Genomic DNA, 72,089 nt, shown 5'->3' with positions numbered 1-72,089 from the left:
ATGTCACATTACCTCTAATTGCCATGTCTCCTTGGCAGTGACTATTTCTCAGACTGACTTTGTTTTTGATGACCTTGCCAGTCTTGAGGAGGACTGGCCAGGTATCTGTAGGATGCCCTTTTATTGGAATTTGTCTAATATTTTCTCCTGATAAGACTGGGGTTTTAGTTTTGGGGGAGGAAGATCACAAAGGTTAAGTGTAATTTTCATCTCATCATGTCAAAAGTAAACACTTCTAAACGTAGTTTTGACTTGTTGATGTTGACTTTTCATCACCTGGCAGAAGTAGCCTTGTTCAGGTCTCTCCCCCATAAAGTTACGCCCCACGTCCGTCCTCCCTGCCGCACTGTACTCTTTGGAAGGCAGTGCCTGTGCACAGACCACACTTGAAGCCTGAGTGCTGTGCTTCCCATCCTCGAGGATGAAGGAGCTACATAAATTATTTGGAATTTTTCTACACAGGGGATTTTTTCTTTCCCCCACATTTATTAATTTATATAATTACTTGTTTATAAAAGTGTAGACTCATGGGTATCTATTTGCATACCTTGAGTTATAACCAGTACTACATAATATATTTTATTACTCAAATTGTCCCACTTTGTTCATTGGGAGCTCTTTGATTTGGTTTCTGTACCTCTTTGACATGCCTCCATCAGTGTGTTTTGTCTTGTTTTATTTTTGAGCAGTTCCTTACTTTTGGGCCCTACAAGATGCTCTCCGCTTACCTTCTCTGTTTCTTTCTCCAACCCTACAGTCAGCCATTTTTCCAAGGAGCTCCAGCTCCTTTCACTGGAGAATGATGTTAGAAATCAACATCTGGGCATTATTTGTGCTCTTTGAAACTGGGACGTTGCTTCTAGGCCCTCTTAGCTGACAAAGCAAAGAAATATGTGTATACACATTTCTGTAATGTGTATGTGTAACCTCTGTAAAATACAAATATCTACAACTATTTCTAGGCTTTACTATCTGTATCTATATAAAACTAAATGTGAGTTCATAATGAATGTGTCCAATTCTAAGTTATGACCACAAAGAGTGCTCCAGCCTCTTTCCCTGGTTTACTTATAGATTCCACTCCAACAGGAAGAAATTGGAATCCCACCATCTGCCATCCATTTACTTCAGTTTTCAATTCCAGTATGTGTGTGTGTGTGTGTTTATCAGTATCAGAATTGTTTACCTGTGCCCCCCTGAGAAGCAACTGTATTGAATAGAGTGACTAGAGGATAGTACTTGTGTACAGTTCCTTTTATCTCTAGTCATATATACTCTTACTCATTTCCAAAGCTGTAGGTCAGCATCTTCTACCTGCATGCCTTTCCATGAGGTTGTTTCACACATTTGTAATATGGATATATTCTCCTGTTACAGTCTACATTCCATCCTGAGATCCTCCAACCTCCTAAATATTGTTTCAGATTTGCATGCATTAAGATTCACATTTTGTGCTGTATAGTGTAATGGATTTTGTCAAATGCCTGTCACATATCTGCCATCACAGTATCATACATAGTAGTTTTACGCCCTAAAAATTCCCTTTGTGTGGCCTATTTATCCCTTTCCCTAAACTTCTGCCAACCAGTGCTCAATTCTTCTGTCTCTAAAGATTTCCCTTTTTCAGAGTGTCATATAGTTGAAATCATGAAATATATAACCTTTCAGGCTGGTTTATTTCATTTAGAAGAAAAAGTTAAAGCACGTAATTAGGACATAATTGATTTAAAGTATAAAAGAAGGAATATAAATATCTGGTAGGGATTAAAATTTATAAATACCAAATTTTAAATACATAATCTTTGTTGTGCTTGGAGACCTTAGGAACCACTCAGCAATCATCCTTTATGAAAAAAAAAAAATCCTTAATTCCAAACCCTGTAAATCAATGCAAGAGCTGTCAGCACGAGAGCACTGGCAACCTAATTACTGGGGATGGCTGGTCTAAGGGGGAGATGTAACCTCTAAAGGAACTAGGATTTATCCACAGCTAGAAATCAAACCATTGCAGGGATATGGTTAAGAGAGTAATTTTATTCTAAATTTGTTTTTGCAATACCAGACCTTTCAAGAAACCATAATATGTTTAAAAACCAAATACCCATAGGTATGATATAGCCCAAAATACCCTCCACATGTCTTAATAGTGTACTATTTAAAGTGCAAAAATTATACCACACAGAAGCATGAAAAGAAATGTAATGATCAAGCGGTTAAAGGGTATGTATTCTACTTAAGGACAAAGAATTGTTTCTTGAAAAATGGCATTTTGACGAACTGCAAGTAAAATTATATTTAAGCCATTAAATATTTGTTGTAACTATTAAATTAAAATCATTAGGAAGAAAAATGTTATTTAAATCTGCTGCTATTATAGAGAGGGACAAAAATAAATCCTTATGAGTTATTCAGATACAAGACATGGATAATATTTCTAGTTTAGATTTCTAGGTACAGCTCATACTCCTTTCTGAGTCAACCGAGACTTGTAGTATTGTGGCATCTTTGCTCCATGCCGAAGTCAGGAAGTCCTGAACCGGAAATCTTCAAGAAAGCCTGTTCTTATGCAATATTTAATCTGATCTTTTAGCAAGTAAAACTAAGAATAATTTTGGATTGGGCTTCTGAGTTTTTTGGCTACTTATCTAAACTGAATACAATGAAACTACTGAAATCTTTTTGTATTTTCTAAACACATTCTGTAGGGAAAAAGTATCTTTATATCGTTTCTTTAAAAACCAAATCAGAGTATAGATTTGAGTTGCAATTGGAAACCAACGTCTACTGCAGCTGGGATCCTGGGAGTGGCATATAACCTGTAACCTCTATGCTTCCAGAAGTGCATGCTAAGCAGGTGGATCTCACTGAGCAATCAATGCTAGCCTACCCTGTTTTCTTTCTTGCCTGGAAGAGCAGATGAAAGTTCCAAAACACTAGGAACCAAGGATTTGTTTGAAACTCTAGGTATTGAATTTCTCAGAAAATGTCAATGTTTTTTTAAAAATATGTGTGACATGCAGATAACTCCTGAATCAAATTCAGGAGCATAGCTAATGAGAATAATGGATACATTTTTATAAATATTCTTCAATCAACAAATGCAAACCTATGATTTATTATAAAACCTCCACCTTGACAGCTTCCTTTTGTAACCCTGACCCCAGTGGCGGATTTGAGGGCCTCCCCTTAGTTTCCTCCTGCTCTGTACTAACTGCGTGTGAGTCATGGTAAGACTGAAGAAGCAGGGCTGCCAGCATGTGGCTGGCATATGCGGTCATTCTTGAAGTGCCACTGGGCATGATGTGCAGACCATTCCAGACTATTACTTGCCTTCACAACTTTTTATAACAGGTGCAGCAAATGAACTTCTGCCCCTGTCTTCCTTAAATGCACACAAATAAAGCGTTACCATGTCCTGGATATGAAGTCATGCCTACTTCCATGAATCATAATTTGTGTTCATGACTGTGCAACTGGGAATTAGTCATTTTGACCTAACTAATTTCTTCAAAATAAATGTTTGTACCAATGTTTTAATATCCAGATATAATTTATATAGTCAGAAAACTCTAGAAAACTGTCAATTAAGGTGTTCAACAAATAATAACAAATATCTATATTTTTGCACGCTGCCATCAAAACCCCAAATGAACCCCGAGAATCATGTGTTGAGACTGGCTGCTCTCCTGCATTTGTAGAGGGCAGTCACAATCAAGGGCAAACTTTCAGCAATGTTGAACCTAACCAAGTGCTAAACAAGGCCCCAGTCAAGGAAAATGCAAGCAGATAGAGGTTGCTTTTAAAAAATGTATTTAAATTTGACAACTGTGTCATTTTACAAAATTATATGACACACCTGTACTCATTCAGGTATTCAAGCCAGTTACTGAAAATGCGAGCATGCTACCAGAAATGTAAGTAAGTCTTTAAATCTGATACTTGTTTTTTTCACAACACATGTATTCAAATGCATAGAAGTGTCCCAGACCTTAGTTCTATTTCTCTATGCATTTAATAGTCATGAAGACAAATGTTTGAAAAGTTAGTATGTGAACCATCACTAAGATACTCTAAAAATTATTTGCAATCCTGCTAGAGCATAGCAATCTATTTTGCTGAGAATGAGCTAAGCACATTATATTTCTAAGTAAAATGATAACACTTTTTTGTTTCTACCTTGGCTTAAGTGTATGTAACATCTCCGTAAGTGACTGGAGAATATTTTCTATACAGAACTATTTGGTGTGAATTTAATAAGCATTTGTTTAACATCCACTAATATGCCTTATCATTTTACTGTAGAGATCTATTGTTTTATTTGGTAATTTCCTCATTGTTTGTTGCTAGTAGATTAAAACAATTAATTTTTAGACATTTACCTTATATCTATTAACTTTTTAAACTTTATTAATTAGATTTTTTTTTTGCAGATGCTTCTAGATTCTATTTGCAAAATCATGTAATCTACTTTCCCCTTCTTCTTTCAAATATTTTAGCTTTTTATTTCTATTTCTTGCCTTACTGAACTAGCTAGGACCATGAAGAGATTTTGAGAGAAAAATAGCCTGGTTGCATTAGTATTTTTTAAGTATTTTGGTAAAGGATGTATAATATTATTACAGTGAGATGTTAGGTCTAGAGAAATCTAACTAAGGAAGCATAGAGGTCTTTTAGAAATAAAATTGACAAGTGATGGTAATCATTTATAGGACCAGGATCTCTAGCCAAGGTGGCTAGCCATTACATGGGACAAAGGACATTTACAAAGAAAGAGAATTAACTAGAAGTAGGTTGAGAGAGAGTAATACAGATAAACACATTTTAAAAACCTTTGATATCCAACTAAAATCACATTTCCATATCTTAACAAAACTAAAGGAATAATTTCAACACCTGGGTACATCAGGCGTCTGCCTCAGCCAAGGGAGAGAAAGCAGTTAGCCCTGAGTAATCATCATTTGAATCATGAGCCACAGCTAAGGAGTCTAAGTGTGGACTTCAAAGAAAGTTATAAGCTGACTGGTGGCCTGGTGTAAAAAGAAAAATGTTCATTTAAGAGTGTCTCAATAAAAATTAATTCTGAATGGTCTGTTTCAGAAATTAGAACTATGAGATATGAAGGGATTTGGGTTGTAAGAAGCAGAAGCAAATCAAAAAGAAAGCCTAGAGAAAGTTTCTAGAAGGTGTGCACTCCAGGTACAAACTGCAGTTATGAATTAACCTCATTTTTAAGATAAAAGAAAGCTGAGAGGAAGAGAAATGATCTTGAAACAAAGCCAAGCAGATAACAAGGAGTATTTAAGTGAAAATTTAACAAATATTTGGCCATTTACTATGTTTCAGGCACTTTTCTAGGAATACAGAAGTAATTAAAACAGACCACAAAACAAACAAACAAACAAAAACCCTTGTCCTCATAGAAGGATTAAATTTCAGTGTGAAGAGGCCAATACAATAAATGAGTAAAATATGTAGCATATCAGGTGATATATGCTATGGAGAAAAATAAAGCCAAGAAGAGAAGGAATGCATGCTGAATAATAGAAGAAAGTACAAGTTTAAAATAAAGTGGTTAGGGAAGGCATCGCTCAGATAACAGTAGGTGCAATGACCAGGAGGAGGAGGCAGGAACAACATTGCATAGATCTGAGAGAAGGTATTCCAGGCAAAGCAGAGGGGCTCAGGGTAGCCATGTAGGGGTGTGCCTTGAGAAAGGAACACCTTTTTCTATCCACACAAAGGCAACCTTTAAGTTAATAGTGATCTTGAGAACAGTCAGTGCAAAAGCCCTGAGCTGGGAACACACTTAATATGTTCAGAGAATGCCAAAGAAACAGTGCGGCTAGAATGCATTAAGCCATGAGGAGGAATCAGGTCTGATGGAGGCCATAAAGATGCTCCCTTACAAGTGTGTGTGAGGGTGCAGTATAAATGGATTGATCACTCCCAGATTTCTGTTGTCATTGCTAGACTGACATCAATACAGATTATCACCCATTTCCTTGATTGACCCAGTGCATTAAATTAACTAACGTATGACATTAGCATCTGCCAGAAACAAGTCCAAGTTCATTCCTGTTTTTTTACAATGTACATTTAAGTATTCCCTGCTCACTTTGGAGATCCAGTATTTTTAGCCAAGGCAATGTTTCAGCTACCTTCTTCCTTTATCCCTTTTTAGTCTTAATTAATGTCCATCCCAATCAGACTCTTTCACTGGGATTCTGGAATGCAATAGAATTTCACCACAATTACGGGGGGATCATAAGTTTAGTAGGAGCCTCTCTCAGAGTAGTAAATTTGTGTTTTTAGATAATATTCTCAGAGGAGATACTCACTTCCACTGGAAAAACTTGCAGGAGGTAAGTGGTTATAAGAAGTCCCTAATGGTCTATGAGCTTGCTTTGGGAAGTCAGTCCTGTTGTTTTATTCTTCTCTAAAATACGTTAAAATAAGCACATAACTTAAAAACATTCACACGTATACCACCTAAAGTCACTGCAGGTACCATGAATGGGTCACATTTTAATTTTAGGAAACCTGTATAACGGACTGTTAAGCATGGCGAAGGACCTTTTATGCCCCTTTCTCTAATATCTGTGATTCCAAGTAGTGGATAGCTGCTGAAGCCATCTTTTCTATTCTGTTGCTAAGCACAGAGAAGTCCACAGTCACAGAGAACCATCTGTATCGGTACACTTGTATCATTTCAAAAGTGCTTTTACTTTTATTATCTTACTTTATCCATTCAATTCTGCAAAGAAATAGTAGAAATGAGAAAATAAAAACACATAAAGTTGATTAAGCCTAACATCACACAGCTACTTTATGATAGACTAGGTAGGTCTACAGGTCAACTCTGAGACTGATGCTTTTTCCATTATATTAAATTTGTCTTTTGTGAAGAGAATTATTTAGACTCCTTAGTATTTTTTCAAAATGAGTTGTCCTTGATTTTCCCTTATTTTTTCAAATGGGCAAACCATGGCTCAAAGAGCCCAGAAAACTGTGGGCAAATGTTTCCTCAAATCACTTCTCTTTACATACTCATGTAAAGAAAGCTCTGAGTATAAAATATTATTTCACTTAAAATAATTATTATTATAATAATATTTAAATTTTGGAAGGAAGGACTCAAGTAATAACACATTTTTATAATGTATTTTGCTTGATACTGTTTTGAATGTCATTCTGATATTCCAACAACTCAAAAGTAACTTATACTTTTGAGGATGACATATGTGCCCAGCATGAAGATAAATGCAGTGGAAATTTAGGTAGAAGTATAAATTAGTGCATCAACAACAAGCTTACAATCTAATTAATAGAGCACATTTAATACAAATGGAAGAAACAGCAAATAGCTCATTTAATGGAAAAACCATATTCTATTGGATTTTCTACAGTTACGGATAAGACACTTAATCCTCTCTGAGATGCTTCATTTGCAAAACAAGAAGTTTTATTTTGTTCTTTTCAATATCTGAAATTATAAGATCTATGCCTTAGGTAGGTAAGATTAAATAAAAGAAAAAAAATCACTTAAGAAACGTGGATATTCTTCCCTACCAAAGATTGAAAAAAAGATTGATTTGGTAGTCATTAAATAAATATTGCAAAGGATTCTTGAAGTGATACCAATATTTAAGATTTAAATCAGACATAAAGATATACTAAAGTAGTAGTAAGTTAGGTAACAAATATTTCTTCAGCAACTATTCATGCCAGGCACTGTTATAATAGCTGCTCGTGATATAGGCAAGCGTTCTTATCTCTACTGAAGCATATATTCTAGAATTAGGGTGGGGTAAACCAAAGAATAAACATTAAGTTCAGGTATCATCATGATTTTGGATTGTATTGAAAACATTTAAGCAATAATTGAGTCCATTTCCCGTAACTTTGGACTTTCTTCCCACATGTTTCAATCACAAGTCATCAACTCTGCCTCGCCAATCAAGGTGCTCCTTTCAACTGAACAGTGAAATCAGAAGCAGGATCTGACTCTTACTGCTAGGAGCTTTCATCAGTCCCTGGGAGAAGTATCCCTGAAAAACCATAGCACATCAATGGCTTCAGATCTCTCCTTCAAATTCTGCAATCCAAGGGAAATCTATCTGTATTTTGGCCAGTCTCTTTGCTTCTTATTCTTCCATCTGTATCCACTGCCTTCTCTCCAGCAGCATTCTCATTAGAATCTAAACTCCCAGCCTCATGCCACTCTGCATACTTGGTCCACAAGCTGATCTCGCACACACTGTAGTCTGACAAACTTCAGGAGTGCAGACCTCAACACAACCAGTTTTCCTGGGCTCCACACCAAAACACTGGTCCTTCCTTTACTGACCTTTTAGATTTTGTAGGCAGGATCCAGACACAGACTAAATGCAGGAGTTTTATATTAAGCTCTCAGTGTAGTCTCATTAAAGCTCTTATCTCTTGATTTGAGGTGAAAAGGGACTCACAGTGTACCAGCTCCTCTCTTCAAATGTCTGATCCCATTTCTAGCCCTTACTCTTTCTACGCTTTTTCACAGTGAAGAGTTAAGAGAATTAGTTTTTTTGGCCATCTTCTTATAAAATGTGGTGTTACTCTTGCCTTTAAAACTTATTGTCAATTTATGAGGAGAACAGAAGTGTGTGTTAAACAAGAATGCAATCAACAAAATCCAGAATGAGGGAAACTATAGAACAAACATCCAGTTTTTTCAACAAATAATTACAATGGGGAAAAATAAGAACAAGGAAAAAAACTATAAATTAAAAGAGACACATCTACCAAACATGATTCATAGACCTTGCTTGAATTTTAATTCAAGCATGTTATATCAATAAAAAGCTATAAGGCAATAAGGGAAATGTAAACACTGGCTGGATATTTGATGATATTAAGGAAATACAAATTTTTCAGAGGGAAATACAAATTTTTCAGAGTAATATTGTGGGTATGTTAGATATCACAGAATCTTTATCTGTTAGTCATACATACTAGGATATTTATAGATGAAGTGATATGATATCAGTAACTCATTTTAAAATAATGCATGAATGGAGGAAGTAAGGACAGAGATGAGAAAAGGACAAGACTGGTCATGTGTTGAAGCTAAGTGTTCAATACCAGGGGTTCATTATTCTATCTTCTTCTGTAAATATTTATAATTTTCCATAAAACTAAAGAGGAAAATCTGTTTTACAGCTCTCTTTGAATTGTGATATTGATTATTTTGATGCCTCAACTGAAATATTCACTTAAAATTTTTATATAAAGCATTGTAGATATCAATATGACCAATTCATGGGTTGTCTGATATCCAGCTCACTTCTTACCATACTGCATTTCCTCTCCTTGAAAGTTCAACCTAGACAGTAGTTTGCTCTTTACTCAATCCCTTCAGAATGATGTAAGATGGTCATATCATACCATGTAGGGGTGACATGGTATTGGAAGCAACTCATTGGATTTTTAAATGTACAAGTTACTAAAAGAACAATTCAAAATTTCTTCTGCCATGGTAACTCGGAGATTAAACAAGCTCTGCCACAAAGTTTTGTGTAGGGAGCAGCTATGTTTCTTATCAATTTTAACAGAATGACTTCATTTATATGCACTGATGCCTCAATTTTTATAACCTTTTAACATAATATGTTGATGGAGATGATTTATGAAATATCAGTTGCATCTCTAGAGTACAACTTGAATTAAATGCCATTTAAAGTCTTTTCCTATGATGACATTATGCCATTCTAGAACTTTTCTCTGTAAAATAGCTTCTCCTTTTAGTATCTGTTGTAAATTTTATGATTGATTGCAGATATTTGTCTGCAGGGCCCAAAGCTCTTATACTTATTTCTTGTGTTGCATTCTTTATTAGGTCACCTAAAAATTACAGTGCCAAAAACCATTATGAAGACAGACATTCAGAGGAATTTTAGGGTAAAGCTCATGGAAAGCAAATAAAAAGAAGGAGCCACATAATATTCCCTGCTTAGTGTTTCACTTTCTCCAAACTCAAATAGTCCCTTCTTTTTTATAACATAGGTAAAAGAGAGGGCAAATTAAACTTTCCCACCACTATTAAACATTACAAGTTACAGATGTATTTCAACTAGGCATCATTAATATGTCATAAATTATCTAAAGTCTCTTTCCCTTCTTAGGAACGGCAAGGAAATCTCAAACACACACACACAGCCCCAAGATAACACTAAATTTATATCACTGGGTAGAAGTCCCCCATTTCCTCATTTCATTTTCTCATACAATAAAATAATGGGTTTTGGATATGCAAAACCTAAAAAGGTATAATCTCATCAACTGGAATAATTAGATAATTACAACTTAATCTCTTAATAACAATTGAAAACAAAGACCAAAGTTTGGCACTGAAGTACCTCCAGTAAAGGAGAATGGACATGGAACAGATTATAACCGTTAAAATTATAGTTAAAAGGTCAGAAATATATTAAAAATCACCACCCAAAATCTATTTATGAGAATAAAAATCACTTAATTAAGTAAAATTTTAATGTGATGAGTGAGACCAATAAGCCAAATTAACCTGATAATGTCTTTCATAGAACTGCAAAACCAACAAACTGGAAGAATGAATAAGTCCAAGCTGACTCTGCAAAGCCATTATCTAAGTATGTCCCATAAATTCATTGAAATAATTGAGATAGTATAGTTTTATAAATGAGGAAGGGTCATATACCTGAAAGCATGCCTGACCAAGGAAAACTGCTTGGGGTAAAATATCAGCCAGAAGGGGAGTAACAGAGAAGCAAATGTGGCAAAAGCAACGGAATGAAAACACAAAAATTATCTTCAAAGAATTCTATATATTTTTATTGATTGCTTGGACTTTTGAATGGTATTGTTACATAAAATGGGTAGTTAGTTCTTGATTAAAAACTGCATATACAATGCTTATGATATATTAGAAACTGTTCTAAGCATCAGTCCTTATACTTTTCCTAACAATCCTATGAGAAAGCACTAGTATTGTGCTACTTGCAGTAAACTGAGGTGCTGAGATGTTAGATAACTTCCTAAGGAATTGTTGAACCAGAGCCATCATTCTCTTACCTCTTTGACTTTGAAAAGACAAGACTAACTTACATTAAATAATTACAAAACAATTATAAAGGTATTACAAAAGCTGTATGTCCAACCAAGGAAATGTGCAGAACAAATATGCATGTATTGCAGAGAGAACATGGTCAAAAGAATACAGAATTATTTTAATACAATAATATTTAATTGTAATAAATCCAAAACAATATACTTCCACATCTGTAATCTGAGTCAAGGAAAAAATTTTTTAAATAATCAGTACAAATACTTACGATAAATCAGAGTCTCAGGCCTAATTAGCAGAACAAATTAGAATAAACCCAGAAATCATAACTAGAACCCAAAGAAGTAATCCGGAAGATGTCCTCACAACACACTCAGTCAAGTTATCCTTTGCTGTCATGCCATCTCAGGAGGCAGCAGCTGAAGCTCAGAAAATACAGGTAAAAACCACCCAAATGGCCAGTCAATTTATATTTCCTAAAGCACAATTCAGGCACTGTGCTTTATGATAGCATTATTGTTATTTTCATTGTTACTATTAATTAATAACCAAAAAAATCAATGTTTTCCTTGTTGTGGTCCAAAATCGGTATTAAAGCAGATAAAGTAAACTTGGCAAGAATGACCAGAACGGGTCTCAGGTAGTAAGGTCTGAGTTTAAAAAACACAGGTCAGAAAGCCTGCAAAGATGACAATCCCCACACCTTTACCAGGTAGTCCCCACTCTGGAAAGTTGTGAGCGCATATTTTTAGCTAATAGGAAAGAGTTGCTTTTCCTTTTTTTTTTTTTTTTTTTTAATGAAATGCTGATTTTTATATGGTAGAAGTTAGTTTAAACTCAGGAGAAATTTCTTGGCTTTAATGACCTATAGTGAGAGTAGTATAGCAGAGTAGATTATGGACTCACCTTCTTTTAGTATTTTTATGACTGAAGGAGTGAAGGCTATTGCTGGCCTGCCTGGAACAGGGGGATGGACTAAATGTCTTCAAGGATTTCTTCCTGCCAGTTGATTTTGGGATAACTCCAAGGAAGAACAAAAACAGACTACTGTTACGTCTTTGGTTCACCCTCAGGTAATGAAAGAGGTTTAAAAATGTTTGAATAAAAACATTAGAGCACATGAATTCATTATGATAGCTTAGATACACGCTTACATCAGAATCGTTGTGGATGTGAAAATATGTTCCTCCTGCCTTCTTGTACGTAGTATCTGCAGTCCTGGGCAAATTTAGCCCTGGAGGATCCCTAGCCCTGAGGCAGGGGTTTCAAATTACTGATGAGGTCTTCTGCCTCTTTAAAGGTGGTATTAAGAGTACCAAGGAGTTCTGAGCAATATGGTCCCTTTTTAGATCTGTCCATTCATCATGATCCCGTGCCAGAATTTGTTAGGTAAACATGATTGACAGACAGCCATCTTTATCCTTTATATGGCTGGAGGTCAGCCCTGGTGGAAAGTAATGCTTTTTTAATTAGCTGTTAGGGGATCGAGTTTCTTTTGTGTGGCTTGCATGCTGCTCCCTCTCTGCGCCAGTATCCAAAGTGGATATCTCTTATGCCTTTCGTGCTTAGTATAACTCAGACGACTGAAGAACAGTCATAAAAGATTCATATTGAAGCTGTTTTATAAAAATTTGCACAGCTGGCAGAAAAATAGAGAGAGAAAACATACTTGGAATAACAGAGGCTTCAGAAAGAAAAATGAGCAATATTTTCAAGGCTCTCTTGGCAAATAGTGACTGTAAAGAGAAAACTGTTTGGTCACAATATCTCTGCTGCAAAAATAAAATAAAATAAACATAATTTTAAACTGTAATGTGCAAAATATAATTTCCCTCCAAGGAATTGGTCCTTCCATTTAAAGGTAAAATAAACCCTTGAAACACTTTTGGTTTGGCAGAGTTTGCAAGAAAAACAAAGCAAGTGTTCGTGACTAATTCAATGGCACTGCTCTTCTTCCGCACCTTTTGTGAGGCAGGATGTTCACTTCAGAAAAAGCTGATGATATTTATGTCTAAAGCAATTAATTCAGGAATATGGGAAACCACCATGAAATGAAGAATGGGACTGCATGAAATGTTTATATATATTCAAAACACATGATTTTTATTTAAGTATAAAATTGTTGGGCTACACAAGAAACACCCTCAAGCTTATAATATAAACATCTACATAGTTTTTAAATACAGTGACTAGATATGATTAATGGTTTAGTGACAGGTTAATATTACATTGAGATCTTATAAATGAATTTTCCAACTTATGAATCAAAAAATAAAATGGATTATTTGAGTATAGTGCAAAAATAGATCCAAACTCTGTTTTGTCTAGCTTCATGTCAAAGCTGATCTGTTTGATTTTTCTCTATTGTTTTTTGGTTCCAGTTTCATTGATTTCTGATCTTTACTTTTAATTACCTTCTTCTTCTTGAGTGTATTTATTCTTTCATTTTTAGTTTCTTAAAGTGAAAACTTAAATAGTTGGTGTGAGATTGCTCTTCTGAGGACTTTCATCTTTCATGATTTATTCTCTCTGTTCCCTGCTCCCCCATTAAGTAGTGTGTTGTTTAATGGCACGAGAACTGAAGTCAAACTGCCTGGGTTTGTATCTGAGCTCTCCACTCACTAGCTGTGTGATCTTGAATAAATTACTTAAATCCTCTGGGCCTCAATTTCCTAATTTGTTAAATGGGATTAAAAACGCTTCTTGTCCATTAGATTGTTGCAAGGAATACATGAAAGAGCTTAAAAGTTCTTTGCAAATGTACAATTTGAGTGCTACTTTCTTGCAAGCAGCTTGTACTCAAAATGTGTAGAGCATACATCAAGTATAGTTTATATTAAATATGTTAACTTAATTTGCATAACACATCAGCATTACTAAATAATTTCTTATGGGGTTGTTTGTTTGTTTGTTTTTTGGTGCCTCATTTCTCACTGTACAAACAAAGTATTGGGTTGTACTTAGGAAAGAGAAGGAAAATCTATTTATGAAACTGATGACATCTTTTACCTTCTGAAGGTTTTTAGTCAATCCTATTCAATTTCAACACAGAGAGACTTGGAGAAGTCTCTGTTGCATGCCTCGTTTATGACAAGAATTTATTGTCCTTATTAATTAATTAAGTGCCAGAAAATTAATTCATTACTGATATGTATTCCTTCTCTTTTGAGTGACATGGTGGATATAGCATTTAAACAAACAAGAACCTGCAAATAGTGCATTTAAAGCAATGACTATAGGCCAGATAAAATGCGTGCTTTCTTAAAAAAAATCGAGGATGAAATGGTTTTAGATTTTAGGAGACATCCCAAGATGTAGTTTTGCTAGCTTCATGCTTGACATTAGACAGAAAAAATGTGTTTCCCCTGCATGTTGCAACTTTGGACAGAAAAAATGATCTGTACAAGCTGAAACATGGACCACACTGGAAGTCATTTGAATTTTTAGCTTGCTAAGGTTGAGCTTTTCCCACAAAAGGGTCATAATGGCTGTCAAAGAAATCCACTATAAAATTTGTTTACCGCAGCTTAAACAAGCCATTTAATCTGCAGCTCGCCCGGGTACATGTGACAATGCCGAGGGTGCTGAGCACAGCACCAGCAGTCACACCGTGTGGACAGCCGAGTTTCATGTTTTTACGCTGTTTCTTGCCAACGCACGGCATCTTTGTTTTCAGTGTATGACTATGGAAGTGCTATCCAGGGTGAAGACGGGAATTAAAATGAGGAGAGGACAATCACTTTATTGAGCACTTATTATGGGCCAGGTACTGTACTAGGTAACCCCATTACGTATTATTTCATTTGATTAATCGAGTGAAAACAAAATTAGAAAATTCTATCAAAATGAAGGATTATGTGAGATTGGAGGTTGCAAAGTTGAGCTCTTTTGGCCAAATGCGATAGAGGTCACTGAATAAGATTTTAAAATGTTCATTTGGGGAGAGTCTTTGATGACTTTCTTTTCCTGTGTTATGTGACTGTAGGGCCAGAATTCTTTATTGCTATAGATGCACTCAAACTCAAACATTCATGAATATATAAAGTTTAAAATGCATTGTCTTAATTAAAGGAAACCTCAGGAGGAGGTTTTAGCTTCACGTTTTCATTAATCCTAATTCCTTTCGCTGAGATCTAGTTTTGAAGGAAAAATGCTGCTGCTTTGGTATTTCATCTTATTAAAGGAAAAAGGTTTATTAGAAACATATAAACAAATGCAGCATTATGGTTTGAATCAGCTGGAAGGATACTTGTATAAATGGAGTCTATCGGACACAATAAACTGCCCCTCCCCCGCTTACTTATATAATAATCCTGGCTCTCAGAAGACTAATCACTACACACCATCTACACAGCATCTAATTTCCTCATCAAATTTCTCTGCTGGGTTTAGCCATGCTTGTCAACTTCCCAGCTCCCTCTTCAATAACTGGGTTTATTCTTAGTGTCTCGCCAATAAACATTCCTATGAGCAAACCCATGAAAGAGTGAAGTCCAAATTTCTTTATCGCTCCCTCTTTCGAAAAGGATTTTCTGCTCACACTCCTGGGAAAGGTCACAGGTAATTTTGGCTGGTCACTTTAGGGTGGCAGAATTGCAGCGAGCACATTGGGCTCTTTTGTTTAAGCACCCCACTGACCACCAAAGGTGACCACAGACTGCAGTGGGACCATTTAGAAACCTGAACAGGTAATAACATAAGCAAGTCAGCGCAAAGCGGTTTCCCTTTAAGCACAAATTAAGTTGCTCATATTCAGTTTCAGGACAGATGCAGCTTTTTTGCAAGCAAACTTATCTTTATTGCTTATGTGCTAGACATTGCTGAATGTTTACAGGGAGTTTAAAGATCACCTATTGCAGCAGAGAATGGAGCCATGAATACACTGAAAGCTAAGTCCTTTTCATATCAATTTTATCATTTTACAATGAAAGTTCATTTAAATCTTTCCCACCCTCTTCGAAATGTCTGCCTTTCTCGATTCTTAAAAGGAAAGTGGACGCTCAGTAAACTGTGGAAATGCATAACCACTGAACAAGCCATTTCTAAAATAATATTGGCTTATGGTGCCATAGGAGTTGAAGTGTGTCCCCTACCTCCCCCATCCCCCAAAATGTTGAAGTCCTAAAACCCAGTGCCTGAGAATGTGACCTTATTTGGGGATAGAGTCACAAGGTAATTAAGTTAAAAGGAGGTCATTAAGGTGAGCTATGATCCAACATGACTGGCATCCTTATATAAAGGGGAAATTGGCCACAGAGACACAGGGAGAACACCGTGTGCAGGTGAAAGGGGAGACCAGGATGATGCTGCAGAAGCCAAGGGTCGCCAGCAAATCCCCAGGAGCCAGGAGGGAGGCTTGAAACAGATTCTCCCTCATGACGCTTAGGAAGAACCAACCCTGCTGACACCATGATCTTGAACTTTTAGCCTCCAAAACAGGGAGACAATAAATTTCACCCAGCTGGCAATGCCTTGTTATGGCAGCCCTAACAAACTAGCATAAATGCTAATGGTAAGTTCTAGATTATTAAAAAATATAGATGGACCTAAAAATTCATTCTATGGGCACAAAGAGTCAGTAGTCATTATATAAATATACAAGATATGAGCTACGTTCATCCATTTTATAAGCTTATTCCTGAGCGAATAAGACTTGTTCTCTCCTTCTACCTACGTGACTCTCTAAACTGGATCACTGCTCTGTTGCCCTCAGAGACTAATAAAACTCCTATGTCAGGGTTTCTTAACCTTCACACTATTAATATTTTAGGTTGGATAACTCTTTGTAGTGAGCTGTCCTGTGTACTGTAGGATACTGAGTGGCATGTCTGGCCTGCTCCCACTAGACAACAGTGGCACTTTCTCCTGAAGCTGCGACAATATCTGCAGACATTTTCAAATATTTTCTGGGAGGCCAAATCATTCCCTGGCTGAGAACTATAATTGATATTCCCTAATCCTCAATTTTTGTGCGCTAAAGAGGCTTTTTTCCAAACCCTAGTAATGATAGCCTGGTTTTATTTAAAGGCAAATCAATCCTATTCTACTAGCATTTACTCAGGGCTTCTAATGGGCATCCTTGGTTAAGCTGAAGATTCCTTGACACGTGAATCTTACTAAAGTTGCCTTGGGAAGGTGCCTCTCCCTGTAACCATAAGTTCTTGCCTAAGAAATGTGTCAGTTTGGCAAGCATCACCTTCTGTTTGATCTGAGGGCAAAAAGAAAACTTTATGTGAAAAAAAAGTCACTCCATCTGGAGGAAAGAGTGGTCTTCCATGGTTGCAGGTTCCCTAGTGGAAGTAAATACTCAATAAACATTTGTTGGATTAGTGAATGGCTCTTGCTTCTCAAAGACAAGAGATAAAAATAAAAGGTTTCAGGTAAATACTGGAAAATTGGTGTATTCTTAAGTTCATGTTTAGTGACTGGATGATTTTCTCCTCTTTTGGTTGTCCCATGTAGGGGGTATGAGTATGTATCATCTTGATACATTACTATAGTGTGATATTTAGATCCCAGGGTCTGGATCCAGACAGATATGTATTCATGGGTTTGAATATCAGGTGCAACAGGGAGCAGTCTTTTGCCATTTCCTTGTCCCAACTAGGCTTTAGTTTTTCCACCTGTAAAATGGGAATAAGGATGATAGAGTTAATAGAGTATTGAATAAGGTAATGCCTACAAAGACTTAGATTGGCAATAAAAACACAGTTACTGTTGATTATTGTTTTTAGAGCTAGACATTTTCCACATTGATTCATATATACATTTTCTTTTCCTAAATCTTCCTAAATAACCAAACCCTCCTGCCAGAGATTTATTTCCCTTGACAACAATAAGTAAGGAAAATATTTCCAAACTAAGTGTTAGCAACGTTTTTCTAGAAAGGAATAGGTAGAAATACTTTCAGCTTTGCCAAAGCGTCTGTCTCCACGACGAACCTCTGCCATTGTAGCATGAAGACAGCATCGGCACTACATTTCCTAATGAACATGGCTGTTTTTCAATTAAACTTTATTTATAAAAAAGGGAGGGCTGGATTTGGCCCACAGGGTGTAGTTTGCTAACACTTTTTATTTTATTATTTTATTTTAAACACTATTTTAAAAAGAGCAAGCAGTTTTCCCTTTTCATATGTCACTACCAAAGAATTGTATTTTGGTGATTTATTAAAATAACCATTTCAAATATAGACCACGTCTTATCCTTTTTCCTTAAAGTGGTACATTTCTCTGTGTGATTTGGAATAGTGGCGATTATGTTGGATTTGTGGATCATGAGATGAAATCAAGGTTGAGGACATCAATGATTCACTGTAGTGAAAAGAAAGTGGAATGGTTCTTGTGTTTCACTTCTGCTCAGCACTAAAATCGGCAGTGCATAGGCTGTAGGCCCACTGCACCAGCCAACACATGGTCTGGTAAGAGGAGCCTCTATAGAAGCCTGTGGGAGTTTCAAAGTTGACACTTCTCTTGCTCACCTTACCAAGAACAAAAGAAAGTGAATCTCTTGGTATGAGCTCCCACGATATCAGGAACACTAAGGCAGAACCTACAACTGATATATCACGATGACCATAGGACCTGGTGTCAGGAATGGCATAAGCACTCAAGATCTGTAACCAATTCATGTTTACAAATCTTTGACCCCTGTGGCTTAGATTTTGAGTGTTATCACAGTAGAAAGAACAGAGTCCAATTCACAAAAGCCATTTCAAAAAAATCTTAGTCATTTATTTCAATTTTTAATATAGAGGAGATATATAGGGCAGAGAACACCTCTTTAATATTCCACTTTTGCCTGCCATCTATGTCTGTGTTTAATATAGTTTATGTTTTAAATATTTATTAAAACCAATTACCCACCAGACAATGGTCTTAGCACCAGAGATATGAGATCCCTCTTTTCATTGTCAGGAAAGTCCCCGCCACAACAAATCCCCCCAAACAAAATACCCAGCATTTGCAGGAATTTGTGCCTCCTGCCAGCCTTTCCATCCCCTTTCCTTCTGATCCTTCATTATGCAGCCCAAGGATTACTCTGGTGACAAGCCAGCCTCCTCTTTAAGGGGCAGCACAGAGGAAAACCTAGGAAACCTCATGAATAATTATTTAATCCCATAACAAAATACAATGTACCTTGATTATGACGTTGTGTTTTGAAGCCTTAAATCAGAATTCAAGCACACTCTTATCCCTTTTGAGAAATGAAAGAGTAGTTACTAACTCGGAGGCAGAGAAGAAAATGAGATGTTTGACAAGAAGACTGTAACAACCACTGCCACCATTTATAATTTGATGTTCTTTATAACAGGTAATTTGTGGTATGCACACTATGGGTACACTTTTCCCTTTCTTGAAAATGCTAGTCCTGTTGATGTTCAAAGCCTACATACAATTTGTACTGAACATAGTATATTAGTTTCCTATTGCTGAGTAACAAATTACCACAGACTTAATGGCTTAAGTGATACCCATTTATCGTTTCACAGCTTAACCAGGTACCCTGCTCAAAGTCTCATCAGACTGACATCAAGGTTTCAGCCGGGGCTGGGATCCCATCAAGAGCTCAGGGTCCTCTTCTGCGCTCACATGGCTGTGGATGAATTCAGTTCTTTGCTGCTCCAGGACCGTGGCCCCTGTTGTTTTATGGATGTCAGCTCAGGGCTTATCTCAACACCTAGAGGTCCCTGTAGTTCTTGTCATGTGGCCCCTTCATGGGCCCTATTGCAGTGTGACAACAGACTTCCTCAAAGCCGGCAGAATTATCTCTGACCTCAGGGAGGGCCCCAGGTCTTCTTTTGAAGGTCAGACCTAATCTCAGAATAATCTTCCTTTTAATTAACTCAAAGTCAACTGATTAGGGACCCTAATGACATCTTAAAATGCCTTCACTTCTGCCATACAACACCAAGTAGTTTTGGGAATAAAATCCCATCACATTCACAGGTCTCCCGCACACTCAGAGAGCCAAGACTATACAGGACGTGTGCCCCAGGAGCCAGGAGTCCTAGGGGCCATCGTGGGACTCAGTGTGTCTCAGTGGGAGAGGCCACCATGGAACTGGCAAGAAGTAATCCCAAACTGCTATATATGAGTGCCTGTGTATCTGTATGTATGTGTACACATGCATGTGTGTTTGTGTGTGTGACACACCCATGTCCTTAGAAACTCACTTCTGAGGATGGGCTCCCCAAAAGTATAAAGATCCACAACTGTCCCAGAGCACTTATTGCTTATTTATTAAGGCTATTACACAAAGAGCACATGCGTTTACTCTTTTCACCCCATGAGACAGTGAAATCTTGAGATAAACCTGAAGAGAAGCCCAAGAGGCCAGATGTGCCTTTCAGCAATGCCTTTCTCTTGCCTGGAAAACTACCAAGTGAATTTGAAACCACCAGCAACACAGTGGTACTCTCAGGGATAAGATTTTTTTTTTTTTAAAGAGGAGAACAGAAACATCAGGAATCTTTACATTGTTTTCTAAATTCAGAATCAGCAGAATATTTATGTTGGCAGCATCCCCTAACTCGCAGCAGGAGATTTGACAGAATGCACTCTGTACATAACCCATGTGCGCCCCAGATCAAAAGGAGAGTATTTGCATAAACAGAAGCCCAGAGACCACGTCATCGCTATCTTCCTCTTCCTTCTTCCTCCCTCTCGACCCTACATGCTAGTCATATTGAGTTTTCCAGGCTACCTTCCATGACCATCAAGGAATGCAACAGCGATGAATGTTACATTGACACCAGCAGGGCCACTACAGAAAACTGTTTGTCCACTCTTTTCATTTCTCAGCACAAGCAAGCGTCTAAAGACTTTGCACCTGTTCTAGTTAGCCCTGGCAAATGCAGTCTGTATTTATATTAATAGAATGATGTTTTCATAACAAAATGGATGTGCAGCCATCGTGGCACTCACTTTGGATGCTGTCATAACTACGCAGATCAGAGGGAGGGGTAGCTCTTACATAAAGTCCCATGGCAAGGGTGAAAGACGCACAAATTCCAAGCTGAATCATCAGGACAGTTTGAGCCCTTTTCTGAGGAATGACCAGACTCAAGTATTAGAAATTGAATTAGGTACTTGCTTAAGAGGGAAACATGCTAGCTATTAATGGGCTTTTCGTGGGTAGTTTGGAGCTCTGAGTGCTTTTGTACTTCATCTTCTGTTTCTGTAATTTGTGTCTTATCTCCCCAGAGTGGAGCTGAGAACTAGTGAGATCAGACTTGGCTCAGTTCCTGAAAGTTTGTTTTGAGTCTCCCCTGTAAATATTGCCCACCCAATCTGTACATTTGCACAAATTTACTGAAACCAGCTACCCAATTCCTCAGTCATATTTGGATCTGTTGACCAACCCTGACAGCTGTAACCTCATTAGTCTAAGCGCTGGCCATAACAAAGCAGCTGTCAAATTAGGAGGAAGTGGACACACCAAAGCTGCCTCTATGGACCAAGCCAGTTAGAATCGATAGGCCCTCTAAAAGGTTTCAGTTGTGATTCTAATTCTAATTTATGTTGTGCTTTTCACCCAGATACTTAATATGAGCCGGAAGTTGGTTGTTTATGGAGAAAGCAGAGGCTCTATCATAAAGCTGGAATGTGGGTTTTACCTGAAGACTGTGGATCTGTATCAGTTGAAAATGGGTTTTTAGTGTGCAGTATAACACATACATTTTGATGTATTTTTAAATATTAGTTTCTGATGTATTTTTTGGCATGAAGGATTTTGTTAGTTTTGACAAGAAGCCAGCAGGGTCCTGACTATAGAAATAAGAAAGATCCTGCAGCTGGTGCTCCCTGGAAAAGTAGAGATAAAAAAGTGAGGAAAGGATTAGAACACACTGCAATAGGAGAATGTGGTTTCCACATTGAGAACGCAAAGTCCTCAAAGTGAATTCTGCTCTCTTCCATAAAAATGTATAAGGAGGGAGCAAGCAGGCAAAATTCTCCATATCTAGTCATTAAAACCTGTGAAGGAGATGGTTTTCCATCCACCAGTGTTGAAAAGGACAATGGGACCAGGCCAAAAGCAATGTGTGAACTTCCCTTTCAGCATGTGCACTGTGAGGAGATGGCAAGGTGAAGCTGAAGGAACTCAGAAAGACAAATCTGGAGACCTCCATTCTGGCCCCAGTGCTGGTCCCAGTTCTGTTACAATCCACCAGGGGAGGCTTTAGACAAATCCTTCAATCTCTCTAGATCTCAGAAGACTTGTGCGTAACATGAACAGGTTTGCCAAATGATTGCAATGGTCTTGTCTGTCTCTAGTAACTGAGGACTCTTTGCACAATCCATTAACATAAGAAGATACTCCACCATGGCCCACGGCGGATACAAGTATTAATTTTCTTGCTTTGGGTTATTCTTCTCTACTCTTTGTAGTGCCCTTTAGTTTATTATGCAAACAGGTGCTGTCCTTTGGCACCCCCTGGTGGTGTCTACAGCTGTTACCACACAGCCCTTGATGATAAGAATGCAATTGGTAGGAACCTATGGGGTCCAGCCCACAGGGCTGTTAACCAAGGGGAAAAACAACCAAACGCAAAGGACTGTTGCCTTTGAGCTTTTAACACATTGCTTTCTAGAGGCTTAAGAGAGCATACTGATTTCCAAAAGAAGCAGCATTAATCAGATGCTCTTATAGTGTTTATTGGCATAAACACTATAAACTCCTAGTCTGCTTCAAGTCCAAGGATTTACAAAATGTCAGAGTTCTATTTTTCACTTGTGGGTAAATAGACTGATAAAATGGAAAGTATTTAAGCATTTAATAGAAGCCACAGGTTTCTTTTGCACATGGCTGATCTAAATTAGCAAAATATTAGACAATGAATATACCCTGATGTTTCTTGAATATATATTATATAAAAACACTAAAAGTTTACTGGGCCTTTCCCCTACCCTTCTTTCAAATTAAAAGTTATTTACAGAGAAAACTCTGAAAGTAAAAAGTCATTTGCGGTGAAAAAATTAAGGAAATGATTTTTGTTATGGAATAACAGATAAATGTATTTTGAGTAGTGTGAGTTATTAGAAATCAAATTGTACCTTACTCGTGGTAATTTACATTTAAGCTAGCAGTTAGAGTATATTTGCCCTAATCACATCAATCCTACTCCTTTTGTTTACAATTACACTCTGTTTCTTTCACTTTGAAATGGTATTGAAACTTAAAAATTGCCTTCGATTTGGTATATAAAACAGATACAACATTTTATTTTTTTATGCTTTTTTAAATTTATTTATTTTCAAATACATTTGTCTCTGCCTACCCCCCACCACTTTCCCTTGCCCCCTCCCTCCCTCCCTCAACTCTTCCCCTTTGGTTTTGTCCATGAGTCCTTGCTGTATGTTCCTTGACTTTCCCCTTCCCTTCCTTTTCCCCCAGATACAACATTTTAAACTCAAATGCCAAAAATTATGACTATCCAGAGAAATTAAGCAAATATTATGTCAAATAAAAGGGGAAACCTCACAAAACTTTAACTTTTCTAAGTTATGTTGACGATATCAACAGCACCACGTGCTGATGCTAAGTACATTTGAAGCTAATTCATTTCACTGCGTTTAGTTTGATATGATTGTAACAACTATAACTTTTCCAAGTAGGGTGAAAAAAAAAAACCCACCAGTCACAGGAAAGAGAAAAGTCAATATTCCCTAAGAGACAAAACATTTCTTTGCCGTGTTTACTTGACACATTCTGGCAAAGGCTGTTAGTAGTTGTACCACACAGTTCCACCAGAACTTGTCTCCAGGAAAAAAAAAAAAAAAAGCACATACACACACACACACACACACTTGTATATACGTACATATATGTACATATGTATGTATATAATTGCATCTCAGAGATTTGGTTTGGAAAATCTACTTTTGTTTCCAATGCCTTGTCTCCTTTCAACCACATTTATAAGCATTTTCCACGCTTTTTACGAGTATTTTGCCTGCCTCTCCACACTCCTAAATATCGCCCTCTGCTCCTTATGGCCAGCCAAATTTTCAGCCCTGGCCAAGGAATAAAACATTGGTTCACCTCAAAGGCTGCCATTAAATTTACCTCATTTATTGACCAGTGGGAGGTGCACCCACCCTACCAAGGTCAAGGTTAACTGTAATACTGTAGAGCTCATTGGCGCCCCAGACTGCTACCCTGTTTAATGACTGTTGGGCCCCGCGGGCCAGGTAAATTCCACTGTTGACATATTGGGGGCAATGCCCTTGGAACACCCTTGATCCATTAGTTTGCCCTCTCCATTCAGAGATACATTTTACTGTGTGCTGAATAAAAATAACCAGATATGGAGAAGCGAAAGAAACAAAGTGAACTTCTACTGGAAGAATAAGCCATTTATACTTCTCTGCAGTAGATACCATCAAGTTTAAGGAAAATGAGGCCTTAAGAATGCCAGTCTCTGGATAGAACCACCATAGGGTCCCTGTTGCCCCTGAGGTGGTCAGCAATAAACCGCCCATGAACCTGCCAGCTCCCTGAAAGGCATGCTTTCACTATTGAGTGACCTTTGCATGGGTTTCTTTGCTTTTTCTCATCATCACTTCATTTTTCTGTGAAAATGGTGAGCTCTCTCAGCACAAGGACGGTGCTTCAAATAACCTTGAGTGCTTAAATACACTGTCATGTAGTAATCAGTGCCTGTAGTAACTTCTTGTATCTTTTAATCGGCTGGTAAAAGATCACACCCACTGTAAAGAGGGAGTTCCTTTACTTTATGAAATTAAGTACATAAAAATGTGCCAGATGGGAAAGCCTAGAAGTCAAAATGATTATTTTGTCCCTAGACTGTCTAATGCTCTCAGGTAGTGCTCTCTCCAATGTTCCCGTTTTACTCTGCAAATACCCCTCTCCCAGCCCTGACCTGGAGTGACCAGGTTAGATGGTCAGGGCTCTGAAGCCTGAATGCTGATTTAGGCCTTCTCTCTTTGCTGCCAGTGAAAGTTTGTCTCAGAGCCAAATTTAGTGGTGGTTTCTTGTGATGTGGATACCTGTCCAGCAGAGACAGGACTGTGACCACAAGCCATTTTCCTTAAGCCACAGAATAACTGTCAGATGGTAACTGCTGAGAGTTACTACTCGTCTGGCTCAGCAGCCTCCAAGTCGGAGATTTTCACATCCCATAGCGATTCCACTGAACAGCCCTGTCAGGCAAGGAAGCAAATATCCTAGCGTAATAATTCAGTGTTTGAGGATCTTCAGTTCCTTAAATCAAATAAAACAAAACAGAACATGAAAATCAAACTCCTGCTCTCTTACGCCTTGTAGATTTGTTCCTCTTACTCTTCTACTAATTATTTCTTTTTATTCAATTTCACTATGTATTATACTGTAAGCCATATCAGATTTTTTGAATCATCAGTAGGGACAAATTTTTTTAATTACAAATTATATTTATGTATTTGTCTTCCTCTGAGAGCTAAGAATACTTTTGAACTGTTTTCCTTATAGCCTCTTTCTTTCATAGACAGGGTCCCATTTTCCTCTCATTTTACACAAGAGGAATCTAGACACCTACTCTGGAGTAAGTCAATGCTAAGCAGCAGGTCATACCAGTAAAACAGAGAAGGAACAAGCAAACAAACAAAATGAAAAAGATAATCCATGGCCACAAATCTTTTCATGATATGTTGAAGTGTCTATTCTTGAGTCTAGCAGATTTGGGCAATGTGTTTCTGGTAAAATATTAAATGGACAGACAAGTTTACTCTAGGTAATGCTGACTTCCTGGAGTAAATTTCCTAGAAACTCCAGATTGTACCAATTTCCCATAAACTATGAAATGAGTTTCATAGTATTTCATACTAATATGAAATAGTATTTTCATATTTTTATGCATGCCGGTACCTGAAAAACACTATGCCTTAAAGCATAATGAAGCATAATCAATTAATAGTAAAAATGTCTTAAACAATGAACCAAATATAAATACGTAAATATAACTATATAAAGTTATCTACTTTGTGTGTCCCACAGTGTCCTGTCCTCAGCAGCCCTGCTCAGCCCCTGGAGACTCCTGCCTACGGCTTCTTTCGTGGAGTCAATCCATCCCATAGTTGCTCTTCCTCTTTTCCTGCTGACTTCTATTTTTCCCAGTGTTATTGTTTTTTCCAAAGAACCCTGACTTCTCAAGACGTGCCTGAAGTAGGACAGTTTCAGTTGTGTCATTTTTTGTATCCAGCGATGTTTCAAGCTTAATTACAATTTATAAGCTCTTTTATTTCTTTTGATTGAAATTGGCAGTTTTTATTTCTTTAAATAAAAAACATAAACATTTTTGTAAGAATAAACTTTCATCTCTAGGATATTTTAGCTCAGAAGCAAAGTATGCAATGATAACATTTTTGTATGCAAAACAAATTGTCTTCCTGAGTTTGCAGAAAATAAGACTTTAGAACTTTAGAACTGAGAATTCCTGGGCTTCCTGTGGTCTAACTCATTCATGACAGTAGATGCGAGGCTCAGAGAGATCAAATGAACTCTCCAAAGTCATGCAGCGTGAGTCAAGACCATACAAGTGGCGCTGGACTTCCACCTCTCGGCTCTTGCCTCAGCAGCTCAATCTCTCACCTATACCATAAATACTAAGATATTTACATTTGTCTGCCCCTACATAAATCTGTTCTCTTGCATCTTCCTTATAGAAACTTAATTTTAAAAAGATGATAATCAAGTCCACTGGTTTCATAGACTCCCAATCCTGTTCTCCAAACTGCTGTTTATAATGTCTACTAATTACTAAAATTATTTTACTCATAGACACCCACAAAAGATCTTCAAAGGTCTAAGCCTAATAACATACATTTCACCTGCAAATAGTGGAAGAATAAAACAGGGAAATTGATCAAATAATCATAGACCAAACTAGAGAATAATCAAAAGTTTACTGTATGTTTGAGGACTAAGAGTGAGATTCAAATTATCTCTCTTGATTCACTTCTAGCTTACCAAGATTCTTGGAAATAAGTGCGATTTAGAATAAAAACACAACCAGTTTTTGATAGTCACTTCAACTGCTATGTTTCCTTGGACACACTTTCAAAGTACTTGAATGGAGACCCACATGCAAATTATCTTCCTTGAAAAGAGAGCCTTCCCTGGCAAGTTGGCCGTTCAGTTTTTGTGGCAATGGCATAGAGACACGATGTATTTTTAACATTCTTGTTTTGTTCTTGTCTTAACAGACACTAGTAATTTGAGAAATGTTGAGGGCGTTACTGAATATAAATTTGAAGAAAAATAGCTCCTTCAAACTATATTGTTAGAAGTAGAATGAATATTCAATCAAAGATGAACCAAAAAGTTTAGATTATGTATGAGGGCACATACCTTCCTGAAAACAGACTCTTCCCATGATCCTCCTCATGATGTGGCATCCACAGGAATCACGCTGCAATTTACAGCCAAGTGTGCTCTCCATGACAGAAGTCTGTCCCACACTCATTTAAAAGCTCTTTTTATAGTATTATTTAATTTCAGAGCTAGAGAGTATACCCATCTCACATTTGCCGAAGAAGAAACAGGTCTTGAGAGCAAAGCTACTTGCTGGAAGTTATAGAGTATATGAAGGGTTAACTTAAAAACCCAAATTCTAAACGTTTATCTGTGAAATCCTCTCCCTGCTATTAAAAAAAAATGGTTAGCACTATGCCTCATACTCAAGTTCTCCTCAATGTTTACATTTAGTCATCCATTCTTAAATTCATTTTTGTCTCTCATTCCTTTCTTTCCTTCTTATTTTTCCTTCCTTCCTTCCTTTGTTCTTTCTTCCTTCAATAAATATTTATTTACCACATACCAGTCATTGCGATGAGCTCTGGAATAACAAAGGATAGCATATGATTCATTACACAAGGAACAAGTCATCAGTAAAGAAGACTGACTTGGCAACCAGCACGTCTAAACTCATTAAAATGGCTTACACGGTCCTCTGCTGTCTGCCTCTTAACCCACCTGTCCAGCTACCCTTTCTCACTTGTTCTCCATACTCCACCCTTACTAGGTTCTTTGAGCTCACTGAATATGTTCCTCCTGCTCACAGGTCCCACCACGTATGCCCATTTCCAGGAGCATTGCCCCTCTCCTACCCTCCTCATTTGGATGGCAGCATGCCATCCTTCAGGTTTCAGTCTAAATGCATGTTCTCAGAGAGTTCTTCCTTGAACTACACTACTAGATTAAGTTTCCATGGTAATTGGCAAACACTTGCATGATGTCTCCCTTTCTTTACTGGTGAGTTTAATAAGGCCAGTGCTAAGCCCGTGACATTCATTCTTACATTCCCATTTACCTATTTCAGGACTTGGCATCTGGTACAAGTTCAATAAATACCTACTGAATGAAAAAAAATTGTTTAGCATACAATGGAAGCATAAATGAGACAGTGATAATTCTACGTGGAGGAGCAGTCAGTGGAAACTGTCTGTGTCTTATTCATTTGAAGGCTCTGGATGGATTTCATAAAATCAAGGGAATACTTATCACACCCAATTTCCCATTTTCTGTTCTGGTAAAAATAAAAACGGGTAAATAAGTCTAGTTTTGATAGTCATTATCTATGCCTCAATATTTTCTTAATGTCTAGGCTTATAATCTCTCAACTACAATTCTTAAATGCAAAAGACAATCTGAAAAGAGAAAGTTTTTCATGAGTATGGGTAGTAAAACTGATCTTAACTAAAATGTTATAATCTTATCCCACTTTATATGCATATTCATGTTTTGCCGCAGAAATATCAATCCTCTTAGTCTTTATTTACCTCACTTTCTATGTATGTTTATTCTGTTGCAGAAATGTTTGATTTCAAAATTTCCCCAGATGGTCATAGAATTCTTAATTTAAAACACTCCTGATGTCAAAAATTTCTGAGAAGGAAATATGAACTTGCATTAATTTACTACCTTGTGCTTCATTCAAATTATTTCATCAAATTTATGTCTCTTTTTCCAATTTTCTCCTTGATTGAAATTTTTCTCTACTGAGAATAACAGAAGTAAAATGTACAGAACTCTAGAAACCTAAAGTTCAGCAACCAGTGTAGCCCACAATCCTAAATGAAGGTCCAGAACCAGGTCTTTTTCAGGCTTTATTTCTAAAGATCGTAGGATTAGTAAGGTGGAGTGATTTTGCCCAACTGCCTCATTTTATGGCAAAGAAAATTGAGGCACAGTGAGGCCAAGTATGTGTCCTAGGCCACACAGTGGGTTCATGGCTGAACTGCACCTACAATACAGTCACTTGGCTGCTCGTTTAGTGTGTTGGCTTTTTTTCTGAAAGCAAGAGTGATCTTGAACCTAAAAGAGACCATAGAACTAGCTGAAAAAGGATTGAAGTTGAACATGACAGAAACACTATCTAGTCTCTCTAAGTGAATTCTAGACTTTGGTGGTCCATGGTAAGGGGATAAGCTAAAGACTTTGCTGTCCAGCTAATGGGAATAGCTGAGAAGTGGTGAGCGTTTAAGTACCATGCAGGAGAAATGGCTACAAAACAGATGTGTTTACAGAGATAAAAATCAAGCCTGTTAGATATATTTTTCACTTAGGGAAATAACCCATGGACAAAGGAAATAATCTTATGAACAAAATGAATGGATTGGCCCAAGTGCTCTATTGTTAAGTGGATTATTAATCAAGGGACAAAAATCAATGCTCATCAATAGCACCATGGAAGGAGATCCAAGAGCATTTTACAGGACTTTGTTCTCAGTCCTGTCATTTTCCACATTTTTATTGGAGGATGGAGGGGTGAAGATAACAAATTTTTATTTGCTACAAAACAAGAGAGAGAATAAAATATTTTTGTGTGTGCATGCACAAGCGTGTATAATCTCACAACAAAACACAAAAATATCTAAATGGTTTAATTGGCTTAAGTGGCTGGTAAGTTCAGCATTCCCCAAAAGGAGTTCATGCCCCATTCACAAAATCTGAGTTCCCCAGTGAGGGAGACACATCACTGCTCTGCCATGACCAGGCATTTCTGGGTGTCATACTCACGTCTGGGAGCCATATTGTAAGAAAGACTAAAATCAGAGGACAGAGGACTGCATTAGGAATAGAGATGGTGTTCAAAATTATACTTTCTGAAGAAATTTAAAAGAATAGGTACCTTTTAAATATAAGAGTGGACTTTAGTATGATGTGATTACTGCTTTCAAATAAACTTTGTCACACAAGAAAGGGATTAGACTTTCTCTGTGGAATCAAAGGTCAAGGCCTCGAGGAGACAGATTTTTGTTTAATACAAGCAAGTTCTCCAAGGAACAAGCCCACACTACCACCTACTTCAAGCTGAGAGATGCAGCTGAACAGATCACTCACGGACAATAAAGGAGTCTCAAAGTAAGTATAAGTCATGCATTGAGCAAAGATTTACTAAGGATGCTACAGAATTCTATCACAAAGCTGCCAACTGAAAAAATGGTGTTAGAAAAAAATTTTTGTCTTTTTCTTCCTTCTACTTGATTTCATTGTGTTAGTATTTTAAAAAATGCAACAAAAGTGTTACTGAAAAGTGGGAAAAGTAAAAAACTACAGTTGACTCTTGAACAAGGTGGGAGACTCTAATCCCTTCCTCAGTCAAAAATCCATGTATAACTTTTGACTCCCCCAAAATATATTACCTATAAAGGCTACTATTGCCAGGAAGCCTTACCAATAACATGAGCCAACGATTAACACTATTTGGTATGCTACATGTATTAACTAATGTGTTCCTACAATAAAGTAAGCTAGATAAAAGAAAATGTTGTTATGAAAATCATAAGCAAGAAAGAGTTTATTTACAGTATTTATTTTTAAAAAGCATATATAAGTGGACCGATGCAGTTAGAACCCATGTTGTTCGAGGGCCAACTATAGTCTAAAAAGAGTGGTTATGCTCTTAGGCTCTCAAATATCTATGCTCAACATGGTAAATGAAAATGTGAATTCTGTCCTGTACCGCTTCATTGGAGAAGCACAGCATGGTTACTGACCACATTGTTTGCCAACCCATTTCTTCAACATACAAAACTACAAAAGTGTGAGTCTGATAAACAATTTATCCCTAGTCCCTCTACACATAACATTCAGTTATCTACACTGAATCATATTCAGTTTTGGCAGGCAACTATCTTGGAAGTAAAATAAATTTTTAAAGCGCTGATTTTTTTTAAAGCACTGATTTTTCCATTAATCTCAAGGCATGAATGGAATTTTCTTTAATGTCAGTCAAATGTCTACAGTGAGAATTTAAGAGCAACCCACGCATTTCCTTCTAATGTATATGTTAAAAGGACTCTGAATAGATGTGCAATCCAAGAAATTCAAAAGGGATTAATTAAAAAAAAAACTAAAATAAAAACATAAGGAATAAAAACTACAAGCAGATATGCTGTTTTTCAAAATTTCCAGATGATACAATAAAAATGTCACTTACTTAACATGCAACATCTATTAAGACAGTTTCGGTGTTTAAAAGTGTTTGCCCAGGACATAATTTCTGCATCCCAGTCAATTCCTGAGAGAAAAACGAAAGCTTTACAATCTGTACCTTATCTTCATATGTTTTCCGATTATGAAAGATAACTGAGGGGAAAGAGGGCAGTCTTACCTCTGTTTGATGAAAGTCAAGAGTATCTAGTAATTCTGGGTGGAAAATATTATGGAACGTCTATTAGGGAAAGAATAGATTACCACATCTCTGCTGCTTTGGGACAGGACAGCCATAAACTGGCCATATTTTCCAGGAAGAGCGGAAAAGAGCCAGGCAGAGCCTCCTCTCATGGCAATGTTTTCAAATGTCCAGAAGCCTCTGGGGCTTTCCAGTTGGCTGACAACTGCGGTGTTACAGTGCAGTGTACGTAGCCACGGATCATTACAGATTGGCACACACCTACAGAGCAGAGCTCCCTCAAATCCCAGATACACTGTTTGCTCACAGACGTGTTCTGCGGTGTCCCAATTAAGGAAGATAAAATTTATGGTATGAATATGTGTTTTCTAGAATGACTAAATTTATAATTTTCCATATATATATTATGAAAGCTATGTAGCATGAATTACTACTCTCCAAATAAGAATATGTGGGTGTTTCAGTTTCTTTGAATGATATTGTTGTTTCTTTTTTCTTTTTTTAGCAGGCTGAGCCAAAAATCATAAAAATGCAATGACTCCCTACCTACTATAGTATTAATTAAAATAACAGTGATACTCTGAAGATATATTAGTGAGATGCCAGTTCTGAAATACCAGTGCAATAGACTGGTGCAAAACCATGACAAATGTTTACCAGTATATTACAAAATAAGAAAAGCAAAGAGAATATAATGATTTGCTTAAAAAACAAAATCTATTGTATGTAAAAGTCAGTTATTTATTCGGATATGTCATTCCTATTCTGTTGGGTTTTTTTTTTAAATCTCCATCATAGAATGATGATAATAGGGTAGGTAAGATATATTGTTTTGTTGCCTGAGGTCACACAGCCAGAAAATAACAAATCTGGAATCCAAATTCAGGCACTCCAAACCACCCCAGAGTCCACACTCCTAATCAATGTACCCCTCCGAGCTTTACGTACCTCCGTATTCCCACCTGAGAAATGGAGAATAACGAAAGAACTCTCCTCCGGTGCTAAAAATTAAATGAGTCCATATTTAATATTGCCTGACATGTAACAAGTTCCATATAAATGTTATTTACACACAACAAACAAGTTAGTGTCTTAAGCCAAAGTCATAGGTAGTAAGTGGCAGAACTGGGATTCCAACCCAAGGAGTTTAGGTCTAAGTCTACACCCTTAACTTGTGTACACCACTGCCTTGGAGTCATGCTGTCTATCACCATTAAATACAAAATGAGTATGAGAGGCAACCACTAACTTAAAGCATAGCCAGTTTCAAAACTATCTGGGATAGAGGCAGTCCTCCATGGAAATGGCTAGTTGCCTTTTTAGCAACTAAAAAAAAAAAAAACCCTAAACATTTCATCTGGGTGGGAGAAAAAGAATGGAACCAGGTGGGATGTATTCCGCAGGGGCCCCAGCATGCGTGCAGCTGCTGTGTGGGGCCTAGAGGCTTAAAAATAGAACTGAACACAATGGCCTTTGTGACCCAATCCTGCCATAGGCCCTGTAGGAAAGAAAATATTTATAGAAAGGACATTTATTGATTTGTTTTAAAAAACAGTAGATTTCGCATTAGTCATCGATTTGCTTCTAAATGCTCAAAGTCTTAAGAGGAAGAAGGTTGTGCTTCTCTAAAGCACACAGGCACACAAAGCATTTTCAATCATCATTGAGGTTCTGTTCGTAATAAAAAAATAAAAAGTAGAAAGCATGGTCCTGTAGATATGAAGGAAGGAGAAAGAGCTTTTCAGTTTTACTCCATCATGTCTTACTTAGGCAGCAAACTGAAAGAAAAAGTGATGGAATTTTTACAGGTTCCTGGTCCCACATCTCTCTATGTTTTGTCTATTACTTGCATTTCATCAACCCAATGTAAACATCACCGTTCTTGCTGCTGCCAGGTTAGGAAAAACTATTTAGCCTTCCAGGAAATCACCGGCACTTTGTACTTATATCTTGATGAGTGAAAATTTGATGGAAGAATGAACCAGCAAGACTGAGTGAATGTTTTGGGACCCATTATATTTTGTTATTCATACAGTTGATCATGCTGGAGAATGATCTTGCCAATTAGCACAACCTTTGCAAAGCATCCCACATCAGGAAAGTTGGCTAGTTAGCATCCTCCCTTGCAGCCTCAAACTCAAAATAAGGCTCAGGCCTTTCATCACTTGTCATAGTTTTGTAAATAACTCCAACCATATGAAAGGATTTTCTTTCTTTTACCGGTAACCATGTTTACTGTACATGCACAACATAAGTTATGACATTTCGTTTTTGACTTCTTTTGTAATTACTTCTTCTGACCAGGGACCCACTGTTGTTGAAACAGATGTTGTGGGGCCCAATAATAGCTCTCAGCTGCCAAAAACAAAATATGAAACTGTGCCCAGACCATGCAGAACAAATGACTGTAATGAGGCGATGCTTGAGACCAAACAATAGAGCAGGCTGACATTTCATATATGTAGCCACTTATGTGTGAGCATAGACTAGATGCATCTAGCATTGCTCTTCTTGTACTCTCCTCCCTCCTATGAATAACTAGCTCTGGTATGGGGTGAGCACCAAGCCCACCCCTCCTCAAAATAAGAACACATATACTGAACCCATAAACTGAAACTAAAAGATCCTCCCTCACACTGTCACCCAGTCTGTACAATTAGGCAAGGTTGACTCCATGTAAACTAGTTTTACATTCAGAATGACAACCAGATATTTTTCAGTCACTAAAATGTAAAGTGTAAATGCAACATAAGTTTATCAAAGTGGTATTCTAGTATGTGTTTTAACAACAACAATCTCTCCAGGGGAAAAGTCTTGATTTGTAGTCTTTTCCAGTTTCCATGGTCTAAATATTCCCACCATGATCGATTTCAAGCTTTCAGAATGACATCACCGAATGCAGAGACAGAAAGAGATGAATAGCACTACATCATTATGGAGTATTTCCACAATAGGCAAAAAGTCAAGAGTATCAGTAATTGAGAAAATTAGTGAGTCATGAGTTATGAGTATTCATTACCTCTGTCTGCAGTTTGTTTGATTGTATTTACATAATTTAATTCTTAATAATGACTGTGCTAAACAGCCTGATCCCAGGATTCCTGAAGATTTAGCATTGGCCCTCACAAGCCAGCAGAAGCTAGCTCCAGCACATCGCACGTCCACCACCGCCACCATGTAAATTGTCATTAAATGCTTTTCCGCTCTGGCCATGGTCGTCAGTCCAGCAGCACTGGCCCCATCTGGGAGCTTGTTCGCCTGCACTCCTCACCTCCTGACTCAGAATCTGCATTTAGCGACTCCCTTGAACTTTCTGACCCCAGGGGCGCTCAGGACAGCAAAGAAAACAACGAAAAGAACCTAACTTTAGAAATGCCACCAAGTCCTGCATTACCAAACCTGGACAACTTGGAGCAGCTTCACCTAGGGACTGTTGTCTTTTGTGACAACAAAAACTGGGTGAGTTTACTGTTCTCTTATTCACTGCACCTGAACTCATGCACGTCCTTAAAGTTATACTGAGGCCCAAAGTAGTTCAATGACTTGCCCAAAGAGTCAATTTGTGACAGAGCCAGGCTTCACAAAACCCATGTATTTCAAGGTGTGTTTTCCTTTTCTCTTCATTTCTTCACCTCCCTTCTTCTTTACTTCCTTTCCTCAAGCAGACTCACAGTAAATTTGACCATTTCAATTTTTGTTCACACAGCCGAAAGAACCCATTTTTGATGCAGTAGGTCCAATGGTCTGATTGAGGTCGAAATGTCCTCAGGAAGCTATTGAGAGCTGGTTAGCCCTTCAGTTCCATATTCTGTGCTTTGAGTAGGCTTGCTCTAAGTAACCATAGGGAAGACAACAATTATCAAGTAATCTTGCACAAATAGAATCTAAAAAAATTTACTCAGTTATTTAAAAAAAGAAATCTATTAAAGTGGCTATTTGCTATCATGTAGAATAGAACAAACACTGATTTACTTTTTAACATTTATAATATTCAGCCAATATTGTGCACATAATCTAGTTGCCACCCCCCAAATATATGCAATCTTTGGAAAATTCACTCAGCAATGACTTACAAAAATAAGGTAGGTTGGGGATTTCTTCCCAGGATGAAAGAAATTACTTCAACTGACTTCTATGCAGAAAATGTGTTGCACAAGTGATAAAGAGCCTGAGCAACCAAACTGGTGATGGTGCGGAAACCCAGAAATTAACCACAAAAAAGAAATTATTACCACCATTAGGATGGTTAGACAAAGTGAGAAGGTGTTACTTTATTTTTCCATGACAGTTCACATTCAATATTATTTTGTATTAGTTTCAGATATACAATATAGTGGTAGACCGTATACATTGCAAAGTGTTCTCCTAATATTTCCAGTATCTGCCTGGCACCATATGTAATTATTATAATATTATTTATTTTATTTCTTATATTGCACTTTACATTCCCTTGACTTTTTTGTAACTACCAATTAGTACTTCTTAATTCCTTCAGTTTTTCTACCCAGTCCCCAAATTCTTCTCCCATCTGAGTACCATCAGTCTATTTTCTGTATTTATGAGTCTGTTTTTATTTCATTACTTCATTTTGTTCTTTAGATTCCACATATAAGTGAAATCATATGGTATTTGTCTTTCTCTGACTGACTTATTTCACATAGCATAATACCCTCTAGGCCCATCATGTTGCTGCAAATGGTAAGATTTCATTCTTATTTTTATGACCAAGTAATATTCCATTGTATATATGCATACATACCACCACTTTTTACCCACTTGTCTGTTTCCATATCTGGGCTATTGTAAATAATGCACCAATGAACAGGGGGAACAGAAAGAATGCATATATTCTTTCGAATTAGTGCTTGGGGTTTCTTTAGATATATACCAAGAAGTGGAATCTCTGGGTCATATAGCAGTTCCATTTTTAATTTTTTTGAAGAACCTCCATACTGTTTCCTAGAGTGGCTGTATGAATCTGCATTTTCACAACAGTACATGAGTGTTCAAGAAGATGCTCTTGTACAATCCAGGGTTCAGAATAACTCAGAAGCTGAAACAATGGCAAGCAAAGGAGGTGGGACTCAGAGCCATGGAAGAGAAGTAGTCATTGCTAAAGATGCCACCAGAGGCAGAGACATAGACTAAGAAATACCCTGGCTTCTCTCTTCTCCAACCGACCAATCACTGGAGCCTTCCATTAGTCAAGAGCAACCAAAAGCTGGTGGACACCGGAGCCTGGGAAATGTAGCCTGCAAGTATCAAGATCAGGAGCAGAGCACTAGAAGAGGCAGCCATGGGTCTGAGAACAAGAAGCCAAGGATTTTCTCAAGGGTTTTAGTAAACTTTTAAGAATTCCTTATAAGAAAACTTCTTTACCAATTTTATTCATTACTGCATTTTCTCTCAGTTCAATGGAAAATGTTTCAGAGAAACATGTAGGTCAAATATATCTTTATTCTAACTTAGTAGGTCTTTCATCAGCATACTTAACAAAAAATTAACCTCAACAGTGCTTGGACACTACTCTAGCCCTCTTAAAGGAAACTTCAGCAATGAGCTATTTTAATTCGGACACCATCCTCCAGATGGGTAAGTGGGTATTGTCTCAGGCTTCCAAACGAAATAGGGGAAGACATGGGACATAATTGAAAACATACACATCTATTATCCCATTCTCTCATCAAAATAATGGGGAGGGGGAGAGAGAGAGAGAGAGAAAGAGAGAGAGAGTTAGGAGAGAGAGAAGGGAAAAGGAAGAAAAGAGAAAAGATTGCAGTGAAATCAGGAGCTTTTTAACTACTACATAATTCAAAACATGGATATCAATATTCACCATTTAGCTTTTTTCCTCCCAAATGTCATGCAAGGTATCAAAACATAACACTAATCTTTTTCTACAGAAATTCATAATATTTTATTGCAAGATAAGTCATTTGAAATCTTAATCAAAATGCAATGCATTATTCATTTGCTTTTAACTTATGTAATTGCTTGCTAATTATCTTTCTCAAATGTTTACCCTTTGTTCTGTTTAGTGTTCTACTTGTTTATCTTGCATTTTGATTTCTACATTACATTATGGTCTACTAAGAGCATATTTTAATTTTTATTCTATTTTCTACACATTTAGCATTTTTCTTTGGCAGGTTTCTATGTTTTTTACTACTGCACAAGCAATTATTTAACCTTTAATTCTCTAATAATTCACATATCTTTTAGCATTTTGTTCTCTGAAAGAAACTTATTTATTCCTCATACCCTAACTATATTTTTATTAGCTGAGCTAAAGCAGGTGGTTATAAATTGTGTTTTATGTAGCTAAAAAAAATCATATCTTTTTGGTCTCTCACATGATATTTGTTTTAAAGTGTAGTGACACATTTTCTGAAAATTCAGGGTTTTTATTTTACCCATTTTTCTATCTTTCAGGGGGTCTGCTGGCTCACAGCCCACCTGAGAAAGACAGACTTCAGTCTTATTCTCAATTTCAGGCTGTGTGAAGAAAAGTCCTATTTTAATTGAAATTGAAATCCCACAATTAGGTTAGAAGAGCACTTTCTCAATGGATTCTTTGGAAGGTTATCTTTTTCTAAGTTGTATAACTAGGAAATGAAACGGATCATCAAGAGAATTCCTTAGGTCTTTTTTCATTGCCCATCAAGGAAATGTTTAGCTCATATATCAATTCACTTTTCCCTTTTTTTTTCCTTTTCGTATTATGTGATTTTTATCTACAAAACAAGACACCCAGAGAACTGCGAAATGACTTGTAAGTTGATATTAGAAAGTAGGAAAAAGAAGGAATTTTAAACAAGATGAGTGTAGGAGATTGAATACAAATTACTTGAATAAGGCACATTCTTTTTACCTTATAGAAAATCAACAATATTTGTGTTAAAAAGTATATTTCATGTATTTAGTGAGTGTTTGGAAATGAAATGAGAATATTAAACTTTATAAAGTGTTTGCTTGGTTGCATTAGATGGGTACCACTACTTCATGAGATGGATTGATGAAACACCTTTATTGCTGTCAGAACTCAATACAACAGTTCTCATTGAACAAGAAACACTACAGGAGTATTGTTTGGCAAGAATTTAAAGTCATGTTTCATATCTGTGGAAATTATGCCTAAGGGCTTGTATGTGTATGTGTAGACTTATGTATTAACTCCAGAAACGTGTTATGGCTCTATCCTGAGAAGACACTCAAAACCAGGATATTGAAACACTTGAGTGTTCATGAGAATATTAGTAGGTAGATGACTCCCAACAGGAATAAAAAAAAGGAATAATATCCAGGCCTCCCATAACATCCTGAACACTTTTCTAGAAAAGCACATGCTGTAATCTATTTACTTGTCTGTCTCCTCTACTAAACTTCAAATTCTTTCAGTTTAGGGGGTTGTATCTTTTAATCTTTATCTCTAGTGCTAGCATACTCCAAGACACACTGGGAATTTTAATCATGGTTTTGAAATAATGGAATGATAAAACAAGAGTGTTATGTTTAATTGCATTAAAACCTTTCATAAATATAATTGGAAAGGAGCAGTATCATGGAATTTAATCCTCAGATTTAGGCTTCAACATTGGCCTCATAAGGTAATATCAACATTTATTATATTTGCTTAGGGAATTTTTCCAGTATTATTGACATTGGCCAGGCAAATTAACCCCCGGATAATTATGCAAGATTTGCTTTCTCTTTGTTCAAGTAAATAGTTAAATATTTGAATTTGGACAAAGTCATTACCTAAATTTCTTATCTCAGTTTATGAATAGTAAGATTTGTGACTTGTAATAAGATATTTAGAGACAGTAAATTGCAGTAACTGGTCAATGTAAATCATTGCCATGTAGAATTTATAAGAAATTCAAATTTTAAATTGGTACAACATAAACAAATTAATATTGTTATAAATTTTAATTAAAGAAGTATACACTAAACAATTTAAATTGTAATTTTAAATGTTACTTTCTTAACATTTTTAGTTTTAGTTTTGTTAAGATATATTGCATTTCTTTAAGTGAAAAATTATCATAGTTCACATGGTGTGAAGAATTTCTGAATGGCTCTTAAAAATGTATATCAGAGTGCTTGACAGTCTGGTTAATTTGCACCTGGAGGTCAAATTTGATAAAGACATGTCATTATTTCAATGCCAAACTCTTTCTAAATGAAACAAAATCAGTTTACCTCCTGAATATGGTTTTGTCGCTCTTTTATTTTTGGATTGCCAAGGTTACACAGAATAATTTCTGATATGTTTGTCCCCATTGCCTCTTTAAATTGTTAAATAGTCATGGTATGATCTCACCTATAAGTGATACCTAATCAACAAAACAAACAAGCAAGCAAAATATAAGCAGAGACATCAAAATAAAGAACAGACTGACAGTAACCAGAGGGGAAAGAGGAGGAGGATAATGGGGGAAAGAAGGGGACGGGTCATCAAGGAACATGCATAAAGGACCCATGTACTAACCAAAGGGGGGTAGGATTGAGGGTAGGAAGTGGGGGTGGGTGGGGCAGGAGAAAGTGATTGGGGGAAAATGGAGACAACTGTACTTGAGCAAAAATTTTTAAAAAGTTGTTAAATAGTCATAAGAAGTAAATAGGATAGTCTCTGCATGATAGTTTTCATTGCCAAATGGATAATTCCTGCAAGCCCACCGGAATGCCTTTGTAAAAGAAATAGCTTTGCTCAGATCTGCTACTTGAGGGACTGGCCTGGGTGGTCTGGGTATCATGAAATACTCCAATCAGTCCCAGCAATTGTAGAAGGTGAGCACCTGACCCAATGATAACCAAGCCACAAGACTACCAATGTCATTTGACATGGTCTACATTAAAGTGGGTAGGAGTCTGGTCAATCAGATTCCTTTTCTCTGTGATTTTAAGAAAAAAAATTGCCCAGAGATTAATAAGACCAGTTAGGTATATGCATAAATGGCAACATGACAGCATGGGTCATGACTATCCAGAGTCATTTGAAAACCAAAATAATAGCAGAGCAGAATATATTAGCATTAAAAAAGAGGAGAAGAGAATAGTTGTCAAGCAGGAGTATGTATATCTTTCCAAATTTATCCCAAGAGGAAAACAGTTTTGCAGTTTTCTGGTAGTAAACATTGAACATCACAAAACGAACAAAATACTTAAATATAATAAAGATTTTTTTAAAAACCACTGTAATACTAATAATGTTCTGTTTGACTATCCATTAGACTTCTCTTTAGACATATAGTAATATTCACATAGGATTTCTTAAAGATGGTTTGTCACTTGCATTTTTTAACTTCAATATCATAAACACATTCCATTACTTTTAATGGTTCATAATACTCCATTGTGTTCACATACTATAAAGTCTAACAGAAATACTTTCAACACAGATAGTTATATTGTGTTCAATTTTTCCCTATAATAAGTAAGGCAGCAATAAATCTACTTGAACATTCTAAATATCTCCTGAATATTTTTATTTAATTGTCTAATTTTTAGCTTAAGATTTTTGGAATTCTTAGGACAAATAGTAATGTTTTTATTTTTGATTCAGGATTAGTAATACAGATATATACATACTTATTTTTCCCAAACTACTTGTTAACACAAAATAATGATCTTTTCCAATCATATTGGTAAAAAATGCTGTATCATTCCTGTTTTAATTAGCTTTTCTTTGATTATTATTGATATCTTTTGGCCATTTCTTTTTTTTTATTAAATGTTTTATTGGCGTTCTAGTACAGTTTTCCCAATTTTTTCCTTTGCTCTCCTCCACCCAGCCCAGCCCCCCGCTCCCACAGTCAATCCCCACCTTGTCCATGTCCGTGGATCACTCACACATGCTCCTTAACTAGTTCCTTCCCCTTCTTTCCACCCTTACCCCCCTCCCCCCACCCCTCTGGGCACTGTGAGTCTGTTCCTTGTTTCCATGCCTCTGGTTCTATTTTGCTTGTTCGTTTTGTTCTTTAGGTTCCTCTTATAGGTGAGATCATACGGTATTTGTCTTTCAACATCTGGCTTATTTCACTTAGCATAATATTCCCCAGTTCCATCCATTCTGTTGCGAAAGGTAAGGATTTCTGTCTTTCTTTCGGCTGCATAGTGTTCCATTGTGTAAATGTACCACAGTTTTTTGATCCACTCATTTACTGATGGGCACTTAGACTATTTCCAGAACTTGGCCATAGTAAATAACACTGCTATGTGGTCATTTCTATTTCTCCTTTTGTAAACTACTTATTCATAAACTTTGCTTATTTCACTATTAAAGTACTGATTATAATTATTTTCTTATTAATTTAAAGAATTCTTTATATATCAAGATATTAGTACTTTGTTTAACATATATGTTGTTAATATTTTCCTTGTATGTTGTTTACCTCTTAAATTAATATTTAACAATTAAAAATTCTTAAATATTAACAAATAAAAATTGTAGTTTTTAACAAAACTTTGCAGTAAAACTTTAAAACGTTTCTCAAAGTTATTAACCTTCTACTTTATGAGTCCTGGTTTTCCTGTTATACTTAAAATGGCCTTCCCAAAAACATAAAAATATTCATCCTAATTTTTTAAGATGTTTATGGATTCACTGTTTATATTTATATATTTGACCTATCTGGAATTTATATTGGTATGATTAAACTGAATATTCAATTTAATTTTTTCCTCAATTTGTAGAGTTATCCCAGCACCAGGTATTGAATAATATATTGTTTTTCTACCAGCTGATTTAAAAGGCTACTTTTCTCATTTACTAAATTCCATGATACATTGGTAAAGCAGTCTGATGCAAGAATTAGGAAGACAGTTCACAATAACTAACTGGGTAACTTCAAACAAGTTACTAAATCTATCTAAGCTCAGTTTCCTTTTCTAAAATGTGAAGATAATAATGCCTCCTGGGACCATGTGAGTATTAAAAGAAGTATACAGAACACTTAGCCAGGCATTTGTCATTTATGGAAATTTCAGTAAAATTAGTTACAAGCTGTGCTTTGGCTTATTACTGAATTTTCTTTTCAGTCCTATCACCCTGCTCATTCTTGTCCCAATAATTTATTTGTAATGATTATGTCTTCTTAATGATATGTAGTAAAGCAAGTATCTTGCATTAAATTTTTCTTAGTATTTTCCTGGCTTCATTATATAATTATTCTTTAGAAAATAGTTGCTTCCTTTTAAGTAACTGAAGTGGTATAGTTAAAACAATAATAATTAATATCTCTGATCTTTAATTTAAATTAAGTATAATCCCTACTTTTTATAGTTTTGTGAGAATTGAAAGTTGACGTAAACTGCCTGATATGGTGTCTAAAGCACAGAAGATGTTCAATAATTAGTAGCATTGTGATTATTCTTATCTTGATTTATTCTCTAGTACAGTAGGCAGGCAAATTATTAACATAATAAAGTATCTTTTAAAAAATGACAAACAGCATTCTGGATTGGTGATGATTATTATACAATAGTAAATTCCAATAGTAAACTTAAACTGAACTAGACAGAGGATTTCTGTAGTGCATACAACTACCAGTGTAGGTTTTAGTAAGTACTAGAGGGGCTGTCTTTTATATAATAATTAGAAAAACATTGGAGGAAAGGAGTGGGCACTTCATCTTCTATTACTGCACTGGGTCCAAGACAAAGTAAAAACTTGATGCTAAATTTGAAAATATCTGGGTTCTATTGTATAGACCATTACCCAAGGATATGTGTGTAAGGGTACAGATGAGGTAAAATGCGGAGATCATTGGCTACTTTTTAGGATACTATATCCAAAAGGTGAATAGGAGTGTGCGTGTTTTTTACTATGCTAATGAACTCATATTTGAAATGGCTTTGAGAAAATGGATCAATGAGCAATTTCCTGAAAGTAAGACCTCTGATGAATAACGAAAATTTCTGGGCCTGCCTTTCCTTCCTTCCTCTCTCCCTCCCTCCCTCCCTTCCTTCCTTTCTTCTTTCCTTCCTTCCTTCCCTCCTTCCTTCCTTCCTTCCATCCTTCTTCCTTCATTGCCTCACTTTTCAACAACCAGTCCTCCTGTTACAACCCGGTATCTGTAATTAAGAAGAAAGAAAATGTTTACTGTTCTTCTTTATTTCTGAGAGAAGGGAAAGGAAAGAAGTTCAGTGCTGTATTCAAGATAAAAATCAAATGTATGATTGTTGTTAATGAGTCTTCCAGGGGAGGGGAAGGTCTCATCCAAGCCACCCACACAAAATACCTAAAGTGCAATATCTGCTCACTATGAACATAAGTCTACTAGTGAAGAAGTAAAAAAACAGAAGTAAAAAACAAATGCCAAACTCCTTTTTCCCTTTTCTTTCTTTTCTGGTAATTTTCTATTTTTGCAAATGCATTACAACCAATTGTAATTGGATGTCAGATTGTAAGAGCGTAAATGCCTACAATATATTGCATAATATGCCATCTGGGTAAGTCTGAATATTGCAAGCAGTCACCTTACTTTTCGGTTTTGAGGTTATGTTCACGAGGAGAACTGCAGTCGGTATCACATTGCACAAGCTCCTGGAGCTTGGGGGAGAATAATGACACGAATCAATAATGCTGTCTGGGAAATGGCTTAGAATAAAATATTACAGAAGGGCACGAACATCACCCAGGGGGAGACTTCAGTGTTGATTAAATATGGCTGCCTCAGCTCTCTTCCACGCAGTGACAGATAGTGAAGAAGTGCTTACTTTGGCTTTTGCTGCATTTTTCTGAACTAGGGTTACTCAGTAGCATGAAAACAGCGCCCGTGCATGCCCACTCATTTAGCTTTGCTGCGCTTGGCTGCCCCCCACCGGTCAGAACTGCACACACAAGCAAAGAATCCCCCCATTGCACTTCAGCCGAACCCATAGCTGAAAACGAGCTTCAAACTGATGATTTTTTCGCTTTCAAGTCTGATTATTTTCAGAGCATTCCTTGGACAAAAATTAATAAATAAAATAAAACACTCACGTAGAGTTTTCCTTTTCACCAATCCCCACACCCCAAAAGAAACAAAAAGGGCAGTTTATTTGCTCGTATGAACAAAATTATCAAATAGAATATGAAGAACTAACAAAATACTCCAAATAAAAATTAGAATTTAAAGAGTATCTGGATAAATGTCAACTTTAAATCACATTTGAATGCAAGAGAAAAAAAAAGAGTAAACACAAATGTGTACTGCCAGGGTCAAGAAATCTTTCTTTCTTATTTTCTCCACATGCAAACAACTAAGTTTTGAAAACGTTATCACGCCGTCCCACACACACGCACAAAAAAAAAAAAAAAAGGCGTAGTGTTCTCCTTCCATTATATCCAAGTATACTATAAACTTCTCATGGTATTAAGCGTTAAAAATTTCAATAGAATTTATCCTTCCAACCCTTTGTTTTGGCCTTTCAGAAAACCTATATTTAAAAAAAAAACAAAAAGCAAAAAAACCGATCCCTGGAGCAAAGAGTGTGGGTGGCAGAGGCGCTCCCTTCAGTAGTCTGGGCACCGATTTCCTCTGTGTGTGAGTCCCTGCGTCTCTGCGTTCTCCGTGTTTGGAGACACAAGTCCAGAAATGGTTGCTGCCTACTCAGCTCTGTTATAAACTTGATTGAAACCATTAGCTAGAATGTAATGAATTCCATGTGTCTGTCTTATTTGGTATTTTTTTTAAAGATAAGATTTTGGGAATACATAATTGTGATACATTCACACTAGATAATTTATGTTTTTTTAACTAGGGATTCTTCCACATACATGTTTTAAGCAGTCAAATGGATATTACATTTGAACTGTTGGTTATGATTCCTGCTTTATAAATTTATGCTTTCAGCCACTTTCCCAGTATATTACTCCTTGGAAATTATTGAAGCAGGAAAACAGATTAACTTTTCTAAGCTGCTGACACCTAAAAACATTTGGTTGATGATAATTAGACATACTTGAAACTCTTCCTCAAATGTTGTATTCCTTAAAATTTTATAATAGTTAAATATAAAGCATTTTGTGCTATCAACCTGATTCTGAAAACCTCCAGCTTAATAAATGTGTTCCTTTCAACAGTTTATATCCTAAAAACAGTCTCTTTTAAATAAATTACCTTTATTCAAAAGTCTCTTTTAGCCAGTACTATAAATGAAAACTGAAGAGTAATCTACCAGCACTTGAAAACACTGAAGGATTCTAAATCTATATTAAGTTGGCCACTCCCTAAAGTTTATAATTCAGATAATTAGGTAAATATAGTAAGTTACATCTTTTACCGAAAGATTTCCTCTAGGGTTAAAATTATGCTCCTTTAAAAGATGTACATACACAAATAGAAGGAAGTACAGATCTCTCCTGCCCAACATGCACTGTCCATTTTTGAAAACCAGACATTTAAAAAGGAAACACTCACTGAAAGACAATTTTCCATGATTTTATTTTATTTTTTTCCTTTTTATTGACTTCATTGAGGTAACATTGGTTTATAAAATTAAGTAGTTTTCAAGTACACAGTTTATAATACATCATCTGCCTATTGTGTTGTGTGCTCACCACCCCAAGTTGAGTCTTCCATCGCCATTTACCCTTCTGTACTCTCTCTTACCTCTCCCCACCCGCCTTTCCATCTGGTAATCACCATACTATTGTCTGTGTGCAGGAGTTGTTTTGTTTTTTGGTTTGTTTGGTTTTTTTTTGGGGGGGGGTTGCTTAATCTCCCATTATTTTAAATGGAAAATTCAATGGGCTTCATAATAACCCAAAACACCAACCAAATTGTTAAAATATGATTTCTATGTATTAAGTAAAAGACTAGAAGTTAGACTATAAAATGCAAAAAACATTACTTCCTGGTTACCGGACAGCTAATTTTGTTGTTAACACATAGTTGCTTTGTGTGGAATAACATGGTCTTCCTGAACACCAGCAGCCTTACCCACAATTTTGATACCCATTGCATTTGGAATATAACATTTTTTTTTCCATACGGTGATGAATTTAGAGGAACACTTTTTTCCTCTTTACAGACATCATCTAAACAAAGGGTCCCCACCCCTCAGGCCACAGGCCGCTACCAGTTAGGAACCGAGCTGCACAGCAGGAGGTGAACTTGAATGTAATATGCTTGAATCATCCAGAAACCACCCCCCACTCCCCACCGCAACCCTGTCCACGGAAAAATTGTCTTCCACGAAACCAGTCCCTGGTGCCAAAAAGGTTGGGGACCTCTGACTAAACAATGGTGTATACTGGGGTGATAAGCATGTCTTGTTTTTGAAACCAGGAGACATTCTCCTGGGAAAATGATACCCAGGGAGACCTTCAGTAGCGGGTACCTATGGGGTCAGTGGGACCCCGTCATTCAGTGGGATGCCCTAGGAGCAATGGATCTCCCTCTTACGGGGGAACAGCAAGCCCCAGCTGGATGAGCTCACAATGGCCGCAGCACGCGTCCATTCCATCAGTATAAGTTCCCTGGAGCTGCTGTAACAAATTACCACAAATTTGGTAATTTAGTAAAAACAACAGAACTTTTTTTTCTCACAGTCCTGGAGGCCAGTGGTCCAAAATCAAGGTGTCAATGGGGGAGTGGGTCCTTTTGAGGCTCTACAGGACAATGTGTTCTATGCCTCCCTCCTAGTTACCAGTAGCTGCTGGCAGCTCTTGTTCTGTGGGAACGTGATCCAATCTCTGCCTCTGTCTTCACATTTCTTTCTCCCTTCTCTTCTCTTCTAAGGACACTTGTCATTGGATCTAGCGCATACCTTAATCTGTGAAGACCTCATCTCAAATTCCTTAATTGCATCTTCAAGGATCCTTCTTCTAAGTAAGTTCACATTCACAGATCTGGGTGAGCATATCTATTTTGGGGGGAGGTGGGGCAAGACAGTTATTTGCCACAAGTCTTCATCCACTTCAGCTACTGCCTCTGTCAATAAAAAGAAGGACCATAACTTCGTTTACGTCTTCACTGGGCATAATCTGATGGAGATAATTCTGTAGGATTTCCTTATACTACCAGAGTCTACACATCTAAAAGTGGTCTGAAAAGTGAGGAGGAGCGAGGGGGTCTTCTTGGGAGTAATCCTGTGATGGGTACCACATAGGGTTTCTGTGGAAGTATATCAAGAATTCCTGTGGTTCTTCTGACTTCCCTGCCTAGAAATTGCTTCTAATGCACCTCCATTAAAGTGGTCAACTAGAAATCATTCTAATTGAAAAATAGCATGTGGAAAAAAAAACAAAAACTGATCCCCCCCCAAAAAAAGGCATGTTTGATGGCTCACCAGATTTTATCGCTTGCAACTAAGATGAAAATTAGGGTACTCAGGTTATAGCCCACCAAAAAAATGACCTAACAGGCTTGACCCAGTTTTTATTCATGTGTAAAATAAAATTAATTCATGTTTACAGACATGTAGAGATGGAGAGTTTATTCATTTTCATAAGCACATATACGATATTGATATACTGCCTGTGAATCGTTTACAGAAAACATTCATGGATGTCACTGTCAAAGCATTTTGTTCTTATCAATTGACTTTGCAGCTCTGAGGTTCCCCCACCCCTGCTTCTTTTTTTCCCTCTCTTTTTTATTTTTTTTAAATAAAGTTTTCTTTCAAGTCCTCTACTGTTACCGTTTTTCGGCCATCAAAGTCCCCTCCTAGCCATTTTCATTTACCTTGTGACTCTGACCCTTTGTGAAGCCGAGCATTTTCAGAGTAAACTGATCCTGCAGGTCCCCAAGGATGTTATTCTCATTTATTCACTCAGCCCTTTGAATGGAGCAGCCCTCACTTGGCAGCCGTTCAGCAGACCAAGATTCAAAGAGCACACAATCCTTTTTCTTCCAAGGGCCTTTCAAAACTCAGTCCAAGGTTTGTCGAAGAGCTTTAATGGATGTCAGTCATTTAGCATGTTACATTTCATTCATGGCTGCCAGGGAACGTGATGAGTAGAGGAGGAATAAAAGAAAACAGGCAGACAATGTAGGTAAGGGATAATTTTCTGAGCCTTTTGTGACGTGACTTTATAGAGGGCATTTTTGAACTGCCATTACTCATGATGGGGGAGTTAAAATAGAGGAGTTAATGTGCTTGTATTTAAAGCCCCACCAAAGCCTCCCAAACAACTTCAGGGCCAGGCTTTCAGGAAATCGGGGATCAGATTGAAACGTGGGTGCTCTGGATGTAAGACAGCTGTTCCATGGGGCCCTACATTCCCCGCAGGTGTGTCATGGAGGGACGGAGTCCTTTTGTGCCATCTGCATGGGCACCTCTGACAGCTGACTCGCCTTTTCTGATCTCCAAAATGTTTGGGGATGGTCTCCGGGGACCATCAGTAAGACAGGGAAGCTCAGTGACAGTCCCAGGAGGCAGGGAAGGGGGATGGAGGCGAAGGCTCAGGGCTGCGTACCTCTGTACCTGCCAACTGGTGTGTCACAGGTGGGCTAAAATTACTGACTGGTCAATTATCTGATTAAAGAGAGCCTTTCATTTGAGGCTTAAAAAAAAAAAAATCCAGACTGAAATCTAAACCTTCTAGAAAGTTACCAAAACTTTTTTTTAAAAAACTTGGGCATAATCAACATTTGGGGGTAGGAGGGAGCAATGATAAAAAGGTACAGAGAGAAACACTTTGTTACTGGCTATAGGCCATAAACTGTTCTGGGGTTTTCTTTCTTTTTTTTTCTCTTGGGTCCTTCGGCAATGTTATGAGTTTACTTGAATATACTGGCATCAGATTGGAGCTTACCTATCTTCACACACACACACACACAGAGCTACCAGGCTGATGGTATTTTTACATTAGCAGAATCAATTGATTAAAAAAAAGGTACCAGTGTTCCCCCAAAGCAATTCATTTTTATTAGTTTTACAATTACATCGAAATCCCTTTAAATTATGGAGTTCATGAATTATGCTGCTGTCAGGCAGCATCAGAACTATGTCTTTATGGCTCTTGGATTCCACAGAGGCTGTTGTGGTTTGAAAATAACAGAACAATGCGCTGCTGCTTTACCAGCCGGTTAATGGCCTGCCCCAGAGTTAAAGGCCCCAAACCACACAGGACAAGCCAGGCTGAGCCACCCGGTCAGGACAGCCTGGCCGGAACCACGCAACGACAGGGGAGACTTTCTGCGTTCATAGTTCAGAACATGCTGAATTGACTTTTTAAAATTTTATTAATCATTTTCTCCATAGCTTCTGGGTTCCTGTTTGTTTTACAAAAAGGAAGAAAAAACATTGCAAAGTTGTGGAGTCAACAAACAGCAATACACAGGAAAAAGCTAAAATGCCAGGCTTAAACCAAAAATACATTCTTAATCTCTAGGCTGAAGGCCGGGGACTAGGGGGCAGGCAGCTTTAAAAGAATCGTGCCCCTCTGTTAGAAGAAAAAGAAGATAAGAAGTGGAAGAAGGGGAGAAGAAAGGGAAAGAAGAGAAGGAGGAGGAAAGGAGAGAGGGGTAAATCAAAGAGGAGGAAGTCTCATCTCCACAGTGTCCATATCTCAGTTTATAAATCTATGACCTGGTCTTCCCATTCATTATGAATGAAGGAACCACATTGAACAATACAATGGTCACTAATACACTCACACAAAAAGCTTGAAAAACCCTGTATAAAGATGAATGCTGACACTAGTACTTCTTAGTCTGTTCTTTTCCTACTATGTTTCTATTCTATAATCCCAATGAAAATATACAAGCATCTGCAACTTTATTTTTCAGTAATTTAATGCAACACCCTCATGGGTTTTTTTAAAAGATTTTATTTATTTATTTATAAAGAGAAGGGAAGGGAGGGAGAAAGAGAAGGAAAGAAATATCAATGTGTAGTTGCATCTCACATGCCCCATACTGGGGACCTGGCCTGGCCCTACACTGAGAACCAAACCAGTGACCCTTTGGTTCTCAGGTCGGCACTCAATCCACTGAGCCACACCAGCCAGGGCACACCTTTGTGATTTTTCTTATGGAGCAAACATTATTGGTGCTCTGTCTCCAATATATCTTTTCCCATACATGGTGCAAGGCAGCAGCCTGGCTGATGTGGCCAAACTGGGTCATGAACTATTGCTGTTAGAGTCAGAAATAAGCTTGGGGAAAACATTTCTGCAACAGTTGCTGATTGTGACTTTGATTTAAATGTGTTCTACTGTTACTCATCTACTGACCTTGTCCTTTTTTTTTTTAAACTTAAGAGAAGGCAAAAGGAGGAAAGATGTAAAATATTAAGAGTAGAGTAGCAGTGTGTGTGTGTGTATGTGTTGGGGGAAGCCTGTTTTAGGGACTAAAGGCATAAAAATATCCTGAGTGGTTTATCATGGAAACGAACAGGGGCCTTAGTCAAAAAAGGAGAAAACGTTCCCTGAAGCCCTGACTATGCATTCTATAGGAAGTAAACAGAAGGGTTGCCATGTTCTACTTCAGACTCGTATAAGGACTCTGCAGCCCTGACCCGCTCCTTCTACCACTCTGATGGGTGGACACAGACCCTGCCCAACTCCCAGCAGCCAGCCATGCGCCATTATTACATCAACCTGTTCATAGTAATTTTAACTGTTAGAAAACTATTTTCTCCTGTGAGCCCGAATTTAGCATTCTGTGACTATTGCCATTTGTTTTTAGTTCTGTTACTATGCTGAAAAATCTACCTTCTCTTCCACAGAACAGCCTTTGTAATTTTTAACACAACTTGTCATTTTTAACACATTCCTCTAGTTATTCCTTACATGATATGGTTTCCAGGCCCTTCACCATCCTCTCTTTGAACATGTTCCAGTTTGCTGTCAACTTCTCTCTTAAAAAGTGGTGCCTAGGACTCAATAGTGAACTTTCTGTTTAACCTGCAGCCAATGAGGTTAGAGTAATAATTTCCTTGATTGGACGCTCTATTGCAATTAATAGAGTGTATGATTAAGTTAAGGGCGCTCATGGGTGATGCTTGCACTAAAACCTAAAATATTTTTTTACATTTACTATCAAATCAATTTCTCACTGTTCTCCACATAGAAATTGATTCTTTGAATCTAAATAGAAGGCTTTTTTTTCATTTATACTGTTGAATTTTAACTGCTTTGTTCCAACCAAACTTTCTAGCTTGTAAAATACTTTCAGCACATTATTTTTGTTTTCCAACTCACTTCTTTAGCTAAATCCTGCTTCTCCTAATATTGTAGCATTTGCAATTTTGGTAAACCTTTGTCTTTTGTCTACGGCAACGAGCAATAGAGAAAAGAACAAGTGCCTTTGCGTAGAAAGAATTCAATGAAGTACCTGACACCCAGCAGTCAGGAGATGTTAACTGTTATTATCCTTCTCTGGCAGGCATCAATTCCCTCTCTCTTGACCATAACGTATAAAGAATTATTTTTTCTAAAAAAACAGAACACAGAAAAACAGAAATCTTATAAAGGAAAGAGAGCAAGCAGAAGATGAAAACAAAGATGCACCCGATTTCTTTACCTTCGAGAAAGCCACACTGTTGTTCCTGTGGCCCAGGTCGTGGGTGGTAGTCAGGAGACTTGCCTGCTTCCTGTCTTCAGGGTTCCTCTGAGATGTGCTCCTGCTTTTCCATCCCTGCTATTATAATAAATACAAGCAAGACGTAGGAAACAATTTAGAGTGTGAGTTCAAAGCTTTTGCATTTTATTTCAATAAACAATGTTCCATAGTATCTGTATCAGTAAAATGGAAATCCACAATGAGTGTTAATAAGAATTATTCACTTATGCTTTAGGTAAATCACTGAGTATTTTTATTGTGACATAACAAACTGTAGGATGTTTGTTGCTTCCTTAAGTATTTGCATCTCAAGCATTTATTTGAAGCAAATGCCCTTCAGTACAATATCACTGTTTACTACTATATATTTTGAAAAATATTTTTAAAATATTTTTAAAACAACAAAAAATATCAAATACAAATACAAATATCAAAACAACAACAAAAAATAGTCCTGAAATCTGGAAACTGCTTTAACTGTTTTTATTATTTGTTTCTTTAATATATCTGCTTTTATTTTATATTTGTAAACAAAGTATATACATTATCTTTATAATGTATGCTTCTGATATGCACTAAATAAGTCCAAATAAAATTGGGTTTTATAAAGTCATGTACATTCTCTTCTTATCTATGTTCCCTAAGTGCCTATATATGTTGGGGGGAAAAGCAAAGATAATGCTTATTTTCTGGAAAATAGAATTTGTAACATAGAAGAAACAGATTTTATATCTATAAACTTTAGACCTCTAAAAAAAAGCCTTAAATTATATAGCAAAATTAATTTAATCAGGACCCTAGAAGCAAATTGAAAGGGTAGATGATATTTATATATCCAAAAATAAATGTATATTTTACATTTCTATCAATCTCTTATATTTTATACTGTTCAAAGGTACACAAAAACCTGATTTCTAACAAATTAATTTTCTACTCATTCATATTTTTCATATGAAAATAATTTTACATGGAAAAACAAACTTCTAATTATGCAGCATTTAAATTCATCAAAGTGACTTCTTAGCTTATGAGAAACATAAATAGACATGCATGCACACCCTCAGATATGACAGAATAAGGTTAAAGATTAGTAAAAACATAGGCACACGATATTTTTTAAGACCCCCACAGTTTACAGATATGGTAGAAAGGGCTCTTTATTGTCCATGGCCCCATATCATCAGTGTCATGGTGAAATCTCCTGCTTTTCAAACTACTGGAGAAAAGCCATGTACCTGTTCTCAGTGCACTTCTAGAGTCCCAGACTGGCTGGGCTTCCCACTGTGACTAGAAGCCCGTTAATCTTGAACTACTGCCTGTTCACCCACCTGGAGTCTTGTAGTTCCTAAAACATCTTGTAAATGGGAGTGAATGGAGAACAGGGGTCTTTGTTGACCCAAGTCCTTCCCCTCCATGACGACCACCTTCTGAGCCACCTTGGAGATAAAGCACATGGGTCCCATTTACTACACTGGCTTCTGCCTGCACTTACTAATATTTTTTGTCTGTCTGTCTGTCTGTTTGTTTGTTTGTTTGTAATCCTCACCCAAGAGCATCTTTATTGATTTTAGAAAGAAAGAGCAACGGTTGGGGGGAGAGAGAGAGAGAAAGAGAGAAGAGAAAGAAGGAGAAATCGATCAGTTGTCTCCCATAAGCACCCAGACCAGGGATCAAATCTACAACCTAGGTATGTGACCCAACCTGATGAGGGACTGAACCCACATTTTGGTGTCCTTTCTTGTGTACATGATGACACTCCAACCAATGGAGCCACCTGGTAGGGGCTACTAATTTTTTATGACTCTGGTTATTGACTCTTTTCTTAAAAATTTTATTTATTTATTTTTAGAGAGAGCGGAAGGGAGGAAGAAAGAGGGAGAGAAACATCAATGTGTGAGAGAAATATTGGTGGGTTGCCTCTCACACTACCTGGCCCACAACCTAGGCATGCGCCTGACAGGGAATCCAATGGACAACCTTCTGGTTCGCAGCCAGCACTCAATCCACCGAGCCACACCAGCCGGGGCTATTGGTTCTTTTAATGTTAGCTGACTCTAGATGCTTTTAATATCTACCCACATAATGATGGCTAAGAAAACCAATTAAGAAAAATTCTTCCAAGTTAAGACACCTGATCCCCATTCCAAAAAATGTTTTAAGTGGATGTCATTGAACTATGGGACTATTTGATTTTGTAAACCTGTTTGAAGGAACAGTGGGACCAGCCTTTTTCAGCTTCCCTTCTGCTGTAAATCTGCTTCAGCCTCATTGATAAGTTAATTTTTTCTGACTGTCACATACATACATAGTCCTATATATCTAAATATATTTCCTAAAAAATTAATCATTTACATTTTTCTTTATGAAGATAAAAAAATCTGATTTGTTCATGACCTGATTCTTACTAGTTCCTATATTCTAAACATGTTATTCTAGAATTTAAATATCTCTTTTATAATCTGTATAAATGCTTCACATTTACTTTTTTTAATTTTTGCATTTGAATAACCTTATTTTCATTTGATTTAAAAAGAAATCCACCAATGCACCTCTGAAAAACAGAACAGTTTGCATTTTTTAGAGCTTACAGAGCATAAAATTGGATTCTCTCATTTGTTACTGACAATACTATAACATGAATACTAATTTTGCACTAACATTACAGAATAGGTTATTGCACTTCAGATGATTTAAATAACTTTCCCAAGATGTCAAACTAAAAGTTATGGCACAAGGAGAGAAAGGACAGTTCTGCTCAGAGTAATACTGATTCCCACCTATACTTCCTTCCCTTGAACCCGTTTCTCAAATTCCATCACGGGTTCATATTTAACACTTGCCTTTCTAGCCGATTGTCATCATCCTCTGCATGAGAAATGCCTCTGTGTGTGTGTATGTGTGTGTGTGTGTGTGTGTGTGTGTGTGTGTGTGTGTGTAAGAGAGAGAGAAGAGAGGGAGAAGAATTAGAGAGGGAAAGAGGAGTTGTTTTCATAGTATTCAAGGGTTTTGACAGAGATGACTCTATGCATTAAAAAAAAGTCCAAAAAGAGATGAAAAACACTTTCTTTATTGCTAGAAGAAAAAAAAATTATCGATGTTATCTGAAAGCCTGCATGAATATTACAATGTCAAACTTACCTTTACTTTTTTCTAACATGCATTCCATTAAACCATCTTAAAATTTATTCTAACTACCACACTTTACTTTTATGCATTATTATGTATTTGAAATTAAAGGGTTTACAGCTTTGGCAATTATAGGGAGAATTTAAGCAAAAAAACTAAAGTATATTCTACAGAGGACCCAAATTATAGTAGCGATCAGTTGTACGCTGATTTAATCTAGACCTCAAGAACAACAATAGATCTTAAAATACCAACCTTTTATTTGCATAGTCAGTTTCTAATCAGTAAGAAAGACCAAATATGCCCTGTATACAATAATGTCTAAGGAGATGTCGGCAGAATGTTAGCCAAATATAGTTGTTACAGTGACAGGATAAAGCTACTATTTAAAAGAATAGGTTCTCTGAATGCTATTGGGTCCTATGCAGGGCAGTGCATTAGTAAATGGTAAGAAAATATCATCTTGCCATATAATAAGGTGTCATTCTAAATTGTTCTTATTGCGAGGTTGAGTTCTTTAGCACTGGAAGGCATTTAATAGCATCTCTTTGATCTATATGTCAAAAAACAGAGCCCTAAGTAACTTGCCCAAGGAAACATAAATAACAAGTGGCTGAGCCAGATCCCAAACCAGGACCTCCGATTCCAACTCCAGTGTGCTTTCCCACTGCAGCCGGCTCATATAAAACTCCAAAACACACATTTTAAACAGGATGTGCAATTTGGAAAATTTACTTTGAATTGTAACCTTGTGCCCTGATTATTTTACATCATTATTTATCTTTGTAAGTTTCTCTGTCCTGAAGGTTGTCTCTTTTGGATCAGTGTTATCTGATTTTTCTAAACATTGCTGTTTGTCTTTCACTTTATCTCCATAATTGCTTTCAATTTTTACACTTTATCTCCATTTATATTCTGGGTTTTTTTTCTTTTTCTATTTTCTGAAAATATAAAATAATATGACTTCATTATCAAGAACAGGGATGCCGCTTATGTGTTCCAAACTCATAGTTATTTTTGAAATTGATTTTCCCTTTAGAATTTTTATCGCGTTACCTAAGCCCTGTCATCCTTTTTAATAACTGTTTTGAAATTTGCTTTGTAGGCTGTAAGAATGCTGTAGATGGGGAAAAAAAGGGGGGGGGATGGGTGCGGTTGAAGAACAAGACTCTGGTGTGTAATCAACATGATTCATTGGATAAGTAGAATTTCCGATTGTTATATCAGTTTTAAACCAAATTATGCATTGCTCAATTCAGGAGCTTGATTCTTTCAATATGTCTGAACTGTTATCTGGCAGAGAATTAAATGCTCTGACAACAGAACAAAAACCAACAGAGTTCATGGTGTGGTGGAGCCCCAGATCCTCAGAGGGTCTGAGCCACAAACAGTGCATTTCCAGGACTTGCTCCCCTGGATATATTAATGGTTATAAACTACTCTTAATATACTCTGCCAATGTTTTCAATTTTGATAATTTTACATATCTCAGAATTAGGGACAGGAAGAAATTTCAAAAGAGACTAACTTGAGGTCTAGTTCTGGAGATATCACATACTAGCCTCGGACCCTTGTAGCATTATTTAACCTTCTGAGCCTCACCTGTAAATACTTCAGGGTTGTCATGACAATTACAATAAGGTACACAAAATGCTTGGTAACTAATGCATTCCCAGTGAGTGATCTGATGGTGACGATGATGTTGCCAAGGTCTCACAATGACTGAAGGAGAAGGAAAGAAAACAAACTAAGCTTTGGGGTAAGTGCTAAAAGCAGATCACTGATACCAGGTAACTTATACCAAATAACTTTCTGAAAATTTTAAAGGGTAACAATTTAAAAATTAGATTTGTGATTCAATAAATAAATTCTCTAGTAAAAACAACTATACTTTTTTTAAAAAGGACTCAATCTTCTTTTAGATATTCTTAGAAAAAACTTATCTGACAAATCTATAAATATTTATATTTGACTTTGATGTAATAAATAATTTTTAAAAGCAACTTTATAGAGCTTCACAGAAAACTTTTCATGTGTTAAAACTGGTTTTGCCAAAGTCTTTGGTTCTGCAGTACCTGATTAAGAAAACATAAAAGTCTCTTAAAAATTCACCATGGGAAGTTGTTATTTGTAAATGAGAAGGAATCACACAGTCCAGAATAAAGAAACGTGCTTCCAAATGCAATTTCTAGAAAGTTATTTGTAAAGTTACATTCTACAATGTTGTATTTGTATTGTGATTTTAAGCAGCAGATGCTTCAGGGAGCATCTTTCCTGATCCTGACCCATTGGTCAGGAAAGACACGCATATACTGTATGTGTTATGACCCATACACAGAAATATTTATACTTAGAGACAATTTTAGAATAAACAAAAAGCAGGTGAAAAACAGGATAGCCAGCTTTTTTGTGGGAGAGCAACTGGTGAATCTACCTGGCAAAACCTTTTCAAGTTTTTGGTTATCAAAGCCAAGCTCCCAAAAGATACAGTGGGTCCCTAATTTGTTTACTTTGTTTAGCTCCAAGCCAGAGGTGATCTGCCAGCAGCTAATCATCTCCCTACGTCTTCAACACTTCCCTTGATTTCCAAGGGAGAAGGACCCTCTGAAAAGAGGATTGAGACTAGTAGGTGGAGTCCTACTTGTACCCTTCACCAATTCAGCTCCTAGTGGATCTCTCTCAGTGACTGACACTAAAAAGAATAATAGATAATCACTTCTGTTTGCTATACCTAATGCCTTTATTCCTATTATCCCCTTTGTTTTTATGTTTAAATTTTTAAATAATTATTTCAATCAAATAGTATCCCTAAAAACAGAAGTGGGCATTTTAATACAGACCGCAGTAAAAGACTTTGTACCATAGCTCCCTCACATGGCTCTTGAGTGTTGAATAACAGCCTCCAAATAATTATTTCCTCTATCCCACACTCTTCTCCTTTCTGGTGCGCTGCCCAGGTAGGCAGCCAGTACTAAGTATCTGATAACATGCCTTGTCGGGCCATGTAGAATAATATTTTGTTCCAAGCCCTGTAATCTTGCTCCTCCACAATCTAAGGCTCCACGCCCAGCACATCTTGTCTCTTGGGAAAGCCACAGAGTCTCAGTGCCCAATACGTATGTTATTTCTACTTCTTCCAAACCAAGACGAAGATTTGAGATTTCTGTTTGCTTATTCCCCACTGAGTATATTCACACATTCCAAAACTTCTGAAGAAAATGTAAAGATTAAATAGTCTCTGAATTAGAATTCAAATGTCTCCTCAAAGCTAATTTTACCAGTTTATTATATGTGTTTTTAAGACAGTATTATGGGGATTATTTTATGTTCACCTCTGCTATAAAATTCAGTAAGTGCTATTATATTTCTTATATGGAAGAATGCAGAACTTTAAATTTATCTGCACATTTTCTGCTAGGTATCTTGAGTTCTTTTCTTTATATTTAGTAAGGCATGTTTAGTGTCATTTCAGAGATAAAAACTGAGGTCCAGAAACACATTATTCACAATAACAACACTGTTTTGTTTTGATGCTAAGAATCTTGTCTTAAATGTGATCTTTGAAGATGTCTCACCCTGAATTTTTTTTTCTTTTTCTTAAATTGCCAGTGACTTCTCATAAGTGATATAGGTAAATTACACTCATATTGTTCAGATTATTGAGTTCTCCAGGGAAAGATGGAGGAGTGGAAAATTACTATGTGTTCCTTCCTTCTTCATAAACTAGCTGCTGAGTGGAAAATGAGAAGTGAAAATTATCATTATCTTGATATGTAGATCAGTGTTTGACAGTATTATGGTTGTATTGTACAGAATAGAGGGGAAACTTAGCTTTTCACATACTATTCCAGCCAAATCAACACCTTCCCCACTTTTTCTCATCTGCCCTCTTTACCTCTTCTAATCGTTTATCTGACGTCTACCTCGATTTTTGACTTGGAGTACTCCCAGATAGAGCTCTCTGCAGATCACCTTTTTGCATACCAAATGACTTTCCTTATCCTGCAGCAAATAAAGTTTCAAAGGGCATATTTTTCACCGCCCTGATTAATCATTCCTTAATTTACAAAGTTAATAATTACAGATTTGTCAGTACAGCTGATCATCTCTGGTGCAGAGCGCAAATATATTTGCTTCCTGTGTTTGCTGCCATGGTGCTCCCGTGCTCCGGAGAATAAGACCAGAGGCCACTGAGAAAGCTCCCCAAGCAACTGCACAATTGAAAAGAAGATTGTGAGGCCGAGAGGATGGATGAGCTTGAGCAGCTGGAGTTCTGAGTGTCAAGAGGGAAAGGGCAAAAGAGTCCAGACTTAGGACTTGTGGGGAGTCCTGCAACTCTTCAGAGGTGGTCTCCAACACAGTCAATTTTGTCTCCATAGAAATTTCTGAATCTCTGAGTTTCCTAAGTCACTGATGAATGAAATGATGAAAATAGATAGTAGATAAACCGGGGTGAGAAATACATTTTAAGTTTTCTCTCAATCATTGCAAATTTTGGATGTCCATCATTTTTTTCTGTCCCAATTCAACTCAACAAACATAAACGCTTTCCCTCCCAGATGACACACATAAATTATATTCATTAGACCACCACCCCCAAACACTTACATAACAGGTGTCCAGTTTAATAGCCAATAGTAAAGTTGACAGCACAATGCTAGTTTTATTTCTCTCCTTCTGATGGAAGCCTATGTGAAGGTATTGCCCTCCTTATCTTATCCTCCTTCAGCTTATGAAGAAGTAATGATATGGCCCAGATGACTGTCAGATGTTGAATGCTGGGCCTCAGATGTGGGGAAGTAGTGGCCTGGTGGAGGAGCTGGGAAAGCAGGTGAGTGTCTCTCTTCTCCTTCACTCTGTATACTAACTTTTAGGGAAAGGCCTATGCAGTTGGTCTCCAAGGGCATTACTTAATTCTTCCTTCCAATTTAAGTGGTTCTGGTTCGTAGGTCAGGAACTGATCTTTTCTGTGCAAGACAGGATTGAGCAATCCCGTCCTAAGCAGCAGGCTAGGCAAGGCTCCCCACTCCTTGGTCCTTTCCTAGAGTAGTGGGACACAGGAAGAGGGACAGAAAACACAAATTGCTACTCCCAGGCCACTAAGACAAGACCACCTGGATTTCTGCATATCTTGGGAATCAGAAAGCCTGTGTAATTTTTGATTTACGACAGGAACTATCAAAGTTGCCAATAAAATAAATACCATTGCTTAATTTCCGATTGTCTTTGGCAGACTAAGAACTTTTGTTTTCCTAGACCAAAATATGTAAATTTTGCATTTGATGTGCAACTTATTATTATCCTGATTTAATTCAGAAGTTCAACTTGTTTAATATGATTTTAAGGGCAAAACAATATGGCAGTTACAGCTCTCTGACATATTGTTTGTAACCAAAAAATCAGCAAAGCCAGAAGCTTTCTGCTGTGAGCACTTTTGTTTCTCTTCTTTTGTTTTATTAACCTCTCCACAGCTGGTGCAGTTGAAAACACTCTTTCATCACATGCTTAGCAGAAGTTCAAGTGTAGTTGAGAATGCTGCCAAGAATCTGTCTGCCGGGTTCACTGTCAGAATGTCACGTTTCACTTCTAACCTTAGTCCTATCTGATACAGCTTACGGAAACAAAGAAAATCCACAACAGGAAAGGCTCCCCCTGGACCCTCTCAACTGATTATTCCTGAGGAATCAGGGACAAGTCAAGTCTAACAGAGTAGAAATATTTTCACATTCATGTAAGAATTTAGGATTCACAGGGTTTTCTGCTCATCCACCCTATTTTTGATGTAGTGAATAAACAGTCTGCAAATCATAGGGCTCCGGGATTGTGAAGCAATAGTGCACTCTTGTCTGGTACTACTTAGCACTTATGAAACAAAAATATTAAAATAGAATTAAAAATTTATCAAATCTCTTCTGTTTTGTTCTAATAAAGCACTTTATATTCCTAATCTTTGCACCTCAGCATATTTTTTGTAAATCTAGGGAAAATTCAGAATGATTGGTTAATATTTTGGTAAGTACATTTATTTATTATTGCCGCAAGGTGATTATATTGGCTGCCAAATATTTTCTATAAAATGAGATGAGTTACTCAAGTTACTTCTTTTGGAGTAAGGGTACATTTTCAGAAGCATTCCCCAAACTATACATGGTTCAGGTAAAAATAATTACTTTTACAATAAGAGAACTATGTTACTGTCTTCTCTAATATATTGATAATTTGTTTTAAAAATTTTTCATTTTAGTGAATTGTTGATGGGGTCATCTTCAACATTTCTTCTTCTCCTATAACATTCAGTTCATAAGTATGTTGACAGAAATTAAATATTTCCTAACACTTGAGAAAGAGTGATAACAAGGTGAAGAGTTATGAACACTCTGGCCCATGATACATATTTGGTTCTTTCATTCAATCAAAAGATAAATATTTATTAAGAGTCTATATGTGCCCAGTACTGTTCTAGGTGATATTATAGATACTGTAATGAACAAGAGAGGTAAATTTCTAGTGCTCCATTTAATTTAAGTAGGGAGAGTAAGACAGAGGATACAAATACAAATAATATTTAGCAAGGAGTTTCATGCAAAGTATAGGATAATGAGATAGAGAATAACTAGTACATTTCCTTAATATTGGAGATGGGGTTCAGAAAATTTCCCTCTGAAGGGATGTGATTACAGCTAAACTCTCCCCAACAATAAGAAGTCAGCCATTGAGGATTCAGGGCAAAATAGCTAATTCAAAAACATTGTTTGAATCAAGGAATACAAAAAAGACCTGTCAGGCTGAAAATGTTTGTGTTTTATTGTACGAGTGATGACAAGATTCCAAACAGAGATATAACATGATTTGATTATTATATTAAAACCATCACTCTAGAAATTAGGTAGATATAGGAACTAAGAAACCCTGGGAGCAACGATGGTAACTTAGATAAGCAGTAGCTGCTATTTGTCTATTACACACAGATAAAATCATAATATAATGTTTACTTGTTAAAACACTGAACTACCATCTACCTTCCTGTCCCCACCATCTTATCCTCTCCCTTAGGACCACCTGGCATAGCTGGGAACTTACAGGACACCAGTATTTCTGTGGACGGTCTAGGCTCCTGCCACACATATTGGTTAATATTTGAATATCATTGCCTTTGTGTGGATGGGAATAGCCATTTTATAAATACTTAACAAGCACCTATGACATATCATATGCATACTAATCTATGTCCTGGGAATGTTAAGTTAAATAGACAAACTATCTGCACTGCAAAGAGATTGACAGATTCAGTTTATGGTTTAAAAATAAAGTCATCAGGACTTGCTAATGGACTTGATGTGGAGAGAAGAAAAGGAGAAATCAGAAAACCTGATGGTTTGTTACTTGAGCAACTGATAGATGATGGTGCTGTTTATTTAGACAGGGAAAGGTAAAAGGAAAGAAGTTTGCAAAGAGAAACCTTCTCTCATGCTTCTCAGCAGAAGTGTTATATAGAGAAGCCAATGAGAACACTCTGAAAAAGACAGTCACCTACCTCATGTGCCGATTCTTCATCTCTAAACCCGGAACACTCATGTCTACTACACACACTTCAGGGGGTTGCGGTCATGATCCATTGGGGTAAAATATAGGAAATCTTTTGCTTTCTCTAAAGAACCATGGATCACTAGCACTAAAACATCATTAAAAGCTTTATATAGGTATTTCAGAAGGAACATTCTTAATTTCTTCAGATTCTCCCCAGATAGAAACCTGGGAAGTGGAGCCTCCAAGGATGGGCATAGAAGAGATAGAACACTGGTGGGTAAGATAAACAATGAAAAGTTCCAAGAAAGAAAGAAAGAAAGAAAGAAACAAACAAACCATGTAGAGATGACCTGTGTATGAATTATTATTACTTTGGGGATGGTTGCCCAACAAATTATTTTCTTAGCATGAATAAAAAACTGTACTAATTTTGATATCATTTTATATTAAATAGCATCAACTGCAATTAAGCTCTCTTGTCTGATATAATTATAAAAACAGTGATAAGGAGAAGAGAAAAAGGAATAAATTATATAATTCACACACTTCAGTCAAGCTTTTTACATTTTGTGTCTTTGCAGTTGTAGGATGTGGATCATGCATGCACTGCTTACCTTCCGGAGCTGTGGAAGGGATCAAATGAAAGAGAGCATGTGAACATGCTCTTCAAAAGTTTCTTGTTATTATACCAACAAGACTTATATAGTGGAAAAACTATTTGCAGGCTACAAAGAGTTGGTTATTTGTTTTATATCTTTTAACCTCACCCCATGGAAACCACAGCATCTTGTATTTATTCCAAAGCATTTACCATCCTTCACTGGATTAAATGAATTATTATTGAAGACAGCAGATGACAAGAATATCATGTGTCTAATTTACTGTACCTAGAGGCTTAAGTTCAAAGCTTTGGCATGATTCCTAAGATACTTTGCACCCTCCACACCACACCAAACAACCCTTAAAAATTTCAGTAGTTCAAATTCTCTGCCAATATTTCTCAGCTGCTTCTTTTTCCCTCTCTTAACGAATAAATAATTTAACATTCTGAAGCTTAATAAAAATTAGATAACATAGAATTGTGGCTTAAAACACAAGCATTAGAGTTTGGCTACCTGGATTTGAAACCCAGTTATATTCTGACCTTGGACAAATTATTCAAGTAGTCTGTGCCCATGCAGGATGGTGAAATTGATAATATCCATCTCTAGGGTTGTAATGAGGAATAAGTAAGTTGTTACATGTAAAATGCTTAAAATAGTGCTTGGTACATATGAGTTCAGTAAATGTTAGATATTATTATGGCCTCAAAATATGACATGGAACCTACTATAGTAAATAGAGAAATAAATAAATTGGGGTGGATATATTCATGCTGTTTGAATATATCCTAACACTTGTGTGTAGAAAAATACTATAATGGACCTTTGTCACTAATTCATTTAAAATCTAAAGCTTGGTTAGAATGTTGACATATGAAATCCATTGATTAAACAAACATTTGTGAGATGCATACCCTGTGCCATAGGCTGTGATCATAATGATCACAGAGAGTATAAATGCAACCATGGAAACCTATCCTCAAGTGATTCACACTGCAGTGAGAAGAACTGATTAGAAGTGAGTGAGGACATTATTTATTTATGCCTGCATAGCTCCAAAATTCTATATGTAACACAATGTGAAAGAGGCTAGAACAGCAAATAGCACAGAGTATAGTGTAGTGGAATTATGAGCAGTTTCTATTCACAGGGCCCTGAAAGGAAGAGGGGCTTGAAACTAACAAGATAGATCAGGAAACAGTTCTAAGAAGATATGACACTAGTTTGGGGTCTTAAAGGGTAAAAAGAAGTTTATTAGGTAGACAGCATTAGAAAGCAAGGGACAGGTGTTTGCAGGGGCATAAATAAGTAAACACAAGAAGGCACAGGATAGCATAGCCTCACTGGGAATTTATGAAACTAAATATTGTCCAATGAAGGCTCTGTCTGGAGGCATTTAGAATAGGGCTGAGAATGGAGCATCTGTCAAGAGGCAAAGCGTGCAGAGTGGGGTCTATCAGGATGGGAAGTCTGACCTTGGTGCTGAAGGTAATGAGGTGTCTTTAAAGGGTTTCCACAAGGAAATATCAAAATCAGATAGGTATTTTCAAAATATCTGACTGACACATCCTCATTCAACTCCCAGAATCCTTATTCCGCTTCTGCTCTATTTTTCTCCATGGCATTTATCACCACCTAGCATATTATTTGATTTGCTGGTTGTCAGTCTCCACCTGCCAGAATGTAAGCTCCATAAGGACAGATAGATAAGAACCTGTTTTGCATTAAATATTCATTAAATAAATGGCATATGAAGCAACCTTCATACATCTTCTTGCCTTCAAACTTACCCACTTACTTAGCTGCCTTTTCTTTTGGGGGTATGCGAGTAACTAAGATGTGGGTTAGCCAATATCTTATACATGAGGATTAAAATTTTAATCAAGATTCTCTTGAGCCCTGACTGGTGTGGCTCAGTTGGTTAGGCATAGTCCTGCAAAGCTAAAGGTCACTGATTTGATTCCCTGCCAGGGCACATGCCCGGGTTGTGGGTTTGGTCTCCAGTCAGGTGTACATGTGGTAACTGATTGATGAATCTCACATCAATGTTTCTCACCCTCTCTCCCTCCCATCCCCCTCTCTAAAAATAAATAAATAAATAAAACCTTTAGAAAAAAAGATTCCCTTGCTAACTCATTTCAATTAGTATTAAGGAAAACCACCTAAACACCAACGAACCATTCTAACTTCTTTCTCAAGAAAAGAAACTAAGCATCTAGTATTATCTAAAATATATCTCAAAGGTCAGGTGCTTTTATACACAAGTAGAAGTAGCACAAAAGAATAACTTTATTTGACAACATTTTATCTCTTCTCAAAAAATAATACTTATGAAGCTTATAATTTTTACAAAATTTTTATTGTACTTTAATGCATTTAGAAAAAATATAATACAATGATTACTGCATCGGTACACTTCACAATGTTTTAATGGTTTATACCTTTAATCCCTTAAATTTACATTACATTCATTAACATAGACAATGTTTTTATATTTAAATAGTTAGTTATACTTAGTAAGGTTGTAATCAGGATAATTCAGGAGGCCCAGCTAAAACCCACCAAGTTTTCCAGAATTAAAGATGCTGTAATTTGTTTCATGACCTTTCTTTACCAGTTTGGAAACAATTCAATTGGGTTTTACTCTGCAGTATTCATCATGGGTCTGAGCTGCATTGGGATCTTTATTTACTTCATGCCTTTGATCACCAGTCTTGTCCCCTGACTCATTTTGAGTAGGAAAGTTTCATGCTTGATTCTGTCAACCCACATCCTGCCGTCCTAAAAGCACAGGATGTAATTTTCCCTTGCCATCTCCAGAGCATTTTATGCTGCCTGTGTCTCTCACACTTTGATGACTTCCAAGACCCTCTTTTTGGTTATATTCTTTGAAAGAAGCCAGCTGGGCCTTCCCTGGCCTCCCTGTTGACTGACCCTGGTGTCTACTCTGCCTGTACATACTAGGTTTCATTTTACCAAGTCTGAATTTGGTAAGCCACAGCGTACTGGCCTCCATTGTCAGTTCAAAGCAGTCCCCTACCAATTATTGCTGTCATTTGCTTAATATTTAGGGAGGTACTTGGGCTTCTGTTTCTTGAGAAATAGTTGGGTTGGAATTTGATCTTCAAAGTTTAAAATTTAATTTATTGCTTACTGTGACTCAGAAGCAATACTATTCCCACCCAGAAGAAAATACTTCCGAAATAACTAATTTAAAAAAACACAAATTTAGGAAAAGTTGATATTTTTAGAAGTCAAACATTTAAATATTAATACTGAAAGAATTTAAAACACATTATGTATCCTAAATGTTGAACAAGATAATTAGGTGTTTGAATTCAATCCTGTATTTAAAAATAATAAAAGGAATGAAAGAAATGAAAAGACAAGATTAATGGCAAAAGTAGAACGCCAAAGTAAAAATGACAAGTGCTTTGCATTTTTAAGTGATATTAAGTGGCTGTGCTGATGGCAGCCTTTTGGTGTGTCTAGAACAATGAAAAGTCTGAGACACTTACTTTAAAGTTAACAGTTTAACTGGGCATAGTTTTATAAATCCTCTTTGAAGACAAGAGACTCCTGGGTCAAAGACAAAAGAGTATTACTGACAGCCCAGCAGACAGCATGAGTCTCACATTCACATGCTCCTCAAGTCCCATGGAAGTGATATTATTGGATTGAGGTAGATGCTACCTATATAATGGGTCTGTACCACAGCTAAGGAATTCCAAGTTTAGGAAAACCCCAGTCTTACAAGGAGATGCTGACATATGTAACCAACCTTTCCAGAGGAAGCAAATCTGCCTTCTATTCCAGAAAGATCCCTGTCAAGTATCACGCCACATACACAGAAAACAACTTTGAAAAGATAGTGTGGAACAAATGCTGTTACAAGAACTGTATTAATGTCATGGAGAATTGATTCAAACAATATCCATCCCTTGATAAAGTTTTTAGAAATATAAAAATTTTATTGAAATTGTTAAGAGCTATTACTCAACTTTATAAAATATTACTGCAGAATTTAGCAACAAACATCATCACCACTAATATTTTGACCCTCAAAACTAGCAAATAATCATTATCATCAATGAAATTTGACATATTAAGCATTGCTTTGCATGTGGCATAATGTAAATTAGTTCTGTTAGATGGATGTTCAAAGTTATCTACATGATCTTACATTAAGATAAAAAAATTCTTATGGACAAATGTAAAGTAAATAAATAATAATGACAATGGTGAAGACTTTTTAAATTATGTAAATTCCTAGTGGTTAGTACTTTTTATCTTCATACAGGAAACTGAATGAAAACTTATTACGTTAAAGCGTAAAATGGAATATAATAACTGTCTTATACCTTTTTTCCCTTATAGCTCAAACACAATGTGTGAGCTCCTCCCTTTTAGTTAACTATTCTCTTATTTCACTGAGAAAATAGAATCAATTATAAGAAAATCATCTCATTTTCCACTACCAAATCTACCAACCTTCTTATCCATGTCCATAGTCTTTGTCTTCTTTTCTATTAAGCTGAATTAACTCTTTCTCCTCTCTTCTAAGATTATTTTGTATCTCAGATCTTATCCTCTTCTAGCTTCTACAGAGACTTTTTTCTTAATTCTCTCTCTAACCTGCATTATCCATGCTCGCCTTGTTACTAGCACATCCTAATCAGCATGTTCAAAAAAATGAAGAAAAACCTCTGTGCGCCTCATATCCTCTTTCAGTGGTCACCCTTTTCCCCACTTCCTCAAAAGAAGTCTTGAGATAGTCATTGTCTCCACTTCCTCACCTCCTTGTCTTCTCGACCTATTATTCTTCCCTCCCCATTACTCCACTGCCACTGCTATTGTCTAGGTCAACCTTTATAGGCATCACAGAGATAAAATTTCTATGTATGATGCTAGATTAATATTCAGTAGTCAGACAAAATTCTACTAAAAAAACATGACACTCAGCTAATTTATAAAATACAAACAATAGCTATATTTTCTACCTCACAGGGTTTGGGGGAATCAAATGACATAATGGAAATGAATATTTCTGTAAGTCACAATGTATCACACACATAAGTATTATGATTTTCTAGGCTACAAATCAAAGTCATGGATTGTTTAGTTCTTATCTAGCCCTAGTACATACAACACAAGGAGCTAGAACACCGTAGCTTGTTCACAGACATTTGCTGAACAAGCAGTAAATGAACAAACAAATAAATTAATGAAAATGCTTGGGTTTAGAAGACTCTGGCTGAAAGAGAGTAGACGTACCAACTAAAGTAGTGCTAAAGAACAGAACAGTGTCTAGAAAAGGTAAACAGAAAAATCATTCCTTACACAATAATATGCAGAAACCCCCTTCAAAAATATTATCTAACAATTCATATAACTATTAAACCTTCATTTTGTCCAAGAAATTATCTGAGTTTTCAAAAATACTCTTTGTCTAAGTCCCTATTTAACTGAGGAGCTATCTCACACAGCCACACAGCAAATAAAGGTAACAAATATATATACAAGGCATTCCTTTTCTGCTTAGCCAAAACTCAAACATCAAAACAAATCAAGACCTAATTATTTGTCTCAGGTGGTTGGAGCATTGTTCCATACACCAAAAGGTTGTGGTTTCAATCCCTACTCAGGGCATATCCTAGACTGTGGGTTCAATCCCCTGTTGGAGTATGTACAGGAGGCAACGGATAGATGTTTCTCTCACATTGGTATTTCTCTCTCTCCCTTCCTCTCCCTCTAAAATCCATGAGTATATTCTTGGGTAAGGATTAAAAACATTTTTTAAAAAGACAAATCCACACCATCAACTAAAATGTAAAATGTGACGAACTCAGTAAAAATATATTTTTTATCATCTGGCAAACCATTGTTTTAAGATACAGTTAAAATAAGTTAATGAAAGTGTTGAGACCTTGAGCTAGAAAAACAGCAGTTTACTTTGCAAAGTCACAATTAAATGGACAGTCTCTCTATATAAAATCTCTAAATTTTGGTGACTCATGTTATGATATTCTCCCAGACTTTGGAAGATTTTTCACATGGTCTAATAAGGAACTTGGAGGCATAACTGGTAGGTATTAGATTGAAAATAAATGTGCTGTTTTCAGCTATTTCCTTCAGGGTTGGCCGACATCAGTCTACCATGTAACAGTTTATGGGGGAGAACAAGAAAGCTTGACTTAAGCACAGCCTTGCCGCCAGAGTAAACAGTGCTGCAAACCAAGAAAATTTAAAGCACATGCTTTATTGTCAGGTTTAACTTGTTTTACAAACCCAAACAGCCATCCTGCTTCTAAAAACCTATTTCTGTTTCAATAACTAACATCAAGATAAAATAAATATATTTGTGCACATAAATATATGGTAATTATAATTTTTGCCAAAGAACTCAACTTTTCAAGGTAGTATATAGGACATTGTCAGAGGAAATAATAATAATGATAGAACCATCACAGAACAATGTTAACAAAGCAATATCAGTGAAAGAGCTAAGACATATTTAATATATTCCACTTCTTTCTAGATTAGAGACACATATACAGACCTGAAATAGAAGGTGATGTTGTTTTGCCAATATGTTCTCTTTCTGCATTTTTAATATACTGCCCTCCAATATTATACCATATAAATCTCTCAGCACAGACTTGGAGCATCAAATTAACATGGATTCACATCTTAAAATTACCACTTGCTCAATGACATGTTCCCTCACAGGAATGTTTTGAACAGGGTGCCTGATGTTGTTTGGAACTCCTGTCATGCAGCCTTACCTGCTGTGACTTTATCCTGTCAGGACACCACAAATTAAATGGCTGTGGCTGGTGTGATTGCCTGTCTTTGGCCATTAGGCAGCAAGATCTGTGCAAGCAGGAAGAATGTTTATCTTGTGTAACAGTGTATCCTCAACATCTACACAATACCTGACTATTTGTAGCTACTTATTTTTTTAATAAATTGATGGATAAGTGAGTGGCATGTACCATTGCTTCTCTGCCTTTTCAAAGTTATTTGAAATCATCTTTACATATACTTGTCCATAATACTTTTACTGTATTTTTTAATTCCAAATTTCTTAGGGCTCCTTCTTGGATTATTGATTTGGATCTCTGTTCCCACCCATGTTAGGCATTCAACTTAAGTAGGAAAATCAGATTTCATAAACCAATTTATTGTTGACTTTGAAAATAAGGGACAAAGAACTTAAAATAACATGCAAAACAATAATTTCACTAGCAAGCCAGGAGAAGAAGCTGAAAAAAAATAGTGGTTTACTCCATGACATTTTTCAAAGTTCATTTTACACTTAATGTCACTCTCCAATGTTGATGAAGTGGTGAAGAAAAAACACCTTGATCCACCCTGGAGGGAGTCTATGACAATTATTGTGAGCAACTTTGTCATCTCTACTAAAAGCCTTACAGATGTTCATCTTCTTTAACCAGCAATTTCCCTTCCTTGACTTATCTTAAGAAAATAATCAGAGAGGCACACAAATATTTCTGTGTAAGAATGTTATTTGGAAAATAAAGTAAGAGAAGATCTAAAATGACAGCGGAGTAAGTGAAAGTTACACTCACTTTCTCCCCAAACCAAACTGGAATTACACCTAAAATATAGAAAAATCAACCTGAATAACCAATTACCAAAGATTAGTTGAACAGAGATCTTATAATCAAGGATTTACAGGGGGAGCCACATGAAGAGTGGTAGGAAAGGCAGAGAGGTAAAAAAGGCTGGCCCCACACACGTGTGTCGTGGCTGAGAATCCAGAGGCACATCTCAGTTACAAAAGTTCCTTCTGAAGAGCATGGAGCCAGAGCACCACAACCAAGGAGAGGAGCTCACATAACATTTGCCCATGAAAATCAGCAGGCATTCTGTCCCCCAGACAGAAACTATAGTCTGCCTGAAAACCAGGTGCCCTCTAGAAGGTCAATGCACAAAATCTTGATTGTAGCCGCTCACCTTGGGCTCCAGCAGAAGGAGGATGGCTTGAAGTGAAATAGAATCCTGTGAAGACAGACTGGGTTGTGTGGCTCAGGGAAGAGATTTGAAAGGACAGCCACCAGGGTCCCTGTGCCGAGTCCCTCTCCCATAGGGCAGACACCATCTTTCTTGGGTCAAACACTACCCTCCATACAGTATCAGCGTGGGAGAATGCAATAGCCCCAGTTTCTGGGCTCCCTGTGGCTGCCCCCTGCAGAGTTCACATTCTGTGTACTGTGGAGTCAGCTGCATCAGCACACGTGTAGAGGTCCAGGTGGACTCAGATGGTATCAGAGACTGAGTTGTGTGGTTCTAGGACAAGGGCCATTACCCCTACCTTCTGACAAGCCTAACAGTGCCACTACATGATGGGAGATCCACTAGCCCCACTCTCCCAAATCCTGGCAGCACAACCCTGCTGAGCTCAGACTCTCCAGGAGGTTAGAGCAGAATGTGGGACAAATTTGTGTGGCTCGAGGTCAAGGGGGCCATTATTCCCTTGCATGCCAGGCCCATTCAGGTGCAAAGCCCTCCATTCACACAGCCAAATATTGATCTGTGTGGGTCTGATAAATTCTGCTGGCCTCATTCTGACAGCTCCCTGAGACCCCTGTCCCAGG

The sequence above is a fragment of the Pteronotus mesoamericanus genome, unplaced genomic scaffold, assembly GCF_021234165.1.
Source record: "Pteronotus mesoamericanus isolate MK-2021 breed Mesoamerican mustached bat unplaced genomic scaffold, CSHL_Meso_final contig_20, whole genome shotgun sequence".
NCBI classification, from domain to species: Eukaryota; Metazoa; Chordata; class Mammalia; order Chiroptera; family Mormoopidae; genus Pteronotus; species Pteronotus mesoamericanus.
This window is presented reverse-complemented; position numbering follows the sequence as displayed.